Source organism: Marmota flaviventris, chromosome 10 (assembly GCF_047511675.1).
Source record: "Marmota flaviventris isolate mMarFla1 chromosome 10, mMarFla1.hap1, whole genome shotgun sequence".
NCBI lineage: Eukaryota > Metazoa > Chordata > Mammalia > Rodentia > Sciuridae > Marmota > Marmota flaviventris.
The window spans coordinates 111,141,097-111,213,185 of NC_092507.1; the positions used below are offsets into that span (position 1 = coordinate 111,141,097).

At 36.7% G+C, this 72,089-nt stretch overlaps 2 protein-coding genes and 2 pseudogenes across 2 annotated transcripts; 3 read left to right on the forward strand and 1 right to left on the reverse strand.

The window, feature by feature from the left end:
* The first annotated feature begins 11,475 nt into the window (after positions 1-11,475).
* Positions 11,476-12,378, forward strand: LOC114082457 (vomeronasal type-1 receptor 90-like; annotated as a pseudogene).
* Positions 12,379-26,711: 14,333 nt separating this feature from the next.
* Positions 26,712-27,677, reverse strand: LOC139707410 (vomeronasal type-1 receptor 90-like; annotated as a pseudogene).
* A 19,744-nt stretch (positions 27,678-47,421) lies between these two features.
* LOC139707411 (vomeronasal type-1 receptor 90-like) lies at positions 47,422-48,354 on the forward strand. The gene has a single exon (XM_071618645.1). It carries the CDS (start codon positions 47,422-47,424, stop codon positions 48,352-48,354), a length of 933 nt encoding a protein of 310 aa, XP_071474746.1.
* Positions 48,355-64,589: 16,235 nt separating this feature from the next.
* Positions 64,590-65,597, forward strand: LOC114084533 (putative vomeronasal receptor-like protein 4). The gene has a single exon (XM_027925600.2). The coding sequence runs from the start codon at positions 64,590-64,592 to the stop codon at positions 65,595-65,597; it is 1,008 nt and encodes a 335-aa protein (XP_027781401.2).
* The last annotated feature ends 6,492 nt before the right edge of the window (positions 65,598-72,089 follow it).

Consider the following 72,089-nt stretch of genomic DNA (forward strand, 5'->3'; position numbering starts at 1 on the left):
TGGGTATTTGCACACGATGCCATAGAGGGAGACATTGGGCTAATGAATGCCATTCTCAAACCACCATAGAGGGTACTCCATTATCAAAAAGTGGACAAGGACCAGGTGTTTACACATGATATCGTGGAGAAAGGCATCGGGCTCCATTGCCAAAAAATGGACAGGGGGACCCAATGCTCCGGGGCCCATGACCACAAATATATGGGGCACTGGAGGAACCCAGAAACACCATGGAGGAAACCAGCAACACCATCAGGGTAGTGCCCAGGACATATTATTCATCAGATCTCTCATCAGATGAACCAGAGGGAGCACAGGGTTGGACATCTGCGCCTCCGCCAGAGCAGTATGAACTCCAGAGATGGGAGTTCAAATCATTTCCACAGGAGTAAAAGGACCTCTTCCCCAAGGAACAGTAGGCTTATTGTTAGGATATAGTTCTTCTACTCTAAAAGGACTTATGATAAGTCCTGGGGTAATTGATCCCGATTATGAAGGTGAAATAAAAATTATAGCTAGTTCTCCAAAGGGTATATCAGTAATTTCACCAGGAGATAGAATAGCACAGTTATTAATATTACCCAGCCTACATGATAAATTTTCCAGTAGTACTATAGAAAGAGGTTCCAGGGGATTAGGCTCCACAGGTGTAGATTGGGCTATGCTGTCTTTAAATTTAGATTCTTGCCCCATGCTAAAACTAAATATTCAAGGACACTAATTTAATGGACTACTGGATACAGGTGAAGACCTTAGCATTATCTCTTGACAAGAATGGCCAAAACATTGGCCATTACAACAAGCCACTCAAACGCTTCGAGGCCTAGGAGTGGCGACTAATGCCCATACAAGTGCAATAGTATTAGTTTGGAAGGATCCTGAAGGATGTGAAAGAACTATACAGCCATATGTATTGGATCATGTTCCCGTAAATTTATGGGTACGAGATGTCCTAGATCAATTAGGACTAACATTAACAAATAACATCAATTCAAATGCACCCACTATTATGGCTAGACAAAGTTTTAGGAAAGAAAAAAGATTAGGAGAACAAGAACAAGGTATAGCAGCACCAATTCAAATAGATCAAGGAATAAATAGACATGGATTGGGTTTTCAGAAAGGGTCACTGAGACAATAAAAATTACTTGGAAATCAGAAAGACCAGTATGGGTTCCTCAGTGTCCCCTGACTAAAGAAAAGATGCAAGCAGCTCATGACCTGGTCAAACAACAATTAGTGGAGGGACATATACAACCTTCTGCATCTCCTCATAATACTCCCATTTTTGTCATCAAAAAGAAATCTGGTAAATGGAGATTATTGCAAGATTTAAGAGCCATTAATAATGAGATGGTTATTATGGGACCTGCTCAATTGGGGATTCCCCAATTGTCTCTTTGCCAAAAACCTGGTATGTTTTAGCTATAGATATTAAAGATTGTTTTTTTTTTTTTTTTCAATTCCAATTCATCCTGAGGATAGTCCCCTTTTTGCATTTACTATCCCTGCACTAAATCATGAAGGTCCTGATCAGAGATATGAATGGAAAGTACTCCCTCAAGGGATGGCTAACAGTCCAACGATGTGTCAAATTTATGTTAACAAAGCAATCCAGCCACTTAGAAATCAAAATCCTGAACTACAAATATTTTACTATATGGATGATGTATTATTAGCACATAAAGATAAAAACACATTGCCAGAATGTTATGCCACACTTACAAACTTATTAAAAATTATAATCTAGAGATAGCAATAGATAAAGTACAATTAAATCTTCCAATTAATTATTTAGGAGTTCTATTATCCTCAACCATGGTCCATCCACCAAAAATTCAAATACGAGTAGATCAACTCAAATCATTTAACGACTTTCAAAAGTTATTAGGAGACATAAATTGGATAAGGCCTTATCTAGGCATACCAACAGGAGAGTTGGAACCTTTATTTGATATCCTAAAAGGTCCATCAGATCCAAATTCACCCCGCATGTTATCGCCTGAAGCAAGAAAGGCATTAAAAATATTGAAACATATATGGAAAATATGCATTTGGATAGAATTGATATAAGTATGTCTTTATTATTTATTGTACTACCAACAAAAAATATTCCTATAGGAGTATTTTGGCAAGAATGTCTGTTATAGTGGATACATTTATCTTATTCTTCTAACACTATTCTTACTAGGTATCCTGAGGCTGTAGGACAATTAATACTCAAAGGAATAAAAGCAGCAAAGGGAGTGTTTGGAATTTCTCCCAATAAAATTATTACTCCATACACTATGAATCAAATTGATGAGTTAGCTAATGAGTTAAATACTTGGGCACTAATCATGTGTATATCTAATATTTCATTTGATAACCACTTACCATCTAATCCTTTATTGTCTTTTTGGTCTTCACATCCTGTAGTTTTTCCAAAAATGACAAGAAAAACACCTATCATGAATGCTCCAAATATATTCACTGATGGGTCAAATAATGGTACAGCAGCAGTAGTTACCCCTGATCAAACTTTTACATTTTTAGTGCCCAAACAATCAGCTCAAAAGGTAGAGCTTAATGCAGTATTACAAGCTTTTGTGATGTTTAAAGATTCTGTATTTAATTTATTTTCCGATAGTCAGTATATAGTTAATGCTATAGTATCCCTTGAAGATGCTGGTAGGATTTCCCCTTCCTCTACTGTTTTCTCTTTGCTTTCCACTATACAAAGTCTAATCTGGGACAGAAAAGATCCATTCTTTATAGGACATATCAGGGCACATACAGGATTGCCTGGAGCCCTTAGTTTGGGCAATGATTTAGCAGATAAAACTACACATGACATACATATTTTCTCTATACTAGAATAAGCTATAAATTTTCATAAAATGTTCCATGTCAATGCTAATACTTTACAAAAGCGTTTTAAAATAACTAAGGAACAAGCTAGACAAATAATAAAACAATATCAAAATTGTGTGACCTTTTTACCACAAGTTAATCTTGGAGTCAATCCTAGAGGATTGATACCTAACCATATTTGGCAGATGGACGTCACACACTTGCCAGCATTTGGAAAATTAAAATATTTGCATGTTACAGTTGATACTTCTTCTGGATATTTGATGGGCTCCCTTCATGCCGGAGAAAAAACTAAAGATGTTATAGCTCATTGCTTACAAAATTTTGCCACTGTGGGCGTTCCAAAACAGTTAAAAACAGATAATGCCCCTGGTTATACTTCTACCTCTTTTAAACAATTTTGCTCATCATTTGGCATTACTCATATAACAGGAATCCCATACAATCCACAGGAACAAGGCATAGTAGAAAGAGCTCATCAAACTATTAAAATGTACTTATTAAAGCAAAAAGAAGGAATTGGGAAGGGGTATATATTCCCCAAAGATAAACTTAAAATAATCCTTTTTACTCTAAACTTTTAAAATTTGGATTCATCAGGACTTAGTGCTGCGGAAAGGCATATGTGTCCAAAAAATGTGCATAAGCCCAAGGTACTTTGGAAGGATATTCTAACAGGACAATGGAAAGGTCCTGACCCAGTAATTGTCTGGAGTCGGGGTTCTGTTTGTGTGTTTCCACAGGGAGAACAGCAGCCGATTTGGATTCCAGAGAGATTAACTAAAGTGATTTCTATAGACCAAAAAGAAGATGATTTGGCTCAAATCCATAACAGCTGATATCCAGAACTCCAGTTTGGCTATTCTTACATCTACGACAGAACCAGGATACTTTTTTCAATATCTATTTTATTATTGCCCTTTCCCATATCATGAAGTTCTATTTTGTTTTTTGAGCTCATACAGACCTAGGTTAATGTTTTGCTGATCAGTTCTATTTTTTTGACTATAGAGTTTTTAAACATTGCAATGGAGATTTCACCTGTAAAAAGTTATAAGGCCTTTACTATTATGTTATGTGTTCTATGTATTATATTATGTGTGCACACTTGTGTTTTGTGTTATATGTTTGAATGTACGTATGTCCATATATCATATATGATGAGCACTCATGAAAAAATGGATCCAAATATTCTTTTTTTATTCACATGATTTAAATGGTTTAATTTAAATTGGGTAAACAACTGTTGAGGATTGTTTTAATATGTAAACAAAAAAGGAGGTTAACAGATATGTTTGTTTACTTTCACCTTTCCTTTTCATTGTATTTAATAATTCTCTTCAAGATAATGTAAATTGTTAAGAAAATTGTTTTCTTTTAGTGCCTTCTGGAATGTTACATAATTTTTTCTTTAGCCATTATTGCCAGAATTCCTATCTTCATCCCAGTGCCGGTGAAGACAAAGATAAAACCAATCTACAGCTTCTGCAATAGCCATCACTGAACTGCTTGCAGAACTTGCCTGGACTATGTATCACTTGTATGCATTGTGAACTATGTGTTGGTGCAGCGACTTGTGGTAGTGTTGGGGTATTTTTGCTGATGATGTCATCGGTGGTACAATTTTTCCAAAAGGAGCCGTCAATTGGCTTGGTGTATCTTCCTCCCTTCTGCTTGTCATGATCTTTCAGCTAAAATTTGGGGGTCAACAGAGGTGAGGCAAAGAACCTCACCCCCCCCCCCCCGCTGACAAAGACCTCTCCACAGGTGTGGCTGTATACTGGACCGGTAGTCAGTGACGGGTAAGATACAATTGCAATGGTACCAACCTAAGACAGGAGGCTGATGCCTTGAGGTCAGCTCATCCGATAACGGGTAAAGACCATATGTACTATTGGACAACCTAAGGCAGGCACGGTCCCTAAGCCACATGCTTGTTGTTTAAACAGAGAGGGGGAGATGTTGAGAGCCACAGCCGAAGGGGCCCCAGCAAACTTTCAGCTGCCAGCAAACTTACAGCTGCCGGCTATGATTGGCTCACAGCAGCCCCAGCAACATCTAGCTGATTGGCTCCTCTGTGGTGATGCTCATTGGAGATGCTCATTGAGCTGTTTCCCCGCCCTTTCAGACTGCCAGCTGATGATTGGCTCACAGCGGCCCCAGCAACATCTAGCTGATTGGCTCCTCTGTGGTGATGCTCATTGGGTTGTTTCCCTGCCCTTTCAGACCACAGAGCTGCTCATTGGGGGACTTTTTTGGCTCCACTCACGTGACCCAGCCAATCGGCCTCAAGAGCAGGAGGATTGTGAGAGGTGGAGAGGCTTGTGGTTGTGAGAGAGGCTTGTGGGAAGCTGGTCGTATCAGTTGGGCTCTGAGGGTTTTTCCTGAGGAGCTGTTTTGTTTGGCGTGTGTGGTTCTAAAAATAAAGTTCATTTCTTTTGACAAGTGGCTCCTGAATCGTGCCCAGCCAGACTGTGGCAGGAGTTGTCAAAAATATGGGGACATGATTCCAATCAAGATCCCCCTCCAGATGTGTCCAGGGAACTTAGAGAAAAGTTTAGACCTCAGATCTTCCTAGATTGCTCTCCCTTTATTACAACAGGAAATAAAGTAAAATTTACACACAGGGGACATGTTCTGCTGGGGAAGCCACACTTCTGTGTTCTACAGTGGGATCGTGTCTCTGTTCTACAGACATTGAAATTACACTCCTGCAGAGACAGAACTTAAAGATGTCCATTCCTTAAAACTCAAGGTGTTCAAAGAATTTTGAGCTCTTCTCAACTGCAAAGAGTCCTCCTTGCCTCAGCCATCTGGGTAAGTGCCTCTGTGTCTTCAGGTGCATAATCAGAGTGAAGGTGGGTCCAAAAAAGGCTGTGGAAGGAGAGAATTTGAGCCTAGTAGTGAGATTTCTAGTAGCTGCAGAGGAGACATCAGCTATAGCAGTTGTATCGAGCCCAGAGGACTGTGCTCTGTATGCTGCAATGAGAATATTTTCTTCTAAAAATGTTTGATTCTTTAAATTAGATTTTCCTAAAGTTCATAACTTTTCTCATAAGAAATATCAAGTGATTTTAGGTTTTTAATTTATTTTAATTTAATGAGTTCTAGTAACATGACTTGCATGCAGTATGTAATCTAGATATTTTAAATAATATTTATTTGTATATATAGTATCAGGGAAAACATAAGTTTCAAATTAACAAATTATGTCATCTTCATAATTCAAATAGAACCATTATTGATGTAAGCAACTTCTATAATAAAAATAATTATAAATTTAAAAATCTTTAGAAGGAAATGGGGTTCTATGTTCCAAACCTCATTTCATAAAGGGGAATCTAATATTACTATAAACTTTTCATATATAATTTCCCATGTAGTCTTTGAATCCAATTTAATTTCACAGGAAAAACATCAAATGAGAGGACCATGATGATAAGGTTTGAAAATACATTAAGCATTTTTAAAAAATCAAATGAACATGCTGGTAGTTTTCCACCCATGGCTCCAAAACACCCAAGAACATAATTCACAATATTTGGTGAAAGAATATTTGTGTTCATTAGTCCTTTTTGTTTTAGTTACTAAAAAATATCTTTTCAATTGCTATCATATTGGAAATGTCTAAATCTGATTTTGTTCAGAGGAACATCTTAGCTTGGTCGAATCCCATTCTGCCCTGGTAAGAGTACCTAACATTTAGATTTTTTTCCCAAACTTAGTTTTTCATGTCTTTAACATGAAAAAAAATAAATGTGAACCTATCTTCTTTTTTGTCACTAAGACACAAAGAATAAGATGAGACAGAAAAACAAAAGCTGTTGATCAGGAAAGCAGGTCTTGAATCTTTCATCCCTACATCAATGAGGGAGAAGGACTCTCCTGCAGGATTGATTGGGTTTTTTAGTAGTGACAGCTTGGGGTCCTTGAAGAAGTACAACTAGGGCTTCCTGTTTGTTGACATTAAAAGAACACTTTCTGTTCTAGTGGCTTTTCTCAAGACACTTAAAATAGTGATAATGTAAATATCATTGCTCTAAGTGTGAATCCTGAGCTGTACTCTACAACCCTGACAATTTACAAAAAGCAACTGATAATTCTCACCTCTATTTCTCAAAGATAGCTGCCACTCATTGCTGAAGGCTTGTTCAGGATTTTGCTCATCGTATTACTGGAGTTTGTGTATCTCACAGCAGATATGCCCACAGGATTGACTTCTGCGGGGCGATGGTTTTGCCTTCCCTAAGGAGCTGGTCATCTATCCTTGTGCTCATCATAGATTTCCAGCACAAGTAGTGCCACAAGGTAGAAAGTGCTGCCTACATGGACCTCAGCTCCAAACCCACTTGCAGGAAGCAGGACCGGTCACACCACCTAGATACTTTTGTCAATTTTTACCTTAGTGAATAGAAGGGGAGAATGGGAGGATTTGGCATAAGTGGTGAAGCTGAGGTTTGTGATGACAGTCCAAAGCATATGAGTCTGCACACATATAAATAAGTGGTGAGTAAATATTATTTATCTGCCATCTCATTTCAAAGAGAGAAGCAAGATGATGCTCACACTGCAGAGGAGAGAACAGATGTGTGCTCCTTTCACACCTTCACCCTTAAATCTGCCCACCAGAAAGGTCCTAAGACCCCAAACTTGCAGTACAATCTTCAGCAGGGTGTCCTCCTCCTGTAATTCTCTCTCCTTTTGTTCTGATCTCCAGCTCATGGCCACTTCTTCCTGAGCAATTCTCACTAGTATGAGGGAACATGCATGATGCGGCATGCATCATACAGCTACCCAGGATTTTGGTGATTGCAGGTTGGCACACTGTCTAACATGACTGCTTACCTGATCCAAATATTAAAGGGAGTTTTAACCCTGAGGGGTCCCCAGTCTTCACTATGAGCTCTAACAAATGAAAGTTCTGAAAATTTTGGTATTTCTTTTTTTTTTTTTTCATGTGTGATCTGTTTTTCTCATTTACTCACTCAGCCTTTCCTTCCTCTTACCAGATGTGGATTCTTCAAATGTGACTTATTTCAGAAATTCATGTTAGATTCACTGTGATTTACATATCCTTAAACACAGAATATCAAGCCTGGGAGCAGTACAAGGGGGCCAATTTGGTATCACCTCATTTGAGTACTGTTTCTCAGATCACCTGACTAATAGCAGAGAGCCCACGCTCTGTTCCCTGATCTCCTAGGGTGTGCTGTGCCAGGCTTGAGGGTGATGGATCACAGCTGGGGAGGGACATGCCATGGGATTTCTCTTAGGTCATCTTTATGAATTGTTCGCATTCCCCAGGATGCTCTGATGCTTTCTAACAACCATTGTACATCAGCATGGACAATACTATAGAACTTGCTTTACAATTCCAATAAGATATATTTACATAATTTTAATCATATATACTCCATGTGCAGCATTTACTGATATGATTGTTTGTGGTTCAAAACTGGAGATAATAGGATAATTAGAAAAGTATTTTCTGGGTTTTCTACAGGCACTATGTGGAGAAAGAATTGTTTTGTTTAAGAATACATCAAATTGTTGGGACTGGGATAGAGGCTCAGTGGTAGAGCACTTGCTTAGCACATATGGGGTGCTGGGTTCGATCCTCTGCACCACATAAAAATAAAATAAAGGTATTGTGTCCAACTACAACTAAAAACCAAAAATATTTTTAAAAATTGTATATTAAATGCATACATCAGGAAACAATCTAAGATTTTCCTTTTCTTAATACAGAAATTCACTTTTAACAAACAATTTTCCACTGATTTTAAGGCAATGAACAAACAAACCTATGAATTTCTGAATATGATTGCAAACACATGGCACAGGACACTCCTGATTTTCATTACTCTTGTTTGCAGAACTGCAAATATTTGATCACACTGAACTTAATGTCATCCGAAGGTCTTGAGACACAGGTGATTAAAATATTTCATTCAATGAGTGTTATATTACTTGGTTTTTATAAGGATCAAATGTCTGAAATGAATTAAAGCAGATCCAGAATGCTACAGGAATGATGTGATAGAATAAATTTTTTTTGGTTTTGGTTCATAATATAATTTTTGTTGTTTTTGAAAGAAGACAATTTAAAAACATTTTTTTGTATTTTTTTTTTTTTTTTTTTTTTTTGGTATAAGGGATTAAAGCCAGGGCTAAGGTTAACAACTGAGAAACATACCCAACTATTTTTATTTTTTTTATTTTGAGGCAGGGTCTCACAAATTTGCTTAGAACTATGCTACATTACTGAGACTGGCTTTAACTGGTGATCCTACTGTCTTAGACTCCTGTGCCAGGCCTAGAACAATTTTTAGAAGTTATATATCACATGTTATTATGGATCCATTTAAACTTATACTATAAAGTTCCCATAGATACTTGACTTATGTAAAACAAATTTGTAAGAATGGGCAAATGCCATTTATATGTACATAGATGTCACAAAATAAGACAGCTCTATTCTAGTGATCCAATATGATCCATAAAAGCTGGAACACATATAAATATTAGATTCCCAACTTTATTTTTTCTGGACTTATGATGGGAGACAACTCCCAAACCTTGAATGAGTGAATGGAAAACTTTTTATTTTACATGATCATTACTTGGTAGAAAAATTGTCTTTTTCTAGTGGTGGTCGAGAGTTTTCATTTTCCACAAATAGTGCATGTTGGCACTCATGCCTTGAAGCTGAAAAAGTTTATCACACAGAAGCCAAGAACACAAAGACTTTCTATATCAATAATAAGAAAGGGAATTAGATAGATGGTGGGTAAGGAGTGCAAAAAAACTTTTAACAGAGCAAAGTTTTATAGCAAATAGAGTGATGAGGCTATAATGATGACTTACAAAATTCAAAATAACCAGAGAAGAGTTTGCAGGTTTCCAACATAAAAATGATAACAAATTGAGAAGATGGAAATTCCCCTGATCTGATCAAAGCACAATCTACACACATCTTGGATTATAATGCTAGGTCTCATATATAAGTACAAATAGCAGATTCCAATTAAAAATCAAAATAAAGAATCAACACTTTGATGTTTTAACCTAGTTTCTACAGATTTTTAAATGATATCTCATGTTCATAAATATTTTATATTTCTGCTTTCTCTTTTATCTTGGGTTATATATAGATCTATATGTACTACAAAGCCATTTGGCCACACATGCATGATTTTGTGATAAGTGTTATTTTTCAATATATGGCTGGAAATGATTTAAAATACATACTTACTACTATTTCAGACACTTGAGTTAAAGCACAAACATGCCTTGTATAGAAAAACTTCCATTGGTAGATCAACATCAAATTTTCTGTATCAAATTTATGCTTAGGTATCTGAACTGAAAAATTGCTTCCTTCTTTGAGATGACAATTGAGACTTTTTTGAAGGTCCTTCATTCAGGCTTTGCTCCAATGATATCTTTAATGAGAACCTTACAATGAAATAACTTGGAATCTATTTTAACTGTGACTTTAGTTACCATACTAATTACAGTTGCCTTAGTAGAAAACATTAGAATATGTTCCTACTAATATTTGGTAGCTGGAATTGGCTCACTTATGATAGTTATTTTGGTGGTGATAAAAATGGGTATGTAAAAGGTATAGCTATACTGGAAATTCAAACACAGTCCTAAAGTGCCACCAAAGATCTTTCTACATACATTTTTAAAATGTTCTACCATTATGGAAAAATCTTGAGGTAGCCACAGAGATAGACATTATTAAAATTAATAAAGAATTACATATCCCAAGTCATATAAATGACTTGCATTAATTAAAACACATTGGCCAATATATCTAGAAGTCATTATATGTCAGAAACACTTCCATATTTGGTACTTCATCATCTTGCACACACAATACCTCTAGAATTCACATAATAGGACTGCCCATATTTCATAGATGAGATGATCACAATTCACCAACAAGGATGACTCAAGGTAACACTTGAAACCAATGGAAGATAACATAAATTCAAACAATTTGTCATAAAGTGGGTAATTCTCAATGTTGGCTCAGTTGATGTATTAAAGATGTTAGGTCTGGTAATAAACCAGTATAAAGATTGCACCAAAATAATATATTGTAGTTTAAAACTACTCCATTGAGATTAATTTCTTGAGAGAGATGGCATTCTCTACAATTATGCAATCCTCCCATTTGAATTCACCAAAATTAGGCATTTTCAATATGCACTTGGGACTTCACTGAGGAGAGAAAGATGAAAAACCAATAAGACACTACTCCAGAAGACTTCAAGATAAGATTATAATGGAGAATTTTTTAAATAATATATAGTAGTTCTGAATGGATAGGAAAGCTGATGTACAGTGGGAACTCAACAATTGTTATGCAATTCAGACCTGATTTTGTAATAATAGAAAAAATTACACTTGGCAGGTGTCAGAAAACTTTTGAGTGCTGAATTGGGAAAAGGGTGTGTTAGGGTGAATCCACACATTTTCTGATGGTAATAGGAGAGGCTGAGATTCATGACGGTGATATTATTTAAATAAAGACTTTTTCTTCATTGCCTCTGAAGATATATACTCTGTGATTCCTTGCCTAAAAGAAGAAAAAGACCAACCAACTATATGATTTTTGGTTTTACCATAAGGAATGCATTTTTCTCTGAAAAACAATTTGGGATCTTGGTCAACTCCATCCTTCTTCTCTTCCACATCTCCATATTCCTCCTCCAGCACAGGCTCAAGACCACTAACCTGATCATAGGTCTCTTGGCCCTAATCCACATAGGGATGATGATAATTTTAGGGTACATAGCTGCAAGTGTCTTTGTGTCTCAGGATTTGGGGGATTACATCAAATGTCAATCAGTTATCTACTTGCACAGGTTTCTGATGGACTTCTCCATTTGTGCCACCTGCCTGCTGAGTGTCCTTCAGGCCATCATCCTCAGCCCCAGAAGCTCCTGCTTGGCCAAGTTCAAACATAAATCCCCACAGCAGACCCTGTGTGTCCTTGTTTTCCTGTGGGCTTTCTACATGTCCTTGAGTGCTCACTTCTCATTGTCTTCTACTGCCATTCCCAATGTGACCTCACATGGCCATGTATTTATTACTCAATCTTGCACAATTTTACCCATGAGTTACTTCATCAGGCATTTATTTTCCGTATTAGGTGTATTCCGGGATGTCTTTCTTATAGGACCCATGGCCCTCTCAAGTTCATACATGTTGGCTCTCTTGTGTAAACACCAGAGGCACTTCCAGCACCTTCAAAGCACCAGCCTTTCTCCAAAAGCATCCCCTGTACAGAGGGCCACCTGGACCGTCCTGTTACTCATGAGTTTCTTTGTGCTCATGTACTGTTTGGACAGCATCTTCTCCTCCTCAAGATCTATGTGGAAAGATGACCATGTTTGCTTTTATGTCCAGATGGTGGTGGCCAATGGCTATGCCACAGCCAGTCCTTTGATGCTAATCTGCACTGAAAAATGAATTATTAACTTCTTAAAATCATTTTGGTTAAGATAGTAAAAATTTAAGTACTGATGATAGATAAGTTCTCCTAATGTGCCAATACACTGGCTTCCAAACAATAAATCATGTCATACAACAGATACTCTCTGGATTATGTGAATATGGAGATATGCATTTTTTGTTAAATCTGTTAGAGACATGTGAATAACAAATGTGTCACAGAAATGTCAATGCTTTACCTCTTTGAGATAACACAAGGGTCCAACATATCTGCCTGGTGTCAGCAAAAGATTCTTATGAGGAAGGTGTGCATTAGCCACTATAAACACATGGAGAATGTATATCATGTTTTAGTAAGTGCTTTAAATGAGCTGTATTTTTCCCAACTAAATATGTCAATATTCACTGCCATGAATTACCACCAGAACCACCAATTGTTCTTTTACTAATCTGCTAAAAAGAATGGAATGTAGGGATTTAAGATATCATATATAAACCGGTTCTCATAATAGCATTATTAACAATAACCCATGATGGAAGCAACTCAGTGTCCAAAAGCATATGAAAGTATAAGCAAAACATGGCCTCAGCATATTATGGGATATTATTCTTCTTGAACAAGAACAACAAAAATTGCATGAGACAGTAATTCACAAACCTTTAATGTGGAAAGTAGAACTGAGTTTAGAAACACATACAGACAGAAAGTAGATTTGCAGTTACCAGGACCTGAGGAAAGTTGTCATTGAGGATTTCTTATTTGATAGCAGGGAAGGGACAGATGGAAAGATTTCAGTGAAAGACACCAAGAACAGAATACAAAATCAATTTGAGTACTTCTATTGAACAGTAGGGTTCATTAAAACAACCTTATGTCTGTTTCAAAATAAAATTCACAATACGTAAAGACAATTAACAGCTGAAGAGGTGAAAACATTTATTACTATGATTTGATTATTACAACTTATGTACATGTACTGAATTACCATAATGTCCCACATAAAAATGCATAAATATATATCTTTAAAAATAGTTTTTGGTAACTTTATTACAGCTATAAAAAACTCACTGAAATATAAATAATTTTATATCTCATGATTCTAAAGATGCCAAAATATGATTTGTATAATTTTCTAACAGTTTTAATGCATCTTCTGGGGGAAAAGCAGTTTTTTATCCTTAATAAATTTACCATCTGATCCAGCAATCACACTTACAGATTGTACCCACATTATTTGTAAACTTATGCCCACAGAAATGGGGTATGTTGCTGATGACTTGGTCCTTGTTCCTAATGACAATTGAATTAAGAGGACATGGTTTTGAGGAAAAGGAAAAGCAGGTATATTATTGCTTTTGTAAAAAAGAAGATTCACAGTGTACTACAGTTCCAGAGGCTGTAATTCTGCTCATTACAGGGAAACCTTTTTGTTGTTGTTATTTTATTTTGTTTTGTTTTGTTTTGCTTTGTTGTTTTTTATACTGGTGATTGCACTCAGAGGCTCTCACCGTTGAGCCCCATCCCAAACCAATTTTGTATTTTTATTTAGAGACAAAGTCTCACTGAGTTGCACAGCACCTTGCTTTTTCTGAGTCTGGATTTGAACTCAAGATACTCATGCCTCAGCCTCCAAGACCCTGGGATTATAGGCATGAGCCATAGTGCCTGGTAGAACAGGCAAGTTTGTTGTTGTTGTTGTTGTTTGTTTGTTTTTGTAGAAGCTATTCAAAAACTGCCTTCCAGATATTCCCTGTAGGAGAACTGCGATCCCCTTGGTAATTTGGGAGACAGCCATTCCTTAGATCTTCAGGTGCTATTCCTGAAGGCTGAGTGACTTGGTTCCTGTGGTGGGTGTGTGCTCAAGGCTGTCTGGATCTAGGAGGGGAAAAGAAAACTTTGTTCCTAGCCCCCCAAATTAAGGAGGGGGAAAGGGAGATGAGGAAAAGAAAACATGTCCATTAAAAAAAGTCTTAGTGGCAGATCAGCAAGGGCTCTATTCAAGCCTGAGGCAGACCACTACTATATATGTAACTATTGACAGCAGCTTTATTCACTAACACCATAAATTGGAAGGAATACAGACATTCTTTTGCAGATTAGTGGAGAAGCAAATGTATTTTCCAAGAAATATTTATTCAACAAAAAAAGAGTAGCCTATTGATTAGCTCAACAATAAAAATGAAACTTAAATTCAGTTTACTGAGTAAAATAAGCCAGGATGAAAAGGGTACTTCTTTTATGCCATTTATATGACACTCCTGAGAAGGAGAAAATATAGAATAGACTTGGGGCTACTGATTTTCAGGGGTGGACAAAAGTGTAGCCCTTTAATAAAAAGTGGATGTGGCCTGGCATCCTGTGCCTGCAGCCAGCTTCTCAGGAGGCTGAGGCAGGACAGCATAAGCCCAAAAGAGTGAGACCAGGCTGGGCATCACAGCCAAGATTCTATGTTAAAAAAAAACAACCCAGAGACAATAAGAACAACCAGCAGCAACAACAACAACAAAGTACTGAGGCCACTTTCAAGGTGAAGGAACTTTTTGCACTATGCTGGAATTACACATAAATGGATGCCTGCCATTTTTCAACATAATGGAATTCATTTTACAAAAATCCTGAACTCTAATGTGCAAAAAGAAAAAGAAAAATTTTAAAATGGAATTGATCTGAGGAACTCTGACAAGTGCTGTTTGAGCTGGAAACTATAAGACCATAGATAACATCTGAGATAATGTACACCAACAATGTGCTCTAATAGCAAGCTTGTTACAGAAGCATTGATTAAGAATTCATAAACAGCTCTTAGAATAAAACAAATATGTATACGGTGGTTAGTGGACATGGGGCTGTGTACTGTTAAGTCTAGACTGAGACCTGCTGCACTGCATCATGGTCAGAGACATCAACATGAACTTGTGTAGCTTGATAATGATACATGTGAATAAATCCAGAAACAATGAAGCAAGTGTCTAAATGTTACAGTTAGTATATATACAGACATGGCACCCAGTTCTTGTTAAAGTAGTCCAGAGTAGTGACACATAGTGCCCAGGTCTTGGTTTCTGTTACAAAACAGAACTAGTGAATGGTGTCAGTAGGAAGAAGAGAAAGTGTAGATCCACACCCCACAAAAAAACAATGACATTATAATTTATAGACCAAGATTCTTTCATGAGAAATCCAGAATCCAGTTAAGTTTCCATACCATGGAAGAACACAAACCAGAAAATATTTCTGATTCCTGTGATTAGAACGAATGAGGGCTGAGTTCTCTTTCCTCTAAGAAAATGTCAGCAAAATAGAAAAAACTTGATTAAATTTTACCTAAACACACTGGAACAAAAAGAGAGATGCAAATCAACTGAAATCAGAAATAAAAATTAAGACATCACCACCAGGTTTACAGAAATAAAAAGCGTAATCAATGAGGGAAGACTGAGAAATATTACATGCAACAAATTAGTTAACTGGAAAAAAATCAAAAGGAGATGATTCAAGGTGCAGAGGCCAAATGGCAGAATTGATCCTTGTCCAATCTGCCATCTTTGTTTATATCAATAGATTTCATTAGGTCATTGGCATCTGTAGTACAGTATTCTTCCTGTGTCATTAGGCAGGTTAAAGAGTTAGCAACACCACGCAGCCTATTCCTCAGATACATATTATAGTTGCAATGTGCTATGTCAGGAGTTTTGAGTAGCTCTAAAGAAAGACCATTGTTTAAAGTTACTGTTATGTGGACAGGTTCAGGCATAGTGAAGCTTTGTAAATCATTGTGGTTGTATAACAAGAGAGTTTCTGTATTCCCAGGAGCTTTGTGTCTAAGATAAAGGGCAAGGCTGACTTTTAGAAGATACAAAAAAATGAGTCATAAAATGGAGTGCACATTTGTAATTCCAGCCACTCAGGAGGGTGAAGATAAAGAATGATAGGTTATCTCTTTGATGTTCCTTGATTAATTTCCTGTGGATGTAGCTCAGTGATGAAGTACCTCTGGGATTAATCCCCATTAATTTCTAAAATATAAAAGGATATGAAAAATTTGAATATGTAAGAATTGAAGAGATCAAATAAATTTTCAAAAAGTTCCCAAGAGAGTCCATTATTTTGTGGGCTTACTAGTAAAGCCTATTAAACTTTTGAAAAATTAATACAAATGCTTATCAATCTTTTCCAAAGCATAAAAGAGTAGGGCATATTTCCTGATTTATTCCATAAGTCTATATTTTTCTGATACCAAAGACATTGTTAACATCATTATATATTTGTCAAAACCCATAGAATTTTCAAAACCAAGACTAATATAAACTATTGACTTTGAGGGATAAAAGTGTGCCAAAAAGAATTTGTCTTATGAATGCAAGGGTGGTACAACATAAAAAAAATCAGTAAATGTAATACATCATATTAACACAGAAAATAAAAATCTCAATGATAATTTCAGTTGATATGAAAAAGGCATTTGACAAAATGGAAGACTTGTTATTTTTTTTCTTAAGAATTACAAAAACTAGGTAATGAAGGGAACCTTCTCAAAAAGATAAAGCAGGTTTATGAAAAACCTACAGCTAACATTATTCTAAATAGGGAAATACTAAAACTGTTTGCTCTCATATCCAGAACAAGAGAGGTATTCCCTTTTTTTACCTCTGCTGTTCAACAGTGTACTGATAATTTTAGATAGATCAATTAGGCAAAAAATAAAGAAAGAAAAAAGAGACATTCAAGTTAGATAGGGAGAAGTAAAACTATCCCTGTTTGCAATGATATGATTCCATAGATAGAAAATGCCAAAGAATCTGAGATAAAAAATACCAGTGCCAAAGGCCAGGTGCGGAAGCACGTGGCTGTAATCCCAGCAGCTCATGAGGCTGAGTCAGGAGGATCACAAGTTCAAAGCCAGCCTCAGCAATTTAGTGAGCAACTGAGAAACTCAGTGAGATCCTGTCTCTAATAAAAAATACAAAATAGGGATGTGGCTCAGTAATTGAGTGCCCCTGAGTTGAATCCCTGGTACTTTCCCCCCAAAAAATATATCACTTCCAAACCCAATATAATGAATTTAGCAAAATTACAGATTATGAGATTAATACTCAAAAAATCATCTGCTTTATCTGCCACTAATGAACAATTTAATATAAAAATAATTTCACTTATATTTGCGTATAAAAATAAAATGCATAAAAATTTAACCAAATAGAAAGTCTTAGACTTCAAAAAATATAAATCATTGATCAAAAATTAAAAAATTTCAACATATATAAGAAGATATCCCATGTTCATAAGTTGAAGTAGTTAATTTTGCCAAGAGGGGAATGCTAAACAAAATAATCTCCAGAGGGCTGGGGCTGGGGCTGGGGCTCAGCGGTAGTGCACTTGTCTGGCATGTGTGAGGCACTGGGTTCAATTATCAGCACCACATATAAATAAATAAAATAAAGTCTATCAACAATATTACACACACACACATATACATATATATGTATGCATATATATACATAGATATATACAACTAATTATGGATATATATATATATATATAATAATTTACAGATCCAATGTGATCTCTATCAAAATCCCAATTGTACTTTTTTTTTCAGAAATGACAAAGCTGATCATTAAATTCAAACCAAATGGCAAAGGGCCACAAATACCCCAAATAAAATATTTTTGAAAGAAAGTCAGAGAACTCATACTTCCTGATCTCGAAACTTACTATAAAGTTATAGTAATCAAAACAATATGGTACTTACAGAAGGACACACAGATACACCAATGGAAATGGGACATAACCCAAACATAAACCCATGCATCTGTGGCCAATTGCTGAGCCTCCTCCAAGCCATTACCCTCAGCCCCAGAAGTTCCTGCTTTGCAAATTTCCAACATAAGTCCCCACATCAGAGCCTATGTTCCCTGGTTTTCCTGTGGGTTTTCTACATGTCCTTGAGTGCTCACTTCTCAATCTTTACTGTTGACAACTCCACAGTAAACATGCATGGTCTTATATTTATTACTCAATCCTGAACAATTTTACTCTTGAGTTGCTTGCTCAGGCATTTATTTTTTTTACATTGGGCATATTCAGTGACATGTCTTTTATAGGGCTCATGACTCTCACATGTGGATACATGGTGACCCTCTTGTGCAAGCATAAAAGGCAGTACCAACACCTTCAGCATAATAATCTGTCTTCAGCTGCATCCCCTGAACAAAGAGCCACCCAGACCATTCTGCTGCTCATAAGTTTCTTTTTGTTCATGTACTGTTTGGACTTCATGGTCTCCTCCTCAAGAATTCTACATAACAATGACCCAATAGGTCATGGTATCCAGGTCATTGTGGCCATGTGGCTATGCCACAATCAGTCCTTTATTGGTGATCAGTACTGAGAAACAATTTATGAACTCTTTAAAATCATTATGGAGGAGTATACTAAGTGTTTAACTTTGAGTGATGGACTGGTTGTGTTAATGAGACTTTGAACAGTTTTATAATTATGAAAAATTGTATGTGCATTCTAGGTTAAAGAAAATAATACTTGGTTTTATAGTTTTTTTAAATAAATTGATTTACTTTGATACACAGAGATGGAAAATATGTAATAGATAATTTAGTCATTTACCTATAAGATGACACAAAATTGCTACATTTCTGCTTGATTTCAGCAAGGGACACCTGAGAGATTGTTCTCAAATTCATAGCTTGGGTTAACCCATTCTGGTATATGCATAAAAGTGTACAATACTTTTATAAGTTAATAGTCTCAGTGATCCATATCTTGCCTAATAAAATATGGTAACATTTATCACCATAAATTAACATATGATCCATTAACTGTAGTTCTCCGCGTACAGCAGAAAAAAAATGAAAATATGATTTGTATACCTATGCTCATAGTAGCATCATTTACAATAGCCAATGTTAAAAACAACACAATGTGCATAAGTAGATGAATCTAGAATCAAAATCTGGCCTGGAATTTATTGGCTTTCAATAGCAAAAAGAAAAAAATCATGGCACACCATTCACTACCGAAGAAACTTCAAGACCCTGTATCAAGTAAAATGTGTTGCAAAAGAAAAAATATTGTCATAATCTACTTTGAGAAGGTAGAGTTAGATTCTTCTCATTTATAGTGTCAGAAGACAGACTGGCAGGTTTCAAGGATTCAGAAAAAAAGACAATGGTGAATTTGTTTTATTAGATAGAGTTAGATTTTGAAAGAAAAAAAAGGCACTGGGAATGGCTGATGGTTACAATTCCATAATAAAATGAATGCACTAATTGTTAAAAGTATTACTCATATGTCGGGGCTGGGGATATGGCTCAAGTGAGTAGCACACTCACCTGGCATGTGTGAGGCACTTGGTTCAATCCTCAACACCACATAAAAATAAAATAAAGATATTCTGTCTGCCTAAACCTAAAAAATAAATATTTTTTTTAAAAATATTACTCATATGTCATATCTACTTTCCATAATAAAAATATAAATTAAGAAAGAGACTTCAGATGTTGCTCAGTGGTAAAGCATCCTCGTGTTCAATTCCAAGTACTAAATGTTTCAAATGTGAAAAAATAAATTAAGCATGAAAAATAATCAAATGCATAGAAATAAACTTAACAAAGGAAGTGGAAGACTAACGCTGAAAACTATATTATATTATGTTGAGAGAAATTAAAGCAGTTACAAATAATTGGGAAAACATCTCATGTTTATGGATTGATAGAAACAGTAAGTTAAAATATCCATACTACTCACAGCAGTCTACAGATTCAATAAAATTCTCATCAAAATTCCAGTAGGATAATTTACAGAAATAGAAAAACAATACTTATCTCTATATAAACCTAAAATCACCCAACTAGTATTTGAATGTGTCCTCTCCACATTTAAGGCATTGCCAATATAATAGTATTAGGAGGTGGGTCTTCTAAGAAGTGATCAGGCCATGTTCAATAGAACAAAGCAGAAGGCATTGCACTTCCTGGCTGCAACATGTATTCCATGCATATATTAAATAAAACATTGTGATTCTGGAATAAGAATAAACGTTCAGACTAATGAAACAGAAGGAAAAATGCAGAAATGTGTTCATACATACACAACCACTCTTTCACATGATGCCAAGACTGTATAATGGGAAAGTTAAGCCCTTTACACTTCCTTTAGTCTACTCAACAGACAGTACTGGGGAAACTTTATATCCACATACAGAAGAAATTAAAATTTTATCTAACATCATTCTAAGCAACAAATTCAGAACAAATTAAAGATTGAAATGTGGCACCTGAATCTACAACACTCCTAGAAGAAAATATAGTAGATACATTTACCAATCTCTCTTTATCCTTTTACCCCCAATGTGTTAGATATACCAATTACTCTGATTTTATAATTACAAAATATATCCATGTATCAAAATATTACACTGCACACCATAAATAGTTGTCAATATTATCTGTCAATCCAAAATTTATTTTTTTTAATATTACATTCATATATTTGTTTATTTAGTCCTGGAGCTCAAACCAAGGGTTATGCATATGCTAGGCAATCCCTGTATCACTGATACACCCTCAACTCAATCTAATTTTTTTTTAATCTAAGAAAGAAACAAATGAACTATGATGGTGTACTTGTAATCCCAGTGACTTCGGAATCTGTGGCAGGAGGTTCAAGACCAGCCTCAGCAACTTAGCAAGACCCTGTCTCAAAATAAGGATTAAAAAAGACTGGGGGGTGGGACTGGGGTTGTGGCTCAGTGGTATGGTACAGTGCTCACCTAGCATATGTAGGGTGCTGGGTTCAATCCTCATTACCACATAAAAGTGAAATAAATGTATTGTGTATAAATACAACTAAAAAAAACCCTAGTTTTTTTTTTTTTTTTTTTTTTAAAGACTGGGGATGTGGCTCAGTGATACAGTAACCCTGGGTTAAATCCTGGTACTGCAAATAATAATAATAATATATATATATATATATATATATATATATATATATATATATATATATATATATATATATAATAAAAATAACAATAATAATACATTCAGAATACATAGGAAGTTCCTAGAACTTAATGACAGTAACCTAATAATTTATTTGATAATGGGCAAAGACAGATAGCAGATGATCCATGGCAATCATTAGGCATGTGACCTTGATAAAAGTACTTCATTTCCCATTCTCAGTTTTCTCATTGTTATGATATAACCAGAATAATTAACCTAAGTATTACCTATTTTTGTATATTTATTGTGTTAACATCTAGATTAAATGCATTCATATGTGTAAAATGCTAAAAAAAAAAAAGCTAAGTGCTTTTTAAATACTAATTATTCTCCTGTTGATTCTCAAATTCTCAAAAGCCTACCTTGTATGTCAGGGTCAGCTGAAGAGATCACAGACAGAGCCAAATCACGACCCTAAGGTTGTGGATTCAGCCACATGTGGTAATGCACACCTGTAAATCCATCACTTCTGGAGGCTAAGACAGGAGGATTCCAAGTTAGAAGCCACACTGAGCAACTTTTTGAGACTCTGTTTAAAATGAAAAGCAATTGGTTGGGAATGTAATTCAATGGTTAAGTGTCCCTGGGTTCAATCCCCAGTACCAAACAAAAACATACATGCTCAAACACACACACACACACACACACACACACACACACACACACACTAGCTTTGGCTATGCTCTTCTTCTCAAGAGAAAAGCTCATGGTTTATCTGTAGACCCAGTGTTGAGAAAGGTGTTCTTGTAATCCACTCCTTTTTTACCTTAGTGTTTACTTTTGTGCCTTAAATAAGAATTTGTTCCTTGTCTACATTTTTTTTTTCATATTTTCCTTTGCTTTCCCCTGACTGGGGATCTCAGAAATAAGTAATGAAGGAATGAACTCATGAATAAATTAGTTTTTTTTCCATAAAAATGTGGGCAAAGAACCTGATTAGATACTTATCACAAAGAAGGCATATAAATGGCCCAAATAGTAATAAAATGCTATCAATTACTCATCAAGGAAATGTAAAACAAAACTAAAAGTAATATATCATAACCCTTATTTAATCATTGCATATTATCTTCACAAATTTTAACCTTATCTTCTACCCAATAAATACAATTGTAATTTGTCAATAAACCAATAAAGAAATCCCACTATGTGACTTCATTTCATACTTGTTATGCTAACTATGAACAGAAAACAAACAAACAACAACAAAAAAAAAACTAAAGATGATGACTGTTGAGAAAATGGTAGATAAATTTTGATCTTTTTATATTATTGGCAGGGATATAAAATGATACAGCATGTACAAAAATCAGTATGAAACTGGCATTAAAAAAATAAAGTGGGCCCCAACATGGTGGTACACACTTGTAATCCTAGCAACTAAGGAGAATGAGGCAGAATGATTGCAAGTTGGAGGCCAGCCTCAGTAACTTAGAGAGACCCTAAGCATCTTAATGAGATGCCATTTCAAAATAAAAACTAAAAGGGGCTAAAAATGTGGCTCAGTGGTTAAGTGCCCCTGGTTTCAATCCTTGGTACTAAAATAATTAAAAGTAGAATTAACTTGTTCCTGCAATCCACCTGCTCAGCGTATGTACAAGTAAACTACAATCAGTATCCCTATGGGACATTAGAACTCCCTGTTTAAGACAGATTAACAAGAGCCAAAATACCCAAATACCTTATGTCCACAGACAGACAGTGGTTAAATAACTCTTTATATTTGGACTTTCAGATAGTTAAGGAAGACATGGCATGTCATTTGTTATGTATAGTGAAGGAAATCTAGAGGATGATTATTTGTTGTCTTAAAAGGCACTCCGTTATGCCAGGTTAGTTTGTAATTTCTCTCTCATATTCTATTTGTGTCTGTGTTGATCATCTAGGTTGGCTTAAGTCAGGCCCAGATGTGCCTGGAGTCAGACAGAGACTTGCGCTGGGATAACCACCCACCCAGACTAGAGTTCCACTTCTAGGATCCTCTATCCTCTGGATTCCCTTCTATAGTTTCTGGTGTCAAAGGTCCTAACACCTGTTTTGTCTGGTCAGAAGGATATGGTTTCTATTACCACTGTCAGGCCACTTCATGGGAAAGATAAAAGTGCATAACAGGAAATAAATGGGAAATAAACCCACTCAGGATAACTCTCTCAGATTTTGACACCAGAGAGTCTTTAAAAAAGCCTAAATATTCAATATCTAAATATTTAATACCTATGTTTATTACACATGTGGTTATAAAATATTTGAAATGGTATTGATCATGTTTTTTTTCTCATCAACATCTACAGAACATAGGCTTTGAGTGTTCTATAATGTAAAATTCTCCATCCATATATAGCTAATTAAAATTTAGGTAATTCTTGAGAGTAAATTTTCATTTCCTTTTTTCCTGCTTTGAATCAGTAACATCAGATATTTGAGTCATGTGTAAGTTAAACTTGAAATCCCAGTGAGCTTTAAGGAAAACTTTTATTGACACTGTATCCAAGCTATATCCTCTGTCACCTGTCACCCACCCTACTCTCATCTTTAATCTCCTACTTAAACTTGCCTGCCACTTCCCATGGCCCATCTGCTGTTTATCTAATCAGCTGTAGAAAATTATGTGAACTGTCCCACTCCACCAGATATCTGTCCCAACCAAAATGTGAATATCTGGTATCTGGGCTATCACAGGGGAACACAGAATTCCATTTGCTTTATAATCTAGTTTTAAATAATTCTTTATATTTTGACTTTCAGATTATACCTATTCTTGTAAATATTTCTAAATATTTAAATTAATATTTATCTTAATTTATCCAGAAGTTAGAACAGGAGTCCTTCATACTAACTATCCTGCCCTACAATATGCAGAAAAAAATATTCACATCACTCATGTTAAGAAACAAGATTCTCAGACACATGTGACATAATAGATTGTTTAAAATGTGTTTTTGAGAAATTCTGATTTTTGTCTGTGTGCATTCTGTTACTATTAATATTCTGCTATAAAATAAGAATTCAAATATTATTTTATTATTTTTAGATGTAAATACCAATATTCAGCATTGAAATCTGTTAAAAAGATATAGCATGCTATTAAAAAGGTTTAGCAATGATTGGAACTATAATATTCTGGTATCCAAAGCATATATAAAATAGTTAAAAAAATGATTTGGGGGCATACTGGGAATTGAACACAGGGGCACTCAACCACTGAGCCACATCCCCAGACATTGTTATTTTTTATGTAGAGACAAGGTCTTGGTAAGTTGCTTAGCACCTTGCTTTTGCTGAGGCTGGCTTTGAACACACAATCCTCCTGCCTCAGGTTCCTGAGTCACTTGGATTGCAGGTGTGCATCCCTACACCTGGACAGCTTAACCTTTTTCTTTAATATGATCTACCTGTAATTCCAGTAACTCATCAGGCTCAGGCATGAGGATCACAAGTTGAAAGGCAGCCTCAACAAATTAGTAAGGCCCTAAGGAACTCAGTGAGATCTTATCTCTATAAAGAAAATAATTTAAAAAAGGTTTGGGGATGTGGCTCAATGATTAAGCACCCATATGATCTATAGCTTTTTATAGCAGCTTATAGATTTTGCAAGAATATAGATAATTAAATTTCTTATCCTGTATCATTTTATGCTACCATTATTATTAAATTATATCTAGAGTACAAAGATAGTCATAATTTTACTTTATGAAACTTTTAAGTTTTTTTCAAACTTTATACATTACCACAGTTTGAACATCAGTTATTACAATGTTACTTACATTCTATGAACACATATAGACATACTGTATAAGTATTTAATTAGTTATTATAGTCACCAAGTTATTTGTCAAGGTATTAGGATCTCTCCATTTCAATTTGTTTTGAATAGGTTTCTTGAGGTATAACTCAAATAAACTGTGCCTATTATGACATACAAATTAACAAATATATAAAACATGTAAAAGTATAATCACAATAATCCTCAAAAATATTTTTGGTGAATCCTTCCAGTGCATTCTCCCTGCTCTTCTTGGCCTCTTGAGCTGTCCCCAGGACAGGTCCACATCCCAGTTATGCTAGGGTAGTAGGACAGGTTGCTGAGAAACTAAAGAAAATGTAAGACATGTGTCTATTGAAATATGCTCATGGGGATGTTCATGGGTGAAGGGCTGGATAAGCAGTGCTTCTATCCGTCAGGGCACTTCACCTGCAAGTCAACTGGTGGGCACCTCATGAGCAGAATTTACCCTCCACACTAGAAAAAAATAAGTATTGTATAGGTCAGTGCATTAGTCAGTGTTCTCTAGAGGAACAGAATCAACAGGAAGTATAATTATAAAAGGGGGGCTTATTAGGTTGGCTCATGCAACCAGAAACTAAGTAGTCCACAATGGCTGTCTGCAGGCTGGAGAGCTGGAGGAACCAGTAGATGTGCAGTCTAAGAAACTGAAGCCTCAGAACAAGAGGGATCAATAGTGCTACTATTTTTTTTTTTTTTTAGATCACACTGTGGTTTTTTATTTTATGTATTAAAGTTATTTTATATTATTCTTATTTTTTTTTTTAATTTTTTATTGTGGGTTGTTCAAAACATTACAAATTTCTTGACATATCATATTCCACACTTTGATTCAAGTGGGTTATGAACTCCCACCTTCACCCCATACACAGATTGCAGAATCACATCAGTTACACATCCATTGATTAATAGTGCTACTATTGATCTGAGATAGTAGGGGGCTTCTCTGAGACTGGAGGCTTCTGGAGAATTTCCTTTGAAAGAGTGAAGAATGGAGAGTTTCATATCCTCTGATGATAACAGGAGCATTAAGAACCCACTCAAGAAGAATTGAGTTTGTATCTGCTACTTGTGCTGGGATCAGTTGGCCTGTTCCACTGGGACCAGTAATTCTGGGACCAGTAATTCTGGTCATATGTACAAGAAAGTGGTTTCTGCAGGTAACACTAGTTTTCTTTGCCTTCCAGTATGCATGGGAGCCAGCCAGTGTCTTTCAAGATTATATTGATCTGGATATTTCACAACAGGTTCATTTTCATCATTCCCTTGACTTGGGGATGTCCCTTTTTGGGGGACATGGTGTTTTAATGTCTTCCTATTTTTTCAATATGGCCATCCAAGAAAATACAGAGGTGTGCTTATTCTTTACAGTCTGATACTGGGTGAGAACATCAGTTCTTATGGGTATGATTGGAATTAGAAGATTGCATTTTTTTCAGAGAGTGATAGTGTTTTAAACCTCTGATCCACTTGTCAGCTACTTACATAAAAATACATGCATAAGAGACATATGAGAACATCATAAATTTCAGTGACTTAACAGAAAGTGAAAATATTTACTTATATTGAAACAAAAAAGCCACTACTGAATAATTAAGCATCTGCCATCCTTACCCCACAGGGATGTTAAGAACTTCATCATTTGTTTCTTGGTGCTGATTAGCACCAAAGGGCTCAGTGTGGCATAGCTGTTGCCCACCAGCATCTGGACACAATAAAGAACTGGATCATTGTTCCATGACATTGCAGAAGAGGAGGAGACAGCAAAGTCCAAAAAGTGCATGACCAAAAAGAGACCCATGAGCAGCAGGATGGTCCTGGTGGCCCTCTGTTCTGGGGATGCTTTTGGAGACAGGCTGGTATTGTGAAGGTGCTGGCACTGCCTCTTATGCCTGCACAAGATGTTCACCATGTAACCACTGGAGAGGGCCATGAGTCCTATAAGGAAGACATCCTGGAAGGTCACAAGGGAGAAATACATATACCTGAACAAGTAATTTGTAGACAAAAGAGAGCAGGACTTAGTAACAAACATGAGACTGTGTGTGGTGACATTGGGAGTGGCAACAATAGAGATCAAGAAGCGACCACTGATGAGCATATTAAAGACCCACAAGAAGGAAAAGCAGCAGAGGCTCTGAGGTGAGGAGTTACACTTGAACTTTGTCTAGCAGCAGCTTCTGGGGCTGAGGGTGACAGCCTGGAGGACACTAAGCAGACAGGTGGTACAAAAGGACAGGCCCCTCATCAGCCTGTACAAGTAAATAACTGACTTACATATTATGTCATCCCTTAAACCCCGAGACCCCAAAATGTCTGCAGTTATGAACCCCACGGTCAGCAGCATCACTAGGTGGACAAGAGCTAAGTGACCAATGGTCAGGTCAGTGGTCTTGGGCCTGTGCTGGAGAGGAAATGTGGGGATGTGGGAGAGAAGCAGAGCAGTGTTGGCTATGATCCCAACGATGATTTCACAGAAAAACATGGTGCTCAGGTGAGGAAAGCTGGGAGCTTCACTGTTCCTATCATCCTCATGAAGAAGCAGCATTTGGTGAGAATCTGAGAGAAAAATTCTTACCATGAGTATCACCATCCTCATCAATCCTTCCTACACTATGGTCATCAGCAAAATGTGTGGGTTCATCCTGAGGCATTCTTTCTCCCTGCAGAGCCCAAGTCAATCCCACATCCTCATGAGGCTTCAGAGCTCTCTCTCCCCTGCCCTCCAGGACAGATTCATAGCTGGATGGACACACACACTGCCGGACCCCACAGCATCTCCACAGTCACACCACCATGTTAGACTTTTCAAATGTAAGCAGGATGTCTCTTCCTCTCTACAAACCTGATAAAGTCCTCAGTTCAAAGTAATAGCTCTAAATATGGGATTGAATTTGAGTGACAAAATTGTATCAGCGAGGGGGCTGGGGATGTGGCTCAAGTGGTAGTGCGCTCGCCTGGCATGCGTGCGGCCTGGGTTCGATCCTCAGCACCACATGTCGTGTCTGCCGAAAACTAAAAATAAATAAATAAATATTAAAATTCTCTCTCTCTCTCTCTCTCTCTCTCTCTCTCTCTCTTTAAAAAATAATTGTATCAGCATGGAAATAAGATCCTCTTGGGCAATGGCTGCCAAGAGGGTAGCCATGTAAACACTTGTATTATGTGAGGGTCTTCTTTGTTCTGGTTAATGACTAGAATATGATTTATTGGTAGAGCACAAATGTGTCTAAGAAGCATCTGAAGTCACAAACTGTGACTTTACCTAAACAATCTGATGCTACTAAATTCAGGACTTGAGGGGTCAACTAACACATCTGGACCATTAATAGTATTTGAAAATATGGGTAATCACAACAATTGCTTCTTGTAGCTATCATCTGTGTGATTGTATCAAATATCAAATAATGCCCAGTATACTAATAACAACCATTATTGTTATTATCAGATAGTCCTCCATATATGACTTGAGAGTGTTAAAATATTTCCATCTCTTTTATAGCTTGAAAAATCAAAGAAAAATTAATATGAAAGTAGCATACTTTTAATAATCTTTAAATGTTGGACACATGCAAATTAAAAAGTCATTTCTTGGAATTATCATAAGTAACTCTAAGTCTTAAATATTTTAGAAACTCAAAACAGAAAAACCTAGTCTTAGCAGAATGCAGTTATCAATTATTATCCGAAACACACTGTAGGCTTTTTTTTCAGCAGGTCAGAGGCATATGCAATCATAGTGGTAAACACAGACATATTTTAATGGACTGGGATGATTCTTTTCTAAGAATTTAGTTAGTAGTTTCCCATGGGAGTCCAAGCTTTCAAGTCTTTCAAAAGCAAGAAATAATATCTCTGCAGAGTTATGAAAATCTAGTGTAAAAGTTATACTAGTCATTCAGTGAGCTTTGTTCTACTGTGACTAAAAGACCTGCCAAGAACAATTTTAGAGAAGAAGATTATTTGGGGGTTCATGGGGTTTGGGGGCGGGTGGGTTTAGAGTTCTCAGTTCACAGATGGGCAGCTCCATTCTTCAAAGCCTGAGATGAGGCAGGAGATTATGGTGGAAGAGTGTGGCAGAGAGAAGTGGCTCACAAAATAATCAGGAAGCAAAGAGAGACTCCATTGGCCAGATACAAAATATGCACCCCCAATCATGACCCACTTCCTCCAGCCACACCTCACCACCCTCAGTTTACACTCAACTAATCCATAAAGGGATTCAAAGTGAATGCACTGATTGGATTTAGGCTCTCATAACCCAATTACTTTTTTCTCTAAATCTTCTTGCCTTGTATCACACATGAGCTTTTGGAGGACACCTCAAATCCAAACCACACATTACAGAACTTGGGGGTGCTTACCATGTTGAATAAGTTCTGCACCATGCAGCTGTTTGCTTTAACTGAAACCTTTATTCATCCATAAGATGAGGGAGAGAACATGGAAAAATAGGTTCCTGTCATGTATTAGCACAGATTTATCTTCTGAAACTAAACATGGAATATACACTGTTTTCACAGCCACACAGAGATGCAGTTCTTCAATTACTGAGGGAAAGCTGCACTGTTCAGGTACCACAGATGTGGCTGCAAGTAAAACTTCAGAAGTGGGTGGACACTAGTTCTCAACAATTTGAAAATTTTGATTTTTAAAATAGATACTTCATAATAACAATTAGAAAAAGTTTGGTTTCTAACATATTAATCAAGTAAATTTATCTATTTACACACTCAGATAATTAAGCTTCATACCTCAGATATACCAAGTAGAGACATCAAAAATACTCATGTTATCATACCATTCTGAGTTTTACAAGTCACAGGCTGTCATGAAGTCATAGACTGTCTTTAAGCACACAGCACCAAATGGTCTTCTTAACCTTTCATTTATTTGTAAACAATATACACCCATTCTCTACACATCTATTGCATTTAAGTTACAAAATATATCCAGATAATATTTCAAAGGAGTAGGATCAATGAATGAGCAAAACCTTTCACATCATATCCTAAAAGAATAATATGAGATAAATCCTGCTGTCAACTTGAATTCTCAAGTTATTCCCATGAAATTCAGGCTTCCCTTGAAAACTATTTTGAAAAATTGAGTCTTAAAACTACATAATCTTATAAACAGGTGAGGTAGCCTGTTTGAAAAATCTGTAATTTGAGGAGATAGGACTACATAATTCTCAGATTTACTGAGGGACTGGAGTCCTACAAATATAAATGGATGAGCATAGGCAGATGTATGCAGATGCTGCACAAGCTGTCATGAGGTAAGGGGGTCACTACCTGAAACCAGCAAATCTTCCTTGAGGCAGAAAAGATGATCTCCTTTCACCATGCCATGAATCCAGGAAAGTGACCCCATCAGGTGCATCCACCAGCCACCCCTGATGTTAGCTAGCATGGAGGCCCCCAAAAGACTATGTAAACTATCACCAAGCATCAGTTCTCTCCACATTTATATACCACACCTATATTAGTGAAGCCATGCTCTGGGTATCATTGTTATATGTGTATGTAATTACTAAAAGATAGGTAGATAGATATTCTGAACACTGTATTAGACAATCATTTTTCTGTAGAAAATCAATACGTTATGACAACAAGCTAAAAGAAATCTGCCATGTCTTTTCCTATCCATGCCTCATCCCACTCACACTGGGGGACACTGCACAGTTCAGGGGGTCAGGGGACAGGACAGATGCTCTCCACACAGACAAGGATAATATAGAGGCTCTTACAAATGACAATTCCAAAATGGAGCTGACTCAACTAATGATCCAAGTACAAGAATGTTGTCTTGCACATGGGAGAAATCCAGTTGCTTTCAGACAGACTGGAGGAAGATCAATAAGGAGATAAATCACAGGGAAAGTAACATGGAGAAAAATCTCTAAAATAGCTCACAGTGTAAGCCCACAACAGAAAAGAAAAAGGAAAGGCCATATGAGCAGTGATGTGAAAAAAACAATATGTAAATGGAATAACAAAATTCAGAGAAAAGTCTGCACATATGCTGTCTATTCTCAGGTTGAAGGACCTTGTCATTCATGGTGCAAGCTGGCCAACCCATAGGAGAGAGAACACCGTTCACATTCCTACTAATACCTGAATCCTTAAAGCATTCACTTCAGGTATTGTTTTATTTTGCAATTACTAAGACCAGAGGCAATCCTGTGGTATATGCTGTCATCAAATTGACCAGAGACAAGTGAAAAATGCTCATGTTGGTGCTCCTGAGCCAACACTCAGGAGAAATTGGGAGTACAATGGAAGAAAGAAAGTCCTCAGCAAACCCCCCTGTGAGTGTGGGTATGTATGGTTACGTCAGTGACCTGATGACAGGGTAAGGAAAGGAAGGGAGGAAGGAATTGTATTTTTGTCCATGACATGAGCATAATCTGCATATTTCTCAAGATGAATGTGAGGCATGATGGTTTATGACTGGCCTTTAGCCAGGTGACTTAGGTACCTGAGAGAGCACAGCTTGGCTTGATATCACTACACCGTAGTAGCTGACTTCACCATGATTGCCATTAATATTGTTCTTTTTTATAAACAAAGGTAAACATGGGGGGAAAATTTCCAGGAAATGAGAGTGACCATGCACACTGGAGTGAGTTAGATCTGGAGGTACGCTGGTCAACACACCCCAACTTTTGGCAGAATTTGAGCTGGAAAAGAACAAAGGGAACCGGGGAGACTGATGAAACTGGGGGAAAGCAAAATCATCACCAACTCAACAGCTGGTGGTAAGCATGACCCAGCCACAAGGTACCCACCAAAAAACTCCTTACCATAATTGAGGTTTCCAAAGTCCCCATCATAATTATAACCTATAAGTTTCTCTCCTAGTCAACAAGAGCTTTACAAAGACTGTCAGCAGGATCTCTGTGGAGAGCTTATTGTGGGTCAAAGATTCCTTGGTTGTAAAGGGCAGGTTTCTCCTTGTAATAAGTAGGTCTGTAATCAAGCTTCTTATTGTGCAAAGGTTACTATTTTTGTTTTTCTTGGAAAAAACTTGTGAAACATCTGTCTGAACTAAAATATGAGACAAAGAGTTACTTTTTTATTGAAGTTAACTTTATTTCATTTATGTATTTTTGTGTGATGCTCAGAATCAAAACCAGTATCTCACATGTGCTAGGCAACTGCTCTACCACTGAGCTACAAGTCCAGCCCTTGAAAGTAACAGTTAGGTACCCACCCACTGTCATGTATTCACCCCACTGACTAAAGAAAATTCTAAAGAATTTTCACATCATGGGTCCAGAGATTTTTAGCATTAGCTCCTCTGAACCACTGCAGCTTAACTAAAATTGCTTCCTAAAATTCCTCAGATGTCCAGACTCATCTGTTCTACATCAAGGGCACAGCATTTGTGAAATTCATGAGGTCAGGGAGGATGAACTAGAAAATCTGAGGACTACGTGAAGGCAAGAATGACATCCATTTGCCCCAAAACTCCCTCCCCATACACGCACACACAAAAGTAAGAATTATATACTCTGTGTTGTAAATTAAAATATTTTTAAAGTATAGTTTAGAGTGCTTGCTTACACATGGGTACCTACAGTGTCAATATTTTACACCTAATTTAAGAAAACTATCAAGAATGGGTAATTACTATCGCAAAGGAAAGAAGCACAAAAGACCTAGAGCTGCTTTCTCAACAACATGAACTGTCAACACTCAGAAATACTAAGTGTCCTCTGTGAGAAGGTCTCTCTGATCAACCCAATAACGCAACAAAGACATCATCATGTTCTCAATAAATGACTTTCCTCTTCCTTTTCCATCATATCCTTTGTGTTTTATTACCAAGAAAACTAGATTTATTCACATTTATCTTAAGTACTTATAAGTACTTATCAGGAGGTGGGCAGCAACAAAAATCTAACACAAAAACATGAGTTCAGGGAAGAGGAGAACATTTTGTTGTAACTGGGCACATGTGTAATTCCAGCAACTCTGAAGGCTGAAACAGCGTAATCACAAGGTTGAAGCCAGCCTGGGCAATTTAATGAGATCATGCCTAAAAAATACAAAGGTGTGAGGATGTAGCACAGGTGAATAAAATTATCTTTATTTTATTTATTTTTATGTGGTACTGAGGATCAAACACAGTGCCTTGAATGTGCTCAACAAGTGCTATATCTATGCCCAGTTCCATTAAATACATTAATAATCAATGAATAAAATAAATACAAATTTTGTTTTAAAATTTTACCCTCATGAATGGGTTTGACATAACCACTATTAATGAAATTATAAGAGGTATTTTTAAATATATGGTCAAAAAAATATATGGACAGCCTTCATCCTCACCAAATTCTGATAAATTACATTCTAAGCCCTTTTCTACCAAGGCAAAGAAAATTTCTACCATCGTTGGTTCTTTTATTTATAATGTAATTACAGTCCAACTTTCATTATCCCCTGAGAAGACATGGCCCAGTGGAGAGCGCTCATGTGAAGTAGTGTCTCCACTAACGTAATGTTTGTTAAGTTAGTAGGAGTGCAAAAAAAGGTTTTTGTGAGAAAATGCTGGTTCATATCTTGTATGAATGAGCATATTCAAATTCTTTCAAAGGTGATACTTTGAATGAAGAATCTCTCTTCAAACTAATTTTTTTTAAATTAACTTTATTTTATTTATTTATTTTTATTTGGTACTGATAATCAAACCCACTTCCTTAAATGTGCTCCACCACATGCATTTTAAAAATTCTTTTTAAAAACTCAAATTACAGATCACTTATTTTTAAAAGCTTTAATAGATTACAAAGAAGCTAAAAGAAAAATTGAGTATATTTAGTGAAAACTCATAGCAAAAGTCTGTGAAATGAAAGGAGAATAACATGTTCCTTGAGAACTGATATTAAGTGAACAAAAGTCATTATATTTCAACAAAGGAATGTATAATTGAAATCAATTATAGGATTTCATATCTAAATTTATTAATAGCATTTTATATTAAAAACTACTAATTTTATGAGTCACTAAATTAAAACAATAAGAATGCTAGCAAGAAATTCTTCCATAGAGTGAAATGAAAACAGCCTTTGAGATGCAGATGGTGATTGGAGGTGGCTGCTGATCCAAACCTGAAATCTGACTGGGAGACCCCTGGTTCAGGCCCTGCCTGCCCCCTGATATGCATCTGGATCAGAGAGGCACTTACCAGATGGTTTGCAGGGGATGCAATGACCTCAGACAAACCAGCATAGCTTATTTCTCTACAGGAAGGTAATTTTAGTGCCTCTATAAGTGTGATAAGATCTCCCTGGGAGGAGAGAACCATGGTGTCCCATGTGGGACATTTACATGTTACTTAATGTTTCTTTATTCTTTCCTGGACAATGGTACTCAGGGGAGAGCTGTGCTCAAAACTTCTCCTAAGTTACCCTGACACAAAAGCATGTAACACCTGAAGGGTCAGATCATGTAGTCAACAGCAATTTTATTACTTTGGTACCAACTTTAAATTAGTGTGAACTTATTTCAGACTTTGTAATTCCTGTACTCTGGTGAGATTCCTGGCACCTGAGCCCTCCCAGTGGCTCTGAGGGTCCTCTCCCTGCAATGTATGACAGGCATTTTCTTCTTTAAGAACTGTCACATAGAGTACCTGGTTTCTGAGTACTACAGGGTCCTGTATTCCATGGTTTCCAAGTTCTCAACTTCAGGTTTCAAGATGCCAATCAAATTTAATGATGAGCTGGGCATGGTGGTGCACACCTGTAATCCCAGCAGCTTGGAAGGCTGAAGCAGAAAGATTGTGAGTTCAAAGCCATCCTCAGCAAATTAGGGAGTCTATGAACAACTCAGTGAGATCCTGTCTCAAAACAAAAACAAAAGCACCAAAAAAAAAAATACTAAAAATGGGGTGGGAATGTGGCTCAGTGGTTAAGTGTCCCTTGGTTCAATCGTTGGAACCAAAAGGAAAGAAAGAAAGAAAGAAAAGAAAACAGGATTTAATAAGAAATAAAACAGCATTACGAGTTTCTTGGGATAAACTCAACTAATCTGTATAGACATTATGCTCTAATTTTTAAAAGTTAATAAAACCTCCATACTAAAATGAATCAAACTACAGAAAATTTGAGGCAGAGCTAGTGCATGGTGGTTGAGGTAAGCCAAGGCACATTCTTTCCTGGACAACAGTACTCAGGGGAGAACTGTGCAAATTTACCAAACCTGATGAAGGAAATCTGAAGAATTCTATGTAGAACAAAGAAAACCATGTCTCAGTGAAATTGGGGGAAAACACTAAGGAATCAGTTTATCAGAGGCAGCATGCACTGTCCTTGGGCAAAACCAATATAAAATTCTGTTTCCAATGTACCTTATAAAATTTATATGAAAAATGATTAGATATTCGACCAAGAGGTACCCTTTGATCTCTAATCAAAATGAAGTACCATCATTATAAGGAGAATTACTGATATCCCTGATACTGGAATTAGAAGAAGATCCTTTAAATCAGCTATTATCAATATGCATCAACATGCAATACACCAAAGAATGAATGTTCTCTCCCATATGTGGGTGCTAACACACAATTGGGGGGTATAGAAGTTCAGTGAGTTTGAAAAAGGGGAATGGAGGGGGAAAAAATAAAATGGAAATAGGAAGGCAGTGGAATGAATAAGACATATTTTTTCTCTGTTCATATATGAATACATGACCAGTGAAACTCCACATCATGTACAGCCACAAGAGTGAGATCCTAATTAGAATAAGATATACTCCATGTTTGTATGAACATCTCAAAATGGACTCTACTGCCATGTATAACTAAAAAGAACAAATTTTAAAAATTAAAGTTCATACAGATATAATATGTAAAAATTATCTTTTTTTTCTGGAGAGAGATGGAACTTTCAACAGAATCTAATGAAAACACAATGACAAAAATATGTAACTTCTGCAATGTAAAAATTCATGATGGACCTGGGGGAAGACTAAACACTGCAGAATAAGTCTCCAAGAAACCTCAAAACAAGTCAAAAGGTAACAAAACTCAGAGAGAATGATAATAAAATGTTTAAAAGTGAAATGTACATAAGTGGCTTATTAATTATTCTAAAATATCTGTCATTAAAACCACAGGAAGGAACCAAAATCAGGGAATACTAGGAGAAAGTAATGGACAAATTTACCAAACCTGATGATGTGAATCTGAAGAAGTCTATTTAGAAAAAGAAAACAATGTCTTAGTACATTACAGTGAAATTGGGGGAAAACACTAAGGAATCAGTTTATCCAGAATAAAAATAAAATAGCCACATGGCATTGATTGATGCAATGCTAACTGGGTAAGTAAGATGAATGTTAGCAACACTGCAGATACTGGCAGTACTTGTAAAATAGGTGGTTATCTGGAAGTGGGATAGGATTTATTATAAATATATATTTCAAATTCCTTGGCAACTAGTAAAATAAGTTGAAAAAAACTGTATTTGCAACAGGTGCAGTGGCACATGCCTGTAATCCCAATAACTCTGGAGGCTGAGGCAAAAGGATCACAATGTGGAGGACAGCCTCAGCAACTTAGTAAGGGCCTAAGTAACTTGTTGAGATCCTGTGCCAAAATTAAAAAAAAAAAAAAAATCTTAAAACGGCTGGAGATGTGGTATAGTGATAAAGTGGCCAAGGGTTTAATCTCTGCTACAAAAAATAATCCAAAAATATTTGATAAAAAATGGCACATGCAATAGTGTAAATGGCTCAACTAGATTACATAAGGCAGGGAAAGTATGGAATACAAACCAATGAAATCAAAATAGCATCTGTAGAAAATATTAATTCAAGTGTTTATAAGAATTTTAGATATATGTTTATGTTTTTTTTTTTTTTTTTTTGTGTGTGTGTGTGTATGTGTGTGGTATTGGGGATTGATGACCCCTGATTTTATGCATGCTAGGTAAGTTCTCCAACACTGAGCTATATTCCCAGCCTGACCAATGTTTCCCTAAAAATATTAAAATTTAGAAGCTTCCATAGGTGCTGAAAAATGAGAACAAACTGACTATCTGTTGTTTATGATAAAATTACTTTAAATATAATAACACCTTGATCAAAAGTAAAGGGGTGGATAGACACATAAAATGCTCACATTAATCAAAAGAGTGAAAGTACCTATATTAATTTCAAGAAAACATATTTTTGAGCAAGGGAATTATCGGGTACCAAGAGCTCATCACATAATGACAAAGGGGTCATTCCTCAAAAGATATAAATATACAAGAGTGAAAAATGGATAAAACTGTAATGAGAAACAGTATGATGTATATCATAACTGGAGATTTCAACACCCATTCATTGGGAATGAACAGATTCAGCAGGCAGAAAATAAGTAAAGACACAGATAAATTCACCAGTACCACCAATCAACTGGATCTAATTGACCTTTACACATTACTTCTTCCAACAAGGTCAGGACACACATTCAAGTTTGCAAGAAACATCCAGCAAGTCAGAACACATCCTAAAAGACGAGGTCATGAAACGTGCCTTACCCAAAACTTTAAACAAATCATAATGTGATACTCACTCTAGGACCCTAATTTACTTAAGATAAAAAGCAGAGAGATAATGGGCAACTCCCCCAAACACTTGGGGAGTTTATACTTCTGAATAAGGCACAAAGCAATACAAATCAAGAAAGAATGTTAACTGAAAGAAAATGGAAAAGTAATCTATCAAAATTGTGATATGCAGTAAAATCAGTAACAGTAAATTTTTGGAACTCAATCTATATTTTGGAAAAGGAAATCTAAACTCAATCATCTAAACCCCTACTTTAGGAAATCAGAAGAGGAAAAGCAATTTAAATCCAAAGTAAGCAACAGAAAAAGAATGATACAATTTAAAACAAAATTGAAAAACATTGAAATCATAATATTAATGGAGAAAACCAAGGAGCCAAAACCTGGTTCTTTGTCCATCTTCACTGACCTGTGTGGGAGCCCTGGCCCAGGTGGCCTGGATTCACCCAGTGGTCGACAGGTAGAAACACGCCATAGCTCAGGTCCAAGCTGAGGACAACCTCCTCCAACCTGTGGGGGAATCCACGACCAGATTAAGTGCAGGTCCACCCCTTGATCCACCTGGGATCCCAGGCCTAACCTACCTCCATCTGGGGACATGGCCCTCAACACACAGTAGCCACCACCTTGTGACGAAAGACAGGGCCTAAGAACAGGCATCCAAAGCCAGTGTAAACCCCCGCCCCTTTCAGCCCCATCTCTCTAAGAGTTTGAATTCATCTTGGGTCACCCCATTGCTCTCTTGAGTTACCTCCACTGTTGCCACCACCAACTTAAGTTGCAGTAGCATCCATCATGAGATACCACCAGGTCTGGAAGCCCAAAACCAAGGTGAGGTACAAATAATCTGCAAGGATCCTCACTGCAGGAAAGGAAGACTCATAGACAATATGAAAAAACAAGAAAACAAAGTGCACCAAACAAACCAGGATACTATGATAACAAAATCGAAGGACAGCAGCGTCAATGAAATGTCAGAGAAGGAGTTCCTAATATACATAATTAAAGTGATGGGTGAATTTCAGAATGACCTAATTTTTTTAGAGCAAATACAGGAAAAAATTGATCACTCCAACAAAGAGATAAGGAAGCAAATACAGGTAGCAAAAGGCTATTTCAAGAAAGAGATAGAGATTCTGAAAAGAAAAAAGAAACTCAGAAATCCTTGAAATGAAGGAAACAGTAAACCAAATAAAAAACTCCATAGAAAGCATCACCAACATACTAGATCATTTGGAAGACAGAACATCAGATAATAAAGACAAAGTATATAATCTGGAAAATTATATACTTCACCACACAGTGAAGATCTTAATAAATCATGAACAGAACATCCAAGAATTATGGGATAGCATCAAAAGACCAAAACTAAGAGTTACTGGGATAGAGGAAGGAACAGAATTTCAAACCAGAGGAATGCACAATCTCTTCAATGAGATAATATCAGAAAATTTCTAAAACATGAATGGAAAACCAAATACAAGAGGCTTACAGGATACCAAATGTAAAAAATTGAAACAGATCTATACCAAGGTACATTGTAATGAAAATGCCTAGCATACAGACTAAGAATAAACTCTTAAAGGCCATGAGAGAGGAATCAGATCACATATAGGGGGATACCAATATGGATCTCAACAGGTTTTTCAACCCAGACCCTCAAAGCCAGGAGATTGTGGAGCAACATATACAAAGCTCTGGGAAAAAAAAAAAAAAAGGATGCCAACCAAGACTCTTATATTCAGCAAAGTTAAGCTTCAGATTTGATGATGAAATTAAAAACACCTTTCATGATGAACAAAAGTTAAAAGAATTCACAGTGAGAAAGCCCACACTAAAGAGCATGCTCAGTAAAATATTCCAGGTGGAGGAAATGAAAAACAACAATGAAAATTAGCAAAGGCAGAATCACATTAAAGGAAAGGTAAGTCAAAGAGAAACCAAGTCAAGTTAAAAAACAAAAATAAACCAAAATGTCCAGGAATGCAAATCATATAATAATAATAACCCTAAATGTAAATGGTCTAAACTCATCAATTAAAATACATAGACTGCGTCTGGGGTTCTGGCTTAGTGCCTAGCATATGTGAAGCTCTGGTTTGGATTCTCAGCACCACATAGAAATAAATAAAATAAAGGTCTATTGACAACTAAAAAAAAAAAAAAAACAACATTATAAAACATAGCCTGACAGATTGGATTTAAAAAACCCAACAATATGTTGCCTTCAAGATATTCATCACACAGGAAAAGACATCCACAGATTTAAGCTGAAAGGGTTGATAAAAGTACAACACTCACATGCACCATGTAAATAAGCAGGGTTTTTCCATCCTCATATCAGATAAAGTAGACTTCAAACCAAAGATAGTGAAAAGAGATAAAGAAGGAGATTTCATACTGCTTAAGGAATTCATACTTCAACAAGACATAACAATCATAAAATAACTATGCTTCAAAAAATGGGGCATCTATGTCAAACAAACCCTTCTCAAATACAAGAACAAAAAAGACCACAACACAATAACACTGGGTGACTTTTATACATCTCTCTCGCCACTGGATAGATCTTCCCAACAAAAACTATACAAAGAAACTGTAGAAGTCAATAATTCAATCAATATGTTGACTTAACAGACATATATAGAATATTCCCTCCAACAACAAGCAAACAACCTTTCTTCTCAGCAGCACATGGATCCTTCCCCCAAATAGACCATATGTTATGCCACAAAGCAAATAGTAGCAAATACAAAAAAAAAGAAAAACAAAAAAAAACCAGAGATACTACCCTGCATTTTATCAGATCATAATGGAACAAAATTAGAAATCAAGTGTAAAATAAAAATAGTACATACTCTAACACCTGGAGACTAAATAATTCACTATTGAATGACCAATGGATGACAAAAGAAATCAGAGACAAAATTTTTAAAAATACTTAGAAATGAGAATAGTGATACAACATATAAAAATTTCTGGGACACTATGAAGACAGTTCTAAGAGAAAAGTTTATTGCATTGAGCTCATTCATTAAAAGAATAGAAAATAGCCAAATTAAAAAAAAAATAAGATTGTATCTCAAAGTCCGAGAAAAAAAAAGAACAAATAGACACCAACAGCAGTAGGAGGCAAAATAATTAAAATCATAGTTGAAACCAATAAAATTGAAACAAAATAAAAATTCAACAAATTGAAAAACAAAATGTTTGTGAAAAAATTAACCAAATTGAGAAACCCTTAGCCAAGCTAACAAAGAGAGAAAAAACTCAAATTACTAAAACCTGTGATGAAAAAAATATATCATGACAGACTGCTGGAACAAGGACTTAAGCATTAGAACAGAGACCCTGTGCCTAACATAAAATGAAGGCACACATAACCAGCAGTACCCAGAAACAGGGTGCTCTATGTGGGAACAAACAAGGGGGAAAGAGCCCATCACACATGGTAGGGCGAGGATCGTCAGAGCCACTGGGAAACCATGATGGGTGCCAGGAATCCATCAGCCCAAAAGAGAAGCATGGTCAATTGTGGAATGGTTTGAACTCATTTGACCTCAGGATCAGAATGAGTGTAACTGGGCTTGTCAATATGATGGGGACATGAACCCAATCAAGATCTCTCTCCTGAAGTGTCTAGGGAACTTAGAGAAAAGTTTGGGGCCCAGCTCTCCCAGGACTGTTGTTATCCACCAGAGAAGAAAGTAAAACTATGAGACAGGGGACATGTTCCACTGGGGAGGCCACAGTTCTGTGTTCTCCAGTGGGATCTTGTCACCTTTGCAGACATTAAAATTACATCCCTGAAGAGACAGGACTTAAAGACATCCTTTCCTAAAACCTCACATCTCTTTCGGCGCTTCTCAACTGCTCTGAGTCCTTCCCAGCCTCAGCCATCTGGGTAAGTGCCTCTGTGTCCTCAGATGCAGAATTAGTGTTTGGGTGGCCCTAGAAAAGCTGTGGAAGGAAGGAATCTGAGCCTTTTAGTGAAGTGTCTGGTAGCTGCAGGAGACATCAGCTCAACAGCCCTACTGAGCCCAGAGGACTGTGTCCTCATGGTGCAGTGAGGGTAATCTCTTCTAAGAATGTTTGCTTCTTCAATTTAGATACTCCTAAAGTTACTCAATTTCTCATAGAGAATAATAATTAATTTTAATTTTTCCATTTATTTTTGTAATTTAGTGATATCTAGTGACAACTTATCTATTCTAGAGTCTTTATATATTATCAGGAAAGCCATAAGTTTTAATTGGACATTTAATTATCTATACCTTTGCTTCTGTCATGTGCATAAACAAATAGAACATCAGCAAGTGACTTTCAAAGTTTGAATCATTTTAATTTTTAAAATCTTCAGAAGGAAATGAGGTACTATGTTCAAAACCTCATTTCGTAGAAGGAAAACTCACACTAGTATTAAATATCTACTTAAACTTTTTCAGTATGTCTTAGCATTCAATTTAATTTCACAAATTAAAAATTCCCCTATGCTCTACTCTATCAGTTAGGAAAGGACAATGATGATAAGTTTTGAATATACATTAAATATTTTAAAAAATCAAATTAACATGCTGGTCGTTTCCCATTACTGGCTCCAAAACACCCAGGAATATAATTCAGAATAGTTTGGAGAAAGTATAATTGTGTTCATGAGTCCTTTATGATTTGGTCACTAAAGAAGAATACCCTTTGCAATTTCTGTTAGATTGGAAACATTTGAATTTAATTTTGTTTAGAGGAACATTTAGGTCAGTCAAATCCCACCCTACCATGATAACAGTACCTACATTTTAGATTTTTTTCCAAAACTCACTTTTTCATATCTGTAGCATGACTAGCTAAATGTCAACCTATATCATTTTCTTGTTACTAAAACTCAAAGGGTAAAATCAGACAGGAAAGCCAAAGCTGTAGAGCAGGAAAGCAGGACTTGAATCTTCCATCACTGCATCAGTCAGGGAGAAGGACTCTTCTGCAGGACAGCTTGGGTTTTCTAGTAGTGACAGACAGCTTGGGGTCTGTGAAGAAGCATCTCTGGGGATTATTGTTTCTTTAGTTTAAAAGAACACTTTCACTTCTAGTGGCTTTTCTCAGGTGAAAGTTAAAATGGAGTAATATAAACCCCATAGCTCTAATTGTGAATCCCAGGCTGTCCTTTACAATTCTGACAATTCACAAGTCAACTGATAATTCTCGTCTCTATTTCTCACAAAGAGCTGCCATTTGTTTGCCAAAACCTTGTGCAGGGTTTTGCTCATCATATTGCTAGAGTCTCTGTATCTCACAGCAGATGTGCTCACAGGACTAACATCTGGTGGGCAATGGTTTTGCCCTCCCTGAGGTGCCAGTCATCTCTCCATGTGCTCTTCATAGATTTCCAGCACAAGAAGTGCAACAGGTAGAAAGTGCTGCCTACATTGACCTCAGCTACAAACCCAATTGCTTGAAGCAGGACTAATCTCATCTGCTTCATCCCTTTTTTCCATTTTTACATTAATGAATAGAAGGGAGGATGGGGAAGATTGCAACAATGAAGTGGAGCTGTGTGATCATGAAAATTCATGCAATATTTAGTGGTGAGTAAGTAAAAGGATCTCTCTGTCATCTCATCCCTGAGAGAGAGGCAGGATGATGCTCACACTGCAGAGGAGAGAACAGATGTGTGCTCCCTTCACTCCTTCACCCTGGAATTGGAATGTCCTAAGAAGGCACACTTGCAGTGAGTTTTGCAGAGGGGTATTCTCCTCCTGTAATTCTCTCACTTCTGTCCGGACCTCTAGCTCATATCCACCGCCTGAGCAGTTCTCACTAGTTTGAGGGAACATGTATGATGATGTATGTATCATGAGCCACCCATGGTATTGTTGACTGCACATTGTCTAACAGGACTGCTTCCATGATCTAGATGTTAAAGGGAGTCTTCACCATGAGGGTCCCCAAGTCTTTACTATGAGCACTAACAAATGAAAGTTCTGTAATTTGTAGACATTTCTTTTTAAAAAAATGTGTAATGTGTTCTACTCATCTACTTACTTAGATTTTCCTTCCTCTTACCAGATGTGGATTCATCAAGGGTGACCTATTTCAGAAATTCAAGTTATAGTCACTGTGATTTATACATCCTTCCCCAGAGAATGTCAAGTCTGGGGGCAGCTTGATTTCTCAAATGCATAAAGTACAATATTAGTGCTGATACAAGAGGGCATCAAGATACCAAATTGGCAGCATCAACCCTAAGACCCTTATTGATGGGGGGGTTCTCCAATCACCCCAATGATGGCAAAAAGCTTGTATTCTGTCCCCTGATCACCTAAGGTGTGCTGTGCCAGGTGTGATTGAGATGGACCATAGAAGGGAAGGTTGGTGCCACAGGATTTTCCTTAGCTCCCCTTTCTGAATGGTTCTAATTCCCCAGGATGCTTTCCCACAACAATGGTTCATCAGTGTGGACAATACTATAGAACATTCTTTACAATACCACTGTGATATACTTACATAATTTTAATCATATTTACTTGATGTGCAGCATTTGCTGATATGATTGTGGTTCAAAACTGGAGACAGCAGGATGACTAGAAAAGCATTTTTCTCGGGTTTCTCTGGGAACTACATGGAGAGAGAATAATTGTGCTTAGGATTACAGCAAATTGTGTCCCTTGATTTCATGCAGACATCAGGAAAGGGTCTAATCTTTCCTGTTACTAATGCAGAAATTCACTTTCAGAAAACAAGTTTCCACTGGTTTTAAGGCAATGAACAAAAAAATCCATGCATTTTTGAGTATGATTGCAAACTCATGGCACTATACACTCCTGCTTTTCATTATTTCTGTTTGGAGGACTGCAGATTTCTCAGTAACACTGAACTTAAAGTCACCCAATGGCCTTGAGACACAGGTGATTAAAACATTTCATTCAGTGAGTGTTTTCATGCTTGTTTTTTACAAGGTTCAAATGTTTAAATAATTTTAAAGCAGATTCTGTATGTCACTTAATGCAATTTTTTTTGTTTTGTTTCATAATACACTCTTTTATTGTTGTTGAAAGAGGGCAATTTTATTTTTTTCTGCACCAGTAATTGAACTCACATTAATGTTAAACACTGAGCCACAACCCCAATCATTTTTTTTTTTATCTTGAGGCAGGGTCTCACTTAGTTGCTTAAGGCCTTGCTAAGCTACTGTGGCTGGGTTTTAACTTGGAAATCTCCTGTCTCAGACTACTCTCCCTGGCCTAAAACATTTTAAAAGTTATTTATCACATGCTAATGTAAATATATTTAAACTTATACCATAAAAATACCCATAAATATTTGACTTATATGAAATCAATTTATAAGAATGAGCATATGCCATTTGTATATCCATTGATGTCACAAAATAAAACAATGTAGGACTGATGATCAAATGTAATTCAGAAAAGCTTGGAAACATATGGACATTTTATTTCTATATTCTAATCTTTCTTCTGGACTTATTATGGGAACAACCCCAAAACACTGAATGAGTGAATGCAGAAAATTTTGTCACTTTACCTGATCATTACTTGGGGAAAATATTGTCCTTTATTAGTGGTAGTAGAGAGTTTTCATTTTCCAGGAATATTGCATGCTGAAACTCATGCATTGAACCTGAAAAGGTTGATCACACAGAAGCTGTGAAGACAAAAGCTTTCTAGATATATGATTAGAAAATGAGATACATGGTGGTTGTGGAGTGCCAAAAAGAGTTAAGAGAGAAAAGTGGCCCAGGACTTGTAGCACAATAGGGTGATTACAGTGCTTAATAGTTAGTTAAAACTTAAAGTATCCAGAGAAGTGTTTGCCAGCTTCCAACATAAAAATGAGAACTTTGGGGAAGATGGAAATTGGCACACTATGATCCCAAAGCACTAAATACATATGTAGAATTGTAATACTGGGCCCCATATCCAAGTACAAAGGGTATATTCCAATTAAAAATTAAAACAAACAAGAGCATGCCAGTTTTAACCAATTATGTACATAACCTTGGATTTATACATGGCATCCTATGTTCATGAATGTTTACCTTTTGTTGTTTGTTAGTATTTTTCTTTTCTTAGTACTGGGAATTGAACTCAGGTGAATTTAATCACTAAGCAACATCTCCAGCCATATTTTATATTTTATTTAGAGATAGGGTCTTACTGAGTTGCTTAGCACCTCACCACTGCTTAGGCTGGCTTTGAACTTAAAATTTTCCTTTCTCAGCCTCTCAAGCCCCTGGATTTAGAGTTGAGCCCCACTGCACCCATGTTTCGTATACTGACTTATACATTAACATGTTCTAAAGAGTCATGAAATGATTTAGCCTCACATGCATAATTTTCTAATGACATTTACTTTTTAAAATATGACTGGAAATGATTTGAAATATATACCTACAATTTCAGACACTTGAAATAAAACACAAACATGCCTTGTATAGGAAATATTCCATTAGTAGATCAACATCAAATTTTCTGTCTCAAGTTTATGCTGGGACTCTGAACTGAAATTTCTTAATTCTAGGAGATGACAAATGGGACTCTTTTAAAGGTCATTCTTTCAGACTAAGTTCAACTTCTTGTACTTTAATGAAAACTTTACAATGGAATGACTCAGAATCACTTTCAGTGTGACTTTAATTACCACCCTGATTCCAGATGACTGAGTAGAAAAAAATAGAATATATTTCTAATAATAATTGATAACTGGACATGGAACACTTAGGACAATTATTCTGGTGATAATAATAATATGTATATAAGAATATATAGGTACACTGGTGATTCAAAAACTGTCTTAAAATATCACCAAAGAATTTTCTACAGATAGTGAGAAAATGTTCCAAAATTATGGAACTCTTTTGAGGCAGCAACAGAGGTAGTTATTATTAAAAAACTGAAATGTCCTTCCAGTCATCTGTGAGGAATCGCATAATTAAAAATAATGGTCAATATTTCTTAATGTAATTATATGTTAAAAACACATCCACATTTGGTACTTCACCCTCTTGCACACACAATAGCTCTTGAGTTCAGGTAATATGCCTGCCCATATTTATTGGTGAGATGATAAGAATTAAGCATCAGAGACTGCTCAAGATCACACTTGAAATAAATGGTAGATATTATATGCATATTCAAACGACATGTCTTACAGTGTGTAGTTTTTAATGTTGGCTTGGTTAATGTATTAAAGATATTAGGTCTGATAATAAACCAGACTAAAGACAAAACTCCAATCATATAACTAGGTATACAACTACTCCATCAAGATTCATTTCTTGAGAGAGTTGGAATTCTCTATTATTATGCAAGCCTTCCATTTAAATGCATCGGTAATTGTACAATTTTCAATATGTACTTGAGGCTGAAATGAGAAGATAGAAACCAATTAAGGCACTATGCCAAAAACTTCAAGATGATATTATAAACTAGAACTATTTTCAGTAGCACATTATAATTCTGAATGCACAGGAAAGATGACAGCCCCCAAATCATTACACAATCCAGACATGATTTGGTAATAACAGGAAAATGGCACCCGGAGAGTGTCAGAGAGACTTGAATGCTGAAGTGAGAAAAGACTGTGTTGGGGTGAATCCACACATGTCCTGATGGTAACAGGAGAGGCTGAGATTAATGGGTGTTATACTATTCAAAATAAAGTCTTTTCTTCATTTTCTCCTAAGATATATACTATGTGATTCATTGCTCAAAAGATGAAAATCACCAACAAACTCTATGATTATATTGGCATAAGAAATGCATTTTTCTCCGAAGTTGGCCTTGGGATCTCAGCCAACTCCATCCTCCTTCTCTTCCACATCTTCACATTCCTCCTCCAGCACAGGCTCAAGCCCACTGACCTGATCATTGGTCTCTTGGCCCTAGTCCACATAGGGATGATGACAATTTTGGGGTACATAGCTACAGATGTTGCTCTTTCTCAGGATTTTTGGGATGACATCAAGTGTAAATCAGTCATTTATGTGCACAGGTTTCTGAGGGGCTTCTCCATTTGTGCCACCTGCCTGCTGAGTGTCCTCCAGGCCATCACCCTCAGCCCCAGAAGCTCCTGCTTGGCCAAGTTCAAACATAAATCCCCACAGCAGACCCTGTGTGTCCTTGTTTTCCTGTGGGCCTTCTACATGTCCTTCAGTGCTCACTTCTCCTTGTCCTCTAATGCCATTCCCAATGTGACCTCAAATGTCATTGTGTTTATTACTGAACCTTGCAAAATTGTTCAAATGAGTTACTTCTTCAGGCATTTATTTTCTGTATTAGGTGTATTCCGGGATGTCTTTCTCATAGGGTTAATGGCCCTCTCGAGTGGGTACATGGTGGCCCTCCTGTGCAGGCATAGGAGGCACATCCAGCACCTTCACAACACCAGGCTTTCTCCAAAGGCATCCCCCGTGCAGAGGGCCACCTGGACCATCCTTCTGCTCATGAGTTTATTTGTGTTCATGTACTGTTTGGACAGCATCTTCTCCTCCTCAAGAACTACGGGGAACAATGACCCAGTTTATTATTATATCCATATGATGGTGGCCAATGGCTATGCCACAACCAGTCCTATGCTGCTGATCTGCACTGAAAAACAAATCATTAACTTTTTGAAATCTTTGTGGGTGAAGATAGCGCATACTTAACTAGTGATGATAGATAAGTTTTCCTAATATGCCAATAAACTGGCTTATGAACAGTAAATTATAGCCTAGAATATATGCCCTCTAGAGGAAGTTAATATGGATTTATGCATGTTTGGTTAAATCTGTTACTTTAAAACAAGGGAATAACAAATTTATAGAAATGTCAATTCTTTACTTTTTGAGTTAACACAAGGGCCCAACATATCTGCTTGGTGTCAGCAAGTGATTGTTATGAAGTGGGACCTTCATGGCTTGGGTGAGTCATTGAAAACACATTGACAGTGTACAGCAGGTTTTAATAAGTGCTTAAGTGAGCTGTATTCTTCCCAATAAATATTGACATATTTATTGTCACAAATTACCCCTGATTCATCAATTCTCCTCTTATTGATCTTTTAAAAAGAACTGAATGTAAGGACTCAAGTTACTGTATGTACACTAGTGCTCAAAGTAGCATTATTAATGGTAGCCCACATCAGAAATGCCTCAATGCCCAAAAGCATATGAATGTAAAAGCAAAACATGTCCTTGGCATACCATGGAATATTATTCAGCTGGAAACAAAAATAAATAAATTCTTGAGGGAATAAATCTGATCTGCACTCTTAGAAAGGATCAAAATATTCAACCAGAGAATGGGATCAAAATTGTTTTAGGTTGCAACCCAGGTATGTATAATATGTCAAAATACTACCAACTGTCATGTAAATGCAAAACAAACAAATAAAACAAAGCTGTTGGAATTAACAAAAAACAGGATAAAGTGGTAAATTTCTTGTTACGTGCATCTTACCATAACAAAAAATGGCCCTTGACTTTCTTTATGTTAAGAGAAACATGCCTAGTTCTGAAGGACAAGCAGCACATGTTCCCACTCTTTTGTAGAAAACAGTAAGCAAATCTAGTAGAACAGAACGGAATGGTGGTCAACATGGAATGGGAAGAGCAGGCAAAAGACACATGGAATGAGTTCAGTGAGGGGCACCAAAAACAGAATGGAGGAATCACTTCTGGTACTTCTCTGACCCAGGAGCGGAACTATTATTTAAAACAACCTAAATTGTGTTTTAAAATAAAATTCCCAATATTAAAAACCATTATCAGCTGAAAAGATTAAAATCCTTATTACTATGATCTGATTACTACAATTTATATACATATACTGACTTACCATATTGTACTCCATAAAAATACATATGTAAAAATATGTTTTTAAAATGAGGTTTCCAGTAACCTTATAAACTACTGTGAAAAAATTCTCTAAAATAAAAAGAATTTTACATGCTGTGATTCTAAAGATGCCAAAATATATTTTTTAGAATATTCTAACACCTTTATGGCATTTTAGTGAATCAGATCCAAAACTTTATCTTTCTTAATATTTTTAGTTGTATATGGAGACATTTTCTTTATTTCATTTATTTACTTTTATGTAGTGCTGAGGATCAAACTCAGTGCCTCACATGTGCTAGGCAAATGCTCTACCACTGAGCCATAACAACAGACCACAAATCTTTTTTTCATTTTTTATTTGTTTTGGCCAAGGATTGAACCCAGCAGTGATTAACCACTGAGCCACATCCCCAGGCATTTTTATTTTTTTATTTTGAAACAAGTTGCTTAGTACCTTGCAAAACTAGACTGGCCTCAAAATTGTAGTTCTCTTGCCTCAACCTCCCACGTAGCTGGGATTACAGGTATGCACCACCTTGAAATTTATCCAAAGATAGAGGAAGAGGAGCTCTTGTTATGAATTCAGTTAAGCAGCACTCTGTGTTCTGCAGTCTTTCAAGGGTATGCTGCCTTAGGTGGCAACAGTTTCTTTATTTTCTGAGTAACAGGTTTTACATGAAGTCAAAATGTCAAATACAAATTGTAGAGAAACACAGGGAAAATTACTGGCCTTGATAACGTGTCATGGAAATTATGGATTTGAAATATTGTTTTAATCAGAAAAAAGGAAAAAAATCAGAATTGTTTTTCTAAATAGATGTATTTTATGCCTCTGAATATTTCAAAAGATGAACTGTAGGAAATGTTGCAGTGTTATATTTTACTGTCTCATATTGTCATTATTCCTATCTGGTAATTTTGGCTTTAAAATTATGACCTAAGAAGCAACTGAAAATTGAGGACTGGTTCAGGTAACTTGTGAAAATGCTGCGCATGTATATCTCCTAAATAATAAAATATTCAAAATGCACAATAACTAATGCCTTAGTTAACAACATGTCCAACAAATTAAAATGATGGTCTTCTGTGCCACAGGACTTGCAGACAATGACAAATGGAGAAGAAGAAATGAAACATGAAAAGACCCTTCACAAAATAAGCTCTAGAGACAGCAGGAAGGTGTCTGAAAAGATGCTCAACAATACATGTCTCTGGAAAATAAAATAAAATTACAAGATCCCAATAAGCACTCAGAATGGCACACACTCACACAAAACAATAGTAACAAATACTGCTTGGTGGGATACCACAGTAAGAACACTTTATTGTTGCTAGGATGCCACACACAGTCTCTGGGCAGGAGTGTTGTGGTTTTCTTTTCCCATAATAAAGTTGCCATATGATCCATGAATCACACTTCCAAATTCTACCCACATTATTTGTAAACTGATGCCCACAGAAATGGTGTGTGTTACTGAAGGCTGCACCTTGTCCCTCATGCCAATTGAACAAGAATGACATGGTTTTGACAAAAAGGAAAAGCAGGTACATTATTGCTTTGCTATCAATGAAGAAGCACAGGGGGCTCCAGTCCCAGAGGATGTGATTCTGCTCATCACAGGGAACAGAGTTTTTTTTTTTTTTTTTTTTTTTTTTTTTTGTTTTGGGGGGTATTGGGAACTGGACTCAGGAGCCCTTGACCACTGATCCCCATCCCTAGCCTTGTTTTATATTTTATTTAGAGACAGGGTCTCACTGAGTTGCTTAGGGCCTCACTTTGGCTGAGGCTGACTTTGAACTCTTGATCCTCCTGCCTCAGCCTCCTGAGACAAGGGGATTACAGGCATGAGCCACTGTGCCCAGCAGGGCAAGGTTTTTTAAAAAGCCTTTCAAAGGCTGCATGTCAAGAAGTCCCTCTATAGGAATTTAATTCACTTGTTAATTTGGGAGGCAGCAGTTCCTTAGGTCTTTTGGTGCCATCCCTGAAGTCTAATTCCTTGGTTGCTGTGGTGGGTATGTGCTCAAAGGTGTCTGGTCTAGGATAGGTAAAGATGATCTTGTTCCCCCCTGACAGGTTGCAGAGGATGAAAGAAAAAAGAAAAAAAGAAAACCTGTCTATTTTAAAAGAAGCCTCATTGACAAAGCAGCAAAGCATGAGGTGGACAACTTGTACATATGCAAGTGTGGACAGCAGCTTCCTTCACTATCACTGTACACTGGAAGGAATACACACATTCTTTTGCAAATTTATAGAGAAGAAAATATACTTTTATAAAATTTCTATTAAACAAAAATAGTAGCCTTTTCATTAGCTCAACAATGGAAATGAAACTTAAATGAATTTTACTAAATAAAAGAAATCAGGATGCAAAGGATACTTCTTTCATTCCATTTAAATCCCATTCCTGAGGAGACAATAGAGACCAGACCTCAGAGGACTGGTTTTCAGGATTAGACAAAAGAGAAGCCCTTGGGTAACAAGTGGATGTGGCCTGGCACACTGTGCCTCCTGTCCCAACTGCTCAGGAAGCTGAGACAGGACAATAAGCCCACAAGTGTGAGACCAGGGTGGGCATCATAGCAAGATGGTCTCATAAACAAATGAACAAAAAAAAAAAAAAAAAAAACAGAAACAACAACAGCAAACCAAACAATACCAAGGTCACTTTTAAGGTGAAGAGACTTTTCTGTATTGAACGCATAAAATGGATGCCTGCTATTGTTCAAAACCATGAATTCTTTTTACAAAGACTGAACTCTAATGTGGGTAAATTAAAAGAAAGACTTTAAGAAGGAAGTGAACTGAGAAATTTTGTTAAATGCATTCTATCCTCAGCACCACATAAAAATAAAGGGATTGTATTCATTTAAAAAAAATGGTTATACCAATTTTACGTACCATTTAACTTCTGCTGGATCTCTAACTTGCCTAGCCTTATATTTAAAATGTGTTTTCTGATGAATTTTGTGATTGTGGCATTGCTGGCTAGGAAGTTTCTGTGCCAAAGGTACAGAATGTCTGGCTGCTGGGGAACTTCCATGTAAAAGACACAGGATGCCTGGCTGCTGTAGCAGTGTTCTTTAAGAGGGTTTTGACCTTGATCTTAGGCACATAACTTCTGGAAAAAAGGAACTTGCTTGTTTGGTAATTACAATGTCTCACCAAGCCCTGGAGCTCTTGGATCTGCCTGCCTAACAGTAACTTCAGACAATGAAATTTCTTGAGAACTGTATAAACCTAACATTGCATAATATAACTGTGAAATGTAGCTGTAAAATAAGCAACCTTATTGATATCCTAAACAATAATGTAGTTAAGGTACTAATGACCTAATGTAACCTGTTGATATAAATAAAGCTTAGCATCTGGCCTCTCAGTCAATCTGCCACTTTCCTGCCTTTACTCATTGTCTCTGTGTCACCCTTTATTATTGTTATTATTATTATTATTACTATTATTTCTTACACTACTCTAAGATTTCGTTTCACTCCAGTCAGAATGGCAGCTATTATAAAGACAAACAACAATAAGTGTTGATGAGGATGTGGGGGAAAAGGCAAACTTATACATTGCTGGTGGGACTGAAAATTGGTGCAGCCAATCTAGAAAGCAGTATGGAGATACCTTGGAAAACTGGGAATGGAAACTTTATCTGACCCAGCTATCCCACTCTTTGGTGTATACCCAAAGGAATTAAAAACAGCATCTACAGGGACACAGCCACATCAATGTTTATAGCAGCACAGTTCATAAAAGCTAAACTGTGTAACTAATTCAGATGTCCTTCAGTAGAAGAATGCATAAAGAAAAGGTGGTATATATACACAATGGAATATTATTAAGCATTGAAAGAAAATAAACTCATAGCATTTTCAAGTAAATGGATGGAGTTGGATAATATGATGATAAGTGAAGTTAGCCAATCCCCCCCCCAAAAAAAATGCTGAATGTCTTATATAAGGATGCTGATTCATAATGGGGATGGTGGGGGAGCATGGTAGGATTAGATAAGCTTTAGATAGGGCAAAGGGTTGGGAGGAGAAGGGAGTGGGCACATGGGTAGGAAAGATGATGAAGTGAGATGGACATCATCACCCTAAGTATAGGTAAGAAAACACACACACATACACACACACACACACACACATAATAAAACAATGATCCATTCTTCTTTGTAACTCCAAGTTTTCCCCAAGAACCTCCTAGAACAATGGTCCACTCACACAATTCTTCTGCTCATCAGCTGCTTTGCCTTCCTGTGCTGTGCAGACTCAATCATGTCATTGTTCATAACTATGACATGGAGAAATGACCTCATCCTAGTGTGCATCCACATGCTGTGGGCAATGGCTATGGCACAATCTGTCCTTTGGTGCTGATCAGTGCAGACACTCAAATAATAAAGGTTTTGCAGTTTAAATGGAGAAACAAAATGAGCTTCTGACAAAACCCTAACCCTAACCCTAAGACAACTTTGCCCCTCTCATTAAGACAATTTTCTCTACTTTATAGTATTATCCTTCTGAATGAGAAACAATCAATATAATATATTCAATTTTATATCAGTAAAAGTAATCTATATCACTACTAAGGCCTTGTGTATAATTCTATCCTATATCTGCATGACAGTCTTGATTTATACCCGTGGATTTTTACAGTTTCTTGTTATTCTGTATCTCAGACTTTTATAATATGTATACTTTCTTTGTCCTGCATTTTATTTCTTAAAAATTCTCTAATGAAGTTCCACTTGAGATACATTGTTCCTTTTTTAAGTAGCTGTGCTGTAATTGCTCCACAGTCACAAGCAGGTATGTGGAGGACAGCTGTAGGCCAAGCCACTCAGTAGGTGAGGCAGCAGCTTTCAGGTCTGAGGCCACTCTGGGTACCTTGGTGAGACCCTGTCCCAAGGCAAAAACAAAAGGAAAAAAAGGCTGGTGATGCACTTGAGTGTTCAACCCTCTCCAGATTAATTTTCCTGTACAGATAATAATAATAATAATAATAATAATAATAATAATAATAATAATAAGGCATCAACATCTTTTTTCTGAACAAGATAACCTCTATGGCAAGTGAGAAGCTTGTGTGTTCTTTCTCCCTATCCACTCATCATTATCTTCAATGCATGCTCATTAATTTCTTCAATTTCCACTTATTTTGTATCTCAGACCCTTATTCTGGGCTTGTTTTATTTCTTCCTGCATTATCTTTCTTGAGAATTTTTTATTTCTTGAGAATTTGTTTTTATGTGTACCATTAAAACCAAGTAATGCTGATACATCTACAACATTGATCAATCTCAAAAATATTAAACTAAGTAAACAAAACCAGAAAGAGAAAACCATATATGGTACAATTCCATTCATGTGAAGTATCAGCAGTTAATTAGTAAACTCACAGATGGAAAGGGATGTGGTGGTCACAAGGGCTGAAAGGATGGTGGGGAGAGTTTTATTAATGATTCATGGTTTTCTTTTGTAGTCAATAAAAGATTAGAAAGAAAATATAGGTGGTGATTACACAGAAATATTGGGATGGTCACTAAGTTTTAAAGGTAAAATTATCACTATTAGCAGAATTTCATCTTGAAAAAAACAAAACAAAACAAAACAAAATACAAATGTCACTAGAAGTTTACATTGTTGCTAGAGATACCATCTCTTGAAGAAAACAGCCACTGGGAAGCTATGGGCTCCCCCATGTCCTCTGGATCCCTCCTCAATCAAACCTTGAATGGTAATTCTGGCTTCCAGGAGTTTGGACCCTAGTATGTGTCAGGACCTATTCCAGGTTCTTTATATACTTTAATCCTTTCCTTTCTCCAAGGTCTTACAGCATACTTGGAGGAATCCTTATTTTATTTTATTTTACTTTTATTTTGTTACTGGGGATTTATCCAGGAGTGTTTAGCCACTGAGCCACATCTGCAGAAATTTTTATTTTTTATTTTTGAGATTTGGTCTTCCTAAGTTGTTTTAGCCTCAATAAGTTGATGAGGCCAAAATGGCGATATTACCAAAAGTTCTCTATAGGTTTAATGCAATGCCAATCAAAATCCCAATGGCATTTCTTGTAGAAATAGAGAAAGCAATCATGAAATTCATATGGAAAAATAAAAGACCCAGAATAGCAAAAACAATGCTAAGCAGGAAGTGTGAATCAGGCGGTATTGCGATACCAGACTTCAAACTATACTACAGAGCAATAGTAACAAAAACAGCATGGTACTGGTACCAAAACAGACGGGTGGACCAATGGTACAGAATAGAGGACACAGAAACCAATCCACAAAACTACAACTTTCTTATATTTGATAAAGGGGCTAAAAGCATGCAATGGAGGAAGGATAGCATCTTCAACAAATGGTGCTGGGAAAACTGGAAATCCATATGCAACAAAATGAAACTGAATCCCTTTCTCTCGCCATGCACAAAAGTTAATTCAAAATGGATCAAGGAGCTTGATATCAAATCAGAGACACGCCGTCTGATAGAAGAAAAAGTTGGCTACGATCTACATACTGTGGGGTCGGGTTCCAAATTCCTCAATAGGACACCCATAGCACAAAAGTTAATAACTAGAATCAACAAATGGGACTTACTCAAACTAAAAAGTTTTTTCTCAGCTAAAGAAACAATAAGAGAGGTAAATAGAGAGCCTACATCCTGGGAACAAATCTTTACTCCTCACACTTCAGATAGAGCCCTAATATCCAGAGTATACAAAGAACTCAAAAAATTAGACAATAAGAGAACAAACAACCCAATCAACAAATGGGCCAAGGACCTGAACAGACACTTCTCAGAGGAGGACATACAATCAATTAACAAGTACATGAAAAAATGCTCACCATCTCTAGCAGTCAGAGAAATGCAAATCAAAACCACCCTAAGATACCATCTCACTCCAGTAAGATTGGCAGCCATTATGAAGTCAAACAACAACAAGTGCTGGCAAGGATGTGGGGAAAAGGGTACACTTGTACATTGCTGGTGGGACTGCAAATTGGTGCAGCCAATTTGGAAAGCAGTATGGAGATTTCTTGGAAAGCTGGGAATGGAGCCACCATTTGACCCAGCTATTCCCCTTCTTGGTCTATTCCCTAAAGATCTAAAAAGAGCATGCTACAGGGACACTGCTACATCGATGTTCATAGCAGCTCAATTCACAATAGCAAGACTGTGGAACCAACCCAGATGCCCTTCAATAGATGAATGGATTAAAAAAATGTGGCATTTATACACAATGGAGTATTACTCTGCATTAAAAAATGTCAAAATCATAGAATTTGCAGGGAAATGGATGGCATTAGAGCAGATTATGCTAAGTGAAGCTAGCCAATCCCTAAAAAACAAATGCCAAATGTCTTCTTTGATATAAGGAGAGTAACTAAGAACAGAGTAGGGACGAAGAGCATGAGAAGAAGATTAACATTAAACAGAGATGAGAGGTGGGAGGGAAAGGGAGAGAAAAGGTAAATTGCATGGAAATGGAAGGAGAACCTCAGGGTTATACAAAAGAACATACAAGAGGAAATGAGGGGAAAGGGAAAAATAATACAAGGGGGAGAAATGAAGGTCAGTAGAGGGGGTAGAGAGGAAGAGGGGAGGGGAGGGGAGGGGAGGGGGGATAGTAGAGGATAGGAAAGGTAGCAGAACACGACAGTCACTAGTATGGCAATATGTAAATCAATGGATGTGTAATTGATGTGATTCTGCAATCTGTATATGGGCTAAAAATGGGAGTTCATAACCCACTTGAAGCAAAGTGTGAAAGATGATATATCAAGAACTATGTAATGTTTTGAACAACCAACAATAAAAAAAAAATAAAAAATAAGTTGATGAGGCTCACTTTAAACTTGTGATCCTCCTGCCTCAACCTCCCAGGCCACTGTGATTGCAGGTCTGAGCCACCACACCATGCAGAATCCTAATTTTACATATGATTAAATTAAGGCTGAGAGACAAACTGAATGTTTCAATGTCTCCCAACATGCAGATTAGAGATATGACTACTCATATGAATTCTAAATCAATCCTTTACATATGAGAATAAAAGGCCTATAAGTAGTTTTTTATTCTAAATGAACGAGGCAAAATGAAGGTATTTCACAGGGGCACCAGGAACCTGTTGACTGTGATGTCAGTGTTCACTGTCATGTTTGTGGCGATGTTTCATATAGACACTCATATAGACTCTCAAAACTCAATGCATTGTTCACTAATGTGTGTAGTTCATTGTGTATCAGTTTTACCTGAATAATTTTTTTAATTAATAAAAGATCTGAGCATTCAAATGAATAATGGGGATTTATAGATGCAAAAAAAGACAGGAAAAGATGCTCAATATTATGGGTCATAGTGAATTTCAATTAACACACTCATAAGTATGGCTAAAATTCAAAATTCTGACAATGCCAACTGCTGGTAAAGGCAGAGGACAAGAGGAGCACTCATCCATGGCTAGTGGGGTCAGAACACTGTGAAGCCCACCTGGGGAGAGAGTCTGGCAATTTATTATTAAGTTGTAGTCTAACCATATCTTTTTTGTGGGGAGAGGGTACTGGAGAATGAACTCAGGGGCACTCATCCAGTGAGCCACACCCCTAGCCCTTATCTTACTATATATCTAATGACCACATCCTAGGTGTTTGTCTAATCGAGTTGAAAGTGGATGTCCATACAAAATCCTGCATGCAAATGTGTGCAACTCCCTGGACTGGAGATGTGGCTCTGTGGTAGAGCACTTGTCCAGAGAGAATAAGGTCTCAGATTCCATCCCCAGCATCACACACATACACGCACACACACACAAAAAAAAATCTAATTTCTTTATTGATTATTGCCAAGAACAGGAAGCAACCAAGGTATACTTTAACAAATTTACATATTATTTGTCAAAAAATGGACACATCCATTAAGTGGACTGTGCTTTAGCCATGAGAGACTAATGGGCTGAGCAACATAGAAAGACCAGGAGGGGACTTAAGAGGCTAAACCACAGACAACAACAAGGTTAGTGGTTCCCTGGGATTCAGGGGGAATAGAAGAGGATGACAAGAAAAATACTGGGGCTTTTGGATGTGGAATGCGTAGTGTAAGACACTAAAGTGATGCCTATTTACAACTGTGCTTCTCCCAATAGTTAAAACAACTGCACAGTCAGGCAGGGTGAGCAGCCTGTAATCCCAGAGGCACGGGAGACAAAAAAACTAAAAGGGCAAAGACAGCCTCAGCAATTTCTTGAGGCCCTAATCAACTTAGCCAGACCCTGTCTTTAAAGAAAGTATAAGAAGGGCTGGGGATGTCATGCAGTGGTTAAGCACCCCTGAGTTTGATCCCCAGAATGAAGGAAATAAAGGAAGGGAAGGGAAGGGAAGGATGGGAGGAAGGAAGGAAGGGAGGGAGAGAGAGAGGGAGGGAGGGAAAAGAAACAACTGCACAATTAGGTTAATAAATACAAATAAATCTATACTGATATAATTATACAGTTTTGGTAATTATATCAAATGCATCAAAGAAGTGCAAGATATAAAAACTAGGAGAAACCATGTGTGGGGAGCAGGCACCCAGGCACAGGTCCAGGCTCATGGGTTTCATTATTCTGAGAACCTAAAACTGTTCTAAAAAACAAAGTTTATTAATTACAACAAACTGACCAAGCTTAGGGTTTTTCCATCTCAGCCAAACCCTAGTCCACAACTCCCTCTTGATGATCAGCATCTGTGTATTTGTACTGAGAATTAAGGAGTCATAGCAGCCCTGTCTTCCCTGGACTCTATTTCCTTGTGAGGTTTTGCTGGTTCTTTCCTCTCAGTTGCTCAACCAAGTCCATGTTCACAACTTTTATTTTCTTTACAAAGAAAAGTGAACAAAGGACTTCAGAAGGACACCAAAACAGTAGATGTACAGAATGTTCATATTTCTTTCTCTCAGACAACAGTGACTCTCTGTCCCTCTGTTCCATAATGTGTGATTCATAAGGAACATTTGCTCCCAAGTGACCTTCTTACACTAATAATTGAAAAGAAATTATCCGAGAAACTTTTTTTTTAAAGTCTGCCTCATTTCCACCAGGTGACCTTTAAACTGAGAGGACTGTCCATTTTACTAATGATCAAGGTTTGACAGGAATTCAAGATAATGGAGGGAAAGAGTTGTGCTCATACACATGAAAGGACAAATAAACAGTGGCTCCTGTATTAGAGCTGCTAGAAGCAGGGATTAGGGCCTGTGAATCAGTTCTCACCAGCTCAAGGTCCTCACTGTCCTCACAACTGTGTTTAGTAGAGGTGGACATAATCAGGGCCAGTCAGGAGCTTCCCTGACATTTCTTAGCAAGAGTTAACGGGAAAATGTTCTCATTTCGGGTGCTAGAATGACAAGGAAAGAGTTCCAGGTGACTGACCTTCAAGGTCCTCATGCTGTGACTAATCTGAAATCTGCCAAAGCTGAAGAAATTACCTCCAGACACAAGTGTGGCTCATGGGCCTCTCGGATGGGTTTTGACTTTAATGAAGGCAACATACTGCTGCATATTTTGCCTGGCTCAGGTGAGAGAGGTGGAGACAGGGACTACAATAGGGGACAATTTGAGGACCTATTAATGGCAGTAAAAATCACCAAAATGAAGAGAAAACTGGCATCTTCATTGAGGAGGCCTTTAACCTGTCTTCATGCCCAACCAGAGAAACTCCTCAGTCATGAATTCTCCCTTCCCTCATTTCCCTTCCTTCTTCCTACTTACCTCCCACCATGGCTCCCTTCCTGGGTTTCTTGCTAGGAGAAGATGTCCCACATCACTCTCCATATTTTCTTCTCAAGTTTAAGGCATTTAGAAATCAAAACTGCCTCTGAGGCATATTCATTGTATAGGGGTGTCATTACTCGGAGCTGACATATCTGAGAATGTAAATATGACATTAGTTATTTTTGTTTCGTCACTTTATTTGATTCCAGGCCAGGACTCTTTGGCATTGTAGAAGAGCCCTTCAACTTATTTGGTATGAATTCTATGCAAATAGTAACCAAGTGTATGATGACCTTGGAAAGTGAGAGCTACATGTAAAAAGTTTTCATCCAGATGATGCTTGTTTACCATTGCCTGATAATGGAAAAATGTATTTTTTTTCCCTCTGGGGACTCCCACCCTGCCTACTGCAAGACAGGTGCTGTCAGACTTCAGATGCAACATCAAGATTATCAGTCCACCGAGAGATGAGCTAAAGCTGTCCGTCCCATAAAACCTCATCTTGGAAGCCTCAGCTCTGTGGAAAGAGGAGGCAGAGGAGACTGCATTGTCGCCAGTGGAGTGATGCATTTTGAAGTCTGCCTCTTACTACTTCAAATCCAGGCACAGGTATTTATTTCTAATGTGCTACAGCACTTCTTTGAATTTGTAGTATGATTTATCTGAATTTTCATTCTATCATTTTAAAATTCATAATATTGTTATTATTTATAATATTACAAATATTATTATCTTACATGAGTGATTTTTTACCATAAAGACTCACAATTTATAATAATTTTAAAGGCCAGCAATTCCTAGTGTTTCATTATTTTCCAGAACTTAAAATGTCTCTAAACCTCATTTGATAATTTATAAGCTCACAGACTCACCTGCTAAAAATATTTCTAATATATCTTATTTTGAGTAGCAACTTCCAAAAAATGTGTAGTGGGTATTTACATGAAAAAAGACACTGTATTCTTTCAAATGTCCTTGGTACATTACATCAGAATTACTGTATTCTTTCAAATGTCTTTGGTACATTACATCAGAATTACTTTATCTTCCTCTTTTTTGCACATAGATATTTACTGTAGGTGCATTTATGCTTTTTAAATTGTCCTAAAGATGCAGGGAGACAGAAAAATAATAGAACAAACAAGTTTATAATAAAATAAAACATACTATACTATGCTACATATAGTAATACTATACTAAGGGTTGGCATATTGAAAAATTTCTAGAATTTTTCTTTTCTCCCAGCTGTTCTATGAGCTGTAGTTATTCTTTACTAATGATAATCATTAACAAAGTGAATAGAATTTGAGAAAATTTTCAATCAGCAGAATGAATTTTGCATAACTTTCCTATGCATATATACAGGAACAAACCAGTGAATCTTAACATCAAGTACATCCACAAGAATGGGTTTCTAATAGAATAAGCTATATTCCATGCTTCTATAATTATATCAAAATGGATTCTACTGTCATGTATATAACTAAAATGAACCAATAATAAAAAATTTTTACTTATATTAAATACATTAATGCATCTAGAATTAAAATGACAAATTCCTTTGTCATAATTGCACTGAATTTCTTGCAGTAAAGAGAGCAGTTTACAATAATTTACAGAAAATGTCTTTTATCTTTCAAGACAATTTTTTTTTCTCTTCTAAAATATTTTCCACCAATCCTCCCACCCAAATCTTGACTAATCATATTCTGAATTGAAAAATTCCTTCACAAAACACTTTCTAATTAGTTTTGTTCCAGTCACTGAATTACTGCAGACTTCACATTTGCGTGTTCATTAAAGTAAATTAAGCAAAATCTTCAGCAATTCGTGATTTAGAAGAAGGAAATGGTGACTGGATCATAATAGTGGAGACTGTTTACATCCTGGTTTGCCCATATCTAAATATGGCCACTGACAGGAGCATGACTTAAATTTGGAAACTTGTTGATATTTCATGAAGGAGACAAAAGGCCTGGTGTTTCAGGGCCTGAGTGAATATGCTGTAAGAGGAGCCATATAAGGAATGCTCTATAAGGAATATTCCAGAAGACTTCTAGCTGTTCTTAACCTTGTTCGTGGGGGCAGTCCTTTATTCTTTTTGATGATGGGTATTCTAACTGCAGTGTGACAGGCTGAATTGACAGGTCCTGATACCTAAGCATTGGCTATAGGTTTACCTTGAAGTTGAAACTTTCACTGCATTTAATATGAGTGTGTATGTAATCTACTCCCTTGGGTACCTCCTGAGAGGTTAAAAAACTGGTTATTTTCTAGGTTAAAGTCATTTTGCTGCTTTCTGCACAAATAGCCCTAGGCTTCCCACTGGGTCTCCAGGTCAGGTGAGACTGGTTTTGTGACAGCACTCCTCCTGTTCTCTCCTCTCCTAACCTTGCAATGCTATCTTCTGTTCTACTTTAGAAAAAACACAAATAACTTTTAGAGTAAATATACCAACAGCCAAAATTAGTGTGAACTCTTCTTTTCTTTGGAGTCAGCTTTTTTTTAAGATTTTTTTTTCATGATAGTTGGATATAATAACTTTATTTTACTTATTTATTTTTATGTGATGCTGAAGATCAAACCCAGTGTCTTGCACATGCTAGGCAAGCACTCTCTTGCTAATCACAACCCCAGCCCTGAATTCAGCTTTTTAATTAAAAGTATCTGAAGAGCCTCATCCTGATGCTATTTTATTGGGACACTCCAAGATGGTCGCTTTGCCTTGCCATGACTGAAACTCTTGTGTTTCTGTATTAATGTTTATGTGTTTTGCCTGTATTTCATAAGCATTATGTCAAGAATATGGAATCTCAATAACTCTGCCTTCCTTTAGAAAGTTATTTGGATAAAATTTGAGAGTATTATAAAAATTACATTATGTATTCCATCATTCTCACTGCTCATATGGAGACTCTGGAAAGACTTATAACTACTTTCACAATGTTGCACAGATCAAAAACTTTATCTCCTGAGATTAAAGATTAGTGAGATTGAGTGAGATGCCAGAATTAGAGTCATGGTCCTGCTATTCAATGTGCGATTCACCATGTACATCTGAAAAATCAAGTGGAAGACAAATAATGTCAGTTCCCACTTCTAAGCAACTAAACTTCTCTTAGTACCTGACTGAATAATTTGTACAGGACTTTCCTAGTAAGGCATCCCCCATTACTATTGAGATAGCAGGGCTATTTTCTCTAATACAAAAGACTTATGAGAATGAAAACATACTGTGGTATTACTTACCAGAGATAAGAACTGTGAAGGACACCCCACCAGCTGTGTCCCTGTTTTCCTGGAAGAGATATGGAACGTGAAAACATCTATATTTATTGCATGTAGTAATTTGAAAGTTTGAAGAAATAACTGTACAATACTAACAGAATCCAAGGATCAAAGTTTGCCAAAGAAAACCAATCATGCATAGGCATTTCTTAAATATGGTAGGAAATCCTTAATATATCACATTTACACTCCACACTAAGATTAGAGACAAAAAGTTATGAACAGTATTACAGTGCTTCATATGTGTCAGACACCTATCTAATTACACACTCCAAAAATGCTATAAGGAAAGTGTAAGCTGATTGCCATTTGCCCATGAAAGCAATTGAAACCTATGTGAAGTGAAAGCGTTCCCCCAGCTAATAAATGCTAGGACTTCAGATGAATAAAGATCATGGGAGAAGAGGACAGAAATTACTAAATCCCTTAAAATTCTGCACTTGAATAAAGAAACCATGGGAGCAGGCTTGTTGGTATTATTTTTCCTGAAGGATTCTGATTTCTGCTTATCCAAACTTTATATCCACAGCTTATGGTAAATAAATTTTATGTAAGCCACAGTGTTTCCGATATGGCACATGCAAGCCAGAGAAGGCAGCATCTTCACATAGAGAAAGCTGCAGGGAAGATTGAAAAGCAAACAAAAGCTCACCATTAAATAACATGATTTATGCTACATCAGAAAACATGGTGTGTACAGGCTCAAAGAGTGGGGTGAAATCTCAGCACTTCCAAGTGATGAATGGGAGGTATGCAAAATCGTTCTTCAGAACAATGCATGATGCTTAAGGTGAAATTTATTCTTTACTTATTTTTTACTTACTTTTTCTTTTCTCTTTCAGTGATTTGCATGGAACCAGGGCTTTATTCATACTAAGCCAGCACTCTACCACGGAGCCACCACCAACCATTGATTTGAAATTAACATTAGGACTAAGAGCCTACCCTACTCACAAAGATTTTTGTTGTTTGTTAGATGATAATTCTAGAGATTGTAAGGGAAGGTAGAACTGGAAGCATGGCAATGAAAAAGGTGTTGCTCTCAACTGCCCCTGTTTTTCTCCCCAGATTCCCCATGAAGATGGACCCACATTTCAGTTATGTTACCCTAAGAAAAGCCTTCTATCCCCAGGCTGGCATTGGGATGACAGCTAACACCTTGCTGCTTTGCCTTCACATTGCCACAGTCTTTATGGGCCACAAGCCCAGGCTCACGGACCTCCCTGTCACCCACTTGGCCCTAACCCACATCCTCATGCTCCTCACCATGGGCCTTTTGGTGTCTACACACATTTGGGAAACACAGGACATTCCAGGTGACTTCAAATGCAAAGTACTTGTCTTCCTGCACAAGGTCATGAGGGGGCTGTCCATCTGCACCACCTGTGTCCTGAGTGTGCTTCAGGCCATCACCATCAGTCCCAGTGGCTCCTGGTTGGCCAACTTCAAACTAAAATCCACAAATCCCATTGTGTGGCTATTTGTCTTTTTATGGGCCCTCACCATGTCCCTCTCCAGCAACCTGCTCCTCTGCACTGTGGCCACACCCAATAAGACCCAGCCTAGTCTTCTGTTTCTCACTGACCACTGTTCCTTTCTGCTCATGAGCTACAGACATAGGAGCCTCTTTCTTGCTTTGATGGCATTGAGAGATCTCTTATTTCTGGGTCTTATGGTTCTTTCAAGTGCATACATGATAAATCTTTTGCATAGACATAAAAAACGAGCCATGTCTCTTCGTACCTCCAGGTTTTCTCCACAAAGATCCCCAGAAGAAAGGGCCACTTACACTATTCTGTTGCTCATCAACTGCTTTGAGATCTTGTATTGTGTGGACTCCATCTTTTCACTGTTTATAGGCATGACATGGACTGGTGACCCCATCCTGTTGTGTCTTCAAGTGCTTGTGGCCAATGGCTATGGCACCATCAGTCCTTTGGTGCTGATAAGTGCTGACACACACATAATAAAAGTGGTGCAAACCAAATGGAGAGAGAAAGTTCAGCTTCTGGCTAAACTGATGTAAAGCTACTTTGCCACTCTCATTAAAACAGTTTTCTTTAGTTCATAAAATTTTCCCTCTGAAGAAAAATTATTAACATAAGAATAAATATTTTGTTAGAACAAAGTAATCTAAATACTTAGCAGATATCTTGGGAATAATATTCTGTTCTATGTACATCTTTTTTTAAGTTATTTACATTAATTGTCTCTATATCTGGCCTCCTTAGCATATTATAAACTATTATAGTTTCCTTTTACTTTGGATCTCAGATGTTTACACTGGGTCTGTTTTCTTTCTTCCTGCATTGCTGTTCTTAAAGTTTCTTTCAGTGAATTCTATTAGAGGCACACTGATGCTTTTCTCTCTCTTCTCTCTCTCTCTCTCTCTCTCTCTCTCTCTCTCTCTCTCTCTCTCGTCTAATAATATGTGCATGCTTATATTTAAGCTACTCAGGAGACTAAAGCAGGAGAAATGCAATTTCAAGGGCACCCAGGGTGACTTAGTGAGATTCTGTCTCTAAGTAAAAATTAAAAGGGCAGGAGATGGAACTCAGAGGCAGATAACCCAGGTGTTCATTCCCTATACCAAAACCACAACAATAAAAAAATACCACAAAACACCATGAGACTGCACTTCTTGACCAAAAGAAAGGCTCCACTAAAAAAAATAGAAATAATTGTTGGAAACCATGTGAAGAATTTGAAAGCCCCATACACTTACAGTAAGGATATAAGGTGATTCACTGAGTATTGAAAATAATATGATGATTGCTAAAAATGTGAAAATAAAATTACCATATGACCTACCAATTCCATTCTTAGATATTTTCCTCAAAGAATTAAAAACAGATATTCAAACATTTGTGCATATATGTTAATAGCAGCACCATTTACACTAGGAAATAGATGAAAATCCAAATGTTCAGCAAGATAAGAATGGATAAACACATTTGTCTGTATGTATTTATATGTATATCCATATCTGAATAAGCATATATATATATGAACAAATATATGATATAAACATCCATATACATGTTTGAATATTACTGTGTCATAACAAATGAAATACTGATACAGAGTACAATGTGAATATATATCTCAATAATATTAAGCAAAGTAACCAAAATCGGATATGAAAAATCACATATGCTATAACTACATTTACATAAATATCCAAAGATTGGAAATCACAGAATCAGAAAAGAAAAAGGTGGTTGCCAGTGGTTGGGAGGGCTTGAGGGGGTGAGCATTTGCTAACAGATACATGGTTTTACTCCAGTGATTGAAATGTTTATTAGAACAAGGTAAATCTGGTAATTCTACCACAGCATCCTATGAGAATTTAACCTCAATAAAACATAAGAAAAATCCCTGAAGACACAAAATCCTATTCAACTAAATCTCAAGGTGATAGAGAGGAACTATGGAGTTACTGGCTCCCACAAGAACTCTGCATCTCCAACCTGAAGCACAGAGAGTAACACTGGGTTCCAGAAATCGAGACCCAACTATGTGTCAGGCACTCTCTTTGCTCATCAGTTACTTTGTCCTTATCTTTCCAGTATCTTGGGTTCTGTTTCGAAGAATCTGATCTTACAGATGAGTGAACTGAGTCTGAGAGATAAGTGATTGTTCCAAGGTCACCTGCCATGTGGATCAAGGCTCTGATGATTAATATGTGTGACTTCCCATCTACTGTATTATATAACACAATATAAAGCCAGTCAGTGGTTGTTTCTGGAAGAAAGAGGAAAAAAAAAAGGAAGAAATTACACAGGGCTGCCAGAAACCTCTGGGTGTATATCAATGTTAACGATCTTGTTTGTGGTAATTGTTGTCAAAATGTAACAACATATGCGTTAAATATGTATAGTTTATTGTATTTTAGTATTACCTAAATAAGGTTGTTAAAAAATTGAATGAAAAAATAAATAAATAAGCTCCTTAACAAATAAAAAAATAGGGGATATACATTTGGTGAGTAAGCATAGGAATAGTTGCTCAAAATTGTATGTCATTAAGGAATTACAAATTAAACACACCTCTAAGAATTTACAATATTTAAAGCCTGACAATATCAAGAGCTCTCAAGGTTGAAGAACAAGAGGAACTCTCATACATTGTTGGTGGAGTCACAGAAATGGACCACCACTCTGGTAGACAGTTTGATGGCTTCCTAAAAATCAAAACATAGAGTTCATATGGCCCAGGAGTCATATTCCTAGCTGTTAAACCAATGGAGTTAAAAGCTTATATCCACACAAGAACCTACATGCAGATACCCATAGCTTCTCCATTCATGATTTCCAAGAACTGGAAACAACTAAGATCACCTACAGTAGCTACTTGCCTAATATTAATGAAAACACTGACACATCCACACATTGGACTGTCATTCAGAAATTCAAAAGAGCGGGCTGGGGTAGTGGCTCAGCAGGAGAGTGCTCGCCTGGCACGTGCGAGGCCCTGGGTTCGATCCTCAGCACCACATAGAAATAAATAAATAAAATAAAGGTATAAAATAAGAAATTCAAAATAGAAAAGAGAGAAATGTACTACTAAACATGAAAAGATGTGGAATCACCAGGGGAAACATCCTACCTAAAATCCTCCATCTGTCTGCTTCCAACTCTATGACATTCTGGAAAAGACAAAACAATAGACAATAAAAACATTCAAGGTTGCCAGGAATACAGAGGGAGTAGAAGAGGATGAAGAACGGGGAAGTACAGGGACGTTTGGGGTGGTAAATCTATTCTGTAAGATGCCATCATGGTGAAAATTGACATTATACTTTATAGTGTTCACAGAACAGTAAAACAAGTATTTTAATACGTAATTAAATATTAAAATCAATAATTACTTTATACTATCAATATTTGTAAAATGTTTTGATTCTGTGATTACATCAAATATTTTTCAGTAATGCAAGATGTAAATCCTACGGGAAACTGTGAATGGGGTGGGGCAGCAAAATGTGAACAGAGTTCTATATGCTTTGTTTTTCTGTAAATCTGTAACTCTTCCTAAAAATAAAGGCTATTGATTAAAACAATCAGAACAGCTGTGGGGTTTTCCTAAAGCCTACTATCCCCTGCTCTAGGATTGGTCCTCGACAATGAACAAAGGAGCCTTTGTACTGAGAATTAATGAGTTACAACAACCTTGCCTTTTTAGTGTATTTCCCTGTGAGGTTTTGCTTGTCCTTTTTTGTCACTAAATCAAGAAATTCTATTTTTGCAAGTTTTATTCTCTTTATTATATAACAGTGAACCAGTACTTTGCATCTGTAAGATACTCATCCATCAATCAATAAAGGTTATGTATCCCTCAGCTCCATAAGTGATTCTTTCACTACTAAGGTAAAGATGCTCTAAAGGAATTTTGCTACACTCATGCTTGAAAAAAAAATGATCTGAAATAGTTTTTTTAAAAAAATTAACCTCATTTTTCTTACAGAGAAGAAAATCTAATAACTTTAAATCAGAAAGTTGAACATCAATTTAAATTAAAAACAATAACATTCAAAGAGATAAAACCACATGATAGTGTCAGTCAGAAATATTTACTTCAAAGGGTTTAAAGAACATTCATGTTCTCTGTAACATTATCAAATTGATATACTTCTAGGAAGTTTAGTGCATGGGAGAGTCTTGAACACATTCTCCTCTGAAAAAGGAACTTTCAGTAGCAAATCAGCTGTCAAAGATGCTGATTGTAATTATATCTTTATGATAACTTTCCATTGCTCAACATGATGTAGTCAGAAAATTGTTTTAAGTTATATAAAGAAGTCAAACCAACAATCATGACACTCTCTTACTAGATTAGGGTAAATAGGTCAATCAGAGCCAGTACTCAATGGTGATAAAAGGGTCTTAAAAAGTGGAACAATTAAGAAACAAGGTTCCTCTGAATCACTGAAGATTTTGTGATTGCACTCTCTCTACACTCTCAGGGATTGTACAGTAAAAGCAGACACAGCTCTGTAGAACTGAATGCTGTTTGAATCATTATTTGTCAGAGAGCCATGAACCATGAGACACCATTACCTTGGTTTGCGACTGTCAACAACATCGAGTAAGAATGAAAACCTGTTGAAAATCTCCCTTCCTGTGCTGGGAATAGGCAGTCAATAGAAGTGGGGAAGAAGTAATCAGTGGTACATTCATTCTTTGTTCATATCATATTTTTAAAATGCCTGTTGTAGAAAATGCTTGAAATGGTTCTAAGTAGGAGATTATGAATTTTAAAAGACTGCTTATAAGTCATTAAAACTATCTTTTAAAAGTTGTACAACAATTGTATTTAATAACCAGAGAGCACTATTGTTATCTGCCATTGAGCTAGGGCTTATTAAATATTCATGTGCTGACACTAGTTCCTCCCTCCCACTTATTTCCCCTGGAATTTGGAGTACTTCTTGGAAAGTGTGCCGAGTTAATTAAGGAAGGTATTCATCATTATTAACACACAAGAACTACACACTGAGCAACCTTGTCACCAAGGTAACTAATGTTACCTTGAGTAGAATAGCCACAGACAGGTAGGACACACTTTATAATTTATATTGAAAACAAATATCTGATAAAGTATTTTCAGAATGCCTACAGATTGTTTTTCTAATTTTTCCTAATAAATTATAAGATCCAAACAGTAGACTCCTGAAATAATATAAAATAAATTAGAAATCTCTTAAGTTTGTATTCAACTTCTTCTGACTCACCTGATAATAAATAGTATGACCGTAGTTCACCTTAATGAAGTTCAATAAGACAAATATGGAGAATAAAGACAGGAACATGATATTCATTTCTAAATGCACATTATTATAAGAGGATTAACCTTGTATACACACTGGGGAAAAAACTGCTTTATTCACTATAATTTTTCACTGCATTAAACATCTTTCTCTTCCATGAAACTTGAAGGTTGCTTAAAACTAAGTTTCAGGAGGTAAACTTTGATAAGTCCACAGAAAAAAATTCATGCTATGTTAACAGTTCCATTACATTCTTGTTCTCTTTTTCAAACTAGAATTAAATTTAGACCACTAAGTGATTTCACGTAGGATACTAAATGGTCCTCAGAGATGAATAACTATCAATCATTATTGATGTGGCTTTGGAAGACTGGTCCCTGGGTGAAAGGTCTTAATCCCACAACCACAGTGCTGAAATTTCAAGCAGTGTCTGGAAAGTATGGATTGACAAAAGTTTATGCTAGAATCTGTTTGCATTCATGAGAACAAAAAGAAAATGGCATGAGATTAGCACCAAAATGGATATGAAGACCAATGGTGCACAAGAGAGGACACAGAGACAATCTCACATAAATACAGTTATCTCACACTAGACAAAGGCACCAAAAACATTCACTGGGGAAAAGAGAGCCTCTTCCAACAAACAGTGCCAGGAAACCTGGAAATCCATACCTACCAAGAAGAAATGAAAAGCCTCTCTCTCACCATACACAAAAAATCAACTCAAAGTAGATCAAAGATGCAGGCACTAGGACAGAGACGCTGTGCCTAACACTGGTCAATGTAGGCCCAAATCTCCACTGTGTCAGCTTAGCAATGCACTTCCTTAATGAGCCTGCTAAAACACATGAAGTAAAATCAAGAATCGATAAATGGGATGGATTCAAACCACAAAGCTTTTTCATGGCAAATGACACAATCAAGAAGGTGAAGAGACAGCTTTCAGAAAGGGAAACCATCCTTACCACACACACCTCAGATTGTGCTTTACTCTCCAGGATACATTAAAAACTCACAATACTTAATATTGTATCTACATATCTGTTGTGGTGACAGTACTGTTTCTGATTAATTCTACTATGCTCTCAACCACTTGTCCCTTCCCCTCCCTTAGGTCACTTCTGTCTAATCCAAAATACCTCTATTCTCCCCCACCCCAATTTTGAGTAGTTGGCCAACTGTGTTAGTTTTTATCTGATATTACTTGAATATCAGATAACATTCAGCCTTTCGATCTTTGGAATTGGCTTAGTTTCCTTAGCCTAATATTCTTAAGTTTCACTCATATACTGGTAAGTACCATAACTTGAGTATTCTTTAAGGGTCAATAATGCTCCTTCTGCGTATATTCATCTATTCAAGGGCACCTACTTTGGTTCATGGTTTGGAACTTTTAAACGGAACTGCTATAAACAGTAATGAGGCTGTGTCACTGTAGTATGTTGATTTTATATTATTTGAGTATAAACCAAGAATTATGCTGTCTGGGTCAAATGGTGGTTCCATTCAAAGTTTTCTTTGGAATCTCTATACTGCTTTCCATAGTGTTTACTCCAATTTGCAGTCCCACCAGCAACATATGTGTACCCTTTCCCCATCCTGAACAGCATTTACTGTTGCTTTAATCCTGATGATTGCCATTCTGACCAAAGTGAGATGCAATTTCAGTGTCCTCTTGATTTGCATTTCTCTAATGGCTACAGATGTTGGATATTTTTTTCATATACCTGTTAACCAATTTTATTTCTT

What these genes read in the sequence shown, in the direction of transcription:
- LOC139707411 (XM_071618645.1), top strand. Translation starts at nt 47,422, where the DNA reads ATGAAAATCACCAACAAACTCTATGATTATATTGGCATAAGAAATGCA.
- LOC114084533 (XM_027925600.2), top strand. Translation starts at nt 64,590, where the DNA reads ATGGCAATGAAAAAGGTGTTGCTCTCAACTGCCCCTGTTTTTCTCCCC.